We start from the raw sequence: 55,380 nt of genomic DNA on the forward strand, positions 1-55,380 counted from the left end.
ATTGCACCAAAGAAGAAGAAGAAAAGAATGAGGAGGGGCTCTAACTGATAATGAACACAACTACAGGCTTGGAGGTCCTGAAAGTCAGGTATAAAAGGAGCAGTTTGGGGGTTTAGAACACATTTTGTGTAATTATAACAATGTGATTTATGACCCTGTTACATGTGGTTGGAGGATGTGTTAGTGCGTGCACGCGGGGGGGGGGGCATTTTTCATGTAAAACAAAGGGGGGCCCAGCAAAAAAAGTTTGGGAACCACTGGTCTATTATGACTTCATTGTGTATGCCAAATTTTTGGTCATGAGTTATTTAAAAATGAATTTGTTCTGTCACACACAAAGAAATTACTTGATCAACAGCTTATAATAATAATAATAATGGATTGGATTTATATAGCGCTTTTCAAGGAACCCAAAGCGCTTTACAATTCCATTATTCATTCACTCTCACATTCACACACTGGTGGAGGCAAGCTACAGTTGTAGCCACAGCTGCCCTGGGGCAGACTGACAGAAGCGAGGCTGCCATATTGCGCCATTGGCCCCTCTGGCCAACACCAGTAGGCGGTAGGGTAAAGTGTCTTGCCCAAGGTTTGTTGATATCCTTGAGTTTGAGGATTGGGCAATCCTTCCCTTAAAAAGATTCTGAACAAAGTATTAAAAATTATTTTTAAAAAGTTTGTGGTTTTTTTTTTTAAGTCTAGTTCCTCAGTATTTACATAGTAATTGTAGCTTGTTGCTATGTAAGACTAGTGGGAACAAAACGGGAAGGTGGAACATGCAGGAAGTTGACGCTTGAATGAGAAAACTGAAAGCAAACAAGCTGAAGTGCAGCCTGCTCGGAATCAGGGAGACAGCAGAGAGATAAACACATCGAGTTAACTGCAGGGTTTGTTTTATAGATGAAGATGAAGCTACTTTTTGTTCTCAGTCTGATGGTTTTCATGCCAACGATGGTTGAACCAGCTCCTACTGAAGAGCGACCCACGTGGCCAAGAACAACAGGTAAACGTACAAAAGAATCTTAAAGGCATTTCTAGTAATTGCAAATACATGACAAAAAAGTGTGAAATTACTCAACATATTTTAGGCTACGTTCACACTGCAGGCGAAAGCGCATCAAATCCGATTTTTTTTTACCCTATGCGACCCATATCCGATCATGGTATGACAGTGTGAACGGGACAAATCCGATATTTTCAAATCCGATCTGGGTCACTTTCGTATGTGGTACTGAATCCAATACATATCCGATGTTTTAGTAAGCGACTACTTATTATGCATCTCAGGTCATCCCCCTGCTGCAATGGTGTAACCCGAATTTGAAAGCTAAGTGGAAATCCATAGAATTCAATACAACCCCAAAATTTCAACTACAAGCTTCAATTGCGGATAAAAAATTGGCAGACCGTTTAGAAGATAAAGGACCATGGATAAGCCACACTTTAAAAATATGGAATAAAGTGACTAAAATATGTGGTAGTGAACGAATACTAAAAGTATTTAGATGGTGTGCTTATGACACAGATTTTAAACCAAATGAAAGTGATAATAGATTTCAGTCCTGGATAGAGAGTGGACTAACAACATTCCATTCCTTCACACATAAAGGGACACTACAGAGTTTCCAGTCTTTACAAATAAGAAATGGCTTAAGACAAGTAGATTTCTTCAGGTTTCTTCAAATGAGGGATTACTTTAACAAACACTACAATATCCCAAACCCAAATATGGTTGAGTTAGAAATTTTTAAGATAGTTAAATTAGCATATGATAGTTCTCTGAGAAAGGCAATCTCCAAACTATATGATGTGCTCCTTCAAGCAAGGAAGGATACTACTCAAAATGTTAAGATTAAATGGGAATTGGAATCGGGGATGGGTATAACAAACGAGAACTGGGAGAGGATTTGTAATTTTCATTGGTACTCAACAAGTCCTTTATCTTGGAGAGACCACTGTTGGAAGAACATTATTAGATTTTTCAAAACCCCTCATCAAACTAAATATAAAAATGGGACAGCAGAATGCTGGAGAAGATGTGGATCAGAAGAGGCACATCATTATCATATCTTTTGGGACTGCCCTAACTTAAAAAATTACTGGCTGGGAATTCATACAACTTTGTGTGAGGTTTTTAAGATAAAATTTGACATCAATTTTGTAAATTTGTACTTGGGCTCGGTTGCTGGCTCGGTCCGGGGAGGGGACACAAAACTCTTACAAGCGCTATTAGCGGCCAGCAAAAAATCAATAACCAGAAAGCGGTTAAATCCAACTCCGCCAACACTTGAGGATTGGTTTAATGTGGTTTTCGAAATATTTAAAATGGAAAAATTGACATTCTTTTTTAAAATTCGAAAAGACAAATTCTACAAAATATGGAATAAATGGATTAGCTTTGTGTCCCCCATCCACCCTGAATTTAGGTAAGACCAGCCCTGAATTGGTGTATCTCCCATGTGTCGTACAATGTCAGGTTGACCATCAACTTCATAATATGTACCTAATGTAGTCTTTGTAAATAAGTTAAACATGCTGCATTATGTAACACACTGTCAAGCAAACGAGTTAATTTTATTTTTTTTTGCTATCAGAATGTAAAACAAAAGGACTAAGAAAAAGATTTTTTTTCTTTTTTTGACTAAATAATGTCAATGCACTTTATTGTAACAAATCCCTTTTTTTTCTTCAATAAAAATATAATAAAAAAAAAAAAAAGCGACTGCTGTTTGAACGGTCATGTCGAGACAGACGCCAATTATCAGCGCCGGAGAAGCACCCGAGAAGACATCGCGAACGCTTCCTGGCCATCCAGTGTAGATGTCAGTGAAACTGTTGGGAAGACAATGCTGGAGAAACGTGAACATTTTATTTGTACTGTATAATCTGCAGATTGTGACAGAAATCTGCAGCTATCCTTTGAAGCACCGCTCCTCTAAAACAGCAACAAGGATAATTATTAGTTTATCTACATTATTATGTAAATAACAAAATAACTTAAAGCAAAAATTGGGAAACGTAAAGTCCGAAGTCTTTATATTAAGGGCCATCAGTCAAACAATACTGTTTACTCTGGGTCTAAACTGAGCGCGTTGTGTGTGACGTCTTCTTTTGCGCATGCGGGCCGCTTTAAGCGTTCACACTAGAGCGTGTTTGCTGTCGTATTTTATTTGCAGTGTGAACAAGCAGACAAAAAAATCGGATTTGATCAAAAAATCAGAATTGAGCATCAAGACCTGCAGTGTGAACGTATCCTTAGATGCTTTGATTACTGCTTTGCGCACTCTTGGCATTCTCTCGATTAGCCTGATGAGGTCGTCACCTGAAATGGTTTTCCAACAGTTTATAAGGAGTTCCCAGAAATGCTGAACACTTGTTGGCCCTTTTGCCTTCACTTTGCGATCCATCTCATCCCAAACCATCTCATTTGGGTTTATGGTAAGGTGACTGTGGAGGCCAGGCCATCTGGCACAGCACTCCATCACTCACCTTCTTGGTCAGATGGCCCTTAGACAGCCTGCAGGTGTGTTTGGGGTAATTATCCTGTTGATAAATAAATGATGGCCTAACTAAAACTGGTGGGATGGCATGTCACTGCAGGATGCTGTGGTAGCCATCCTGCAGCCATCCCATTTAGAAATTTAATTGCATTCTACAGACGCAAAGAGTTATAAAAAGAACAAAGAACTAATTTGATTCCAATGTGAGGATGAAACATTACAGATATTCTTCTGTCACCAGAAAGGAAATAAAGGAGCTGGATTTTAGTGTTTTTAAAGGTGTAAACTTTTGCAGAGGATTGGGGTGTGTGCTGTTTAGTTTTTACTAAACCTGCTTTTGGGAGCAAAACCCCAGAAGTCAACATAAAAACACATATAATGAAGGAAGAAGGAAGGAAGGAAAACGTTATAACGGCTTTTTTGTTGTCTTTTTGTCTGCAGGAAGTTCTGAAATAAATCTAGACGGGAGGATGTTCACTTTGTCTCGTAATTATGGAGGAGTAATCTTCTATCACCCCAATTATCATTTCCAAACTCCCTACCCAACCAGAAGCTACAAAGTCGGAGCTCCAAACACCACCAAACATCCAAACACCACCACCACCACCACCACCACCAAACCTCCAAAGACCACCACCACCAAAGCTACAACCACACAGAGTCCAACCAGAAGTGAGTATGTACATTCAAAGAGGTGGTGTGGACGCAGTCAGCGGTTTATTCTACTGGCATTAGATTTACTGGTTGTACAGAGAAGGATTAAACAGCTACTTTGATCTGAAGCAGGACTGGAAAAGTCCTCTTTTTTGCCCGTTTAACTACACGGTTAATCCCAGAGATATTTGAATATATGAAAAAGAAGTGTCTGTGAAGGTTCTCAGTCATCCAGGTCATTGTAGTCTAAGGAGCTTTGAAAGAAAAGCGTCTGGACTTCTTTAAGGTGCTTGAAGACGTTTCACCTCTCATCCGAGAAGCTTCTTCAGGGTCCTTTTGTCCCTCTTGGGGTGACACTCCCACAGGGCTTAAATCTGGGACTCTCCACCATTTGACCCTAGAACTAAAGAAGCTTCTCAGATGAGAGGGGAAACATCCAGACGCTTTTCTTTCCAAGCTCCTTAGACCATGAAAAAAAAGTTTCAAGAATTCATCTCAGGTTTTCGGCATGATAAAAAATTGCTGCTTGGGGCTTGAATTGCGAGAAATAAATTTGAAAAATTACATGAAATATTTCTGTTAGCTCGGCGAGCTAATTATAACATGAAAAATTTTGTTAATTGACAGAATATTTTTAATGCAAACCCACTGTAATCTTTCCATGTTCTGTGCAATATTTTTGGCTCGTGCAATTATTTTGGTCCCAGTCTGTTTCAATGTTTCCTACACATACACCATGTATATAGTTCCACTCACATATGTATACATATACACTGTTTTTTATTTTATTTTTATTCTATTTATTTAATTATTTATTTATTTTCCGCCTTCGTTGTATATTGGTTTCTCTTCTTCTTACTTTAGCACCTTTGTGGTTCAGCTACCCAATTTCGCTGTGCAAGAAACTGCACAATGACAATAAAAAGCTCTAAGTCTCTAAGTCTAAGTCTCTAATAATATAGTTAAAATATAATATTTTCATATAATATTTTCATTCATATTTTCATAATAGATGGTGAAAAAACAGGAACTTTCTGTTAATAGTTTTTCTTTTGCTTATTTATGTTGGTGAAGTGTAAATGGCCATAGAGGAGGTCTTTATCAGTAGGAAAAGCTGTAAAACTCATGGAAACACAGTGAAAAGCATGAAATTTACGTCCTCCTCTACACTGTACAGACTGCCAGATTGTAGTCTTTTGCAGGCCAATTCCAGCACCCGGGCCTTATGCTTGACACCCCTTGGTTTAGTCTGTTTGAAGCCAGACAACAAAATTGGCAAAAGTGCTGACTCTGTAAGTGTATAATCTTATAGACTGTAATTCCATTAAACTAATAAAATAAAAATAAAAAACACAAACAAACAGTAGTGTAGCATTACCTTATTATCCAGAAGTACAGCCTGTGCAGCTGAATCACTGTGTGCACTGCAGATCAATGAAATTGATCCGCTGAAATTGGTACAGTTTATATTCACATTGATCCTGAGCAGGTAAAATATCTTGCAAACCAACTAAAGGAAAGAAAACATTCGTCAAAGCCCGATGCAATCATTTTAAGGAAATGTGTTGTCCAACCTGTTTTTGTTACATCTCTTGCAGGTGTGTCAGTGTGTCTGCGTTACATGACTGACGCTGTGCAGCCAACCTTCCCACTCTTCACTCTCAGTCCAGACACATCCTCTCTGAGTCTGCAGCGTAGCTTTGACACGTTCATGCTGTCCTATTATGATTCCTTCAGTGTGGACCTGCAGCCCATTGTGCACTTATGGCCAGACATTAAGCAGGACATCTGGACCAGTGTCTGCCTCACTGTGGACACCAGTAAGAGTGTGGTCCAGATGTTCAGTGGCGGGTATATGAGCCCCAGGAAGCCTTATCAGGTGAGAATGTCGACAAAGTTAGAATCAGCATGTTAAAAACTGTGTGGATGCACAGACAGAAAGACAAATTCACTAAACAGAGCAAAGTAGTGTCCAGGTGTGCAGGAAGCATTCTGGTCAGATTAATGAACCACCTCAGGTATTTATTTATTTGAGTATTTTTAATTGAAATGTCTCTCCAATGAGCGGAACCCAGACACCTTTCAGAGGAAGTTCATTTTCCTCACTTGTATCCATGATTTTCTCACAGCTCGTGGTCACAGGGAAAAATAGATCCACTGGTAAACTTAGAGCTTTACCTTAATATTCAGCCATCTCTTAGTCACATTACAGTCTGTCTCTCAAGAAACAAGACCCTGAGATAGCTGGACTCCACCAGCTGGAACAGTAACTCCTTTCCACCCTTTTTGTGCCTGAGACTTCAACAGAAGACATAATAATGACAACATAGAATCTATTTTTGTTTTGTTTTGTTTATATCTAAGTGAAGAAAACACTCAAATGACTCCTTCATTGTAATCCAGATTTCTGAAAGGCTTTAAAAAGTAGACAATATTATTCTCAAAATCACTTAATCATCTTTAATTTTGATCTTCTCTTTTTTCTGTGTGTTCAGTATGTGTGGTCAGGCGAGCCTGTGATTAGTTTCCCAGGTTTTGATGGTCAGCTGACAGACGTCCAGGTGTGGGACTATCCTCTGCGATATAAAGACATCTTCTACTACATGAGCAGAAGTTATTACGGGTAAGATCTCTATGCTGAACTCACACACCGACCGTTTAATCATAACCACAGTATAAATGACAATATTAAAGATATAAATAAAGTAAAAAATTTATTTAAAACAGGCCTTGTCTTAAATTTGCTTTTTAATGTTTAAGCTTTGTTTTAAAAGCTTGTTAAAAGCGTGTGTTTTGTTGTGGTTTTAGGTCTTACAGCGGCTCTGTCATCTCCTGGTCCTACATCAGATACGATAACAGAGGAAGGGCAGTCTTGGAGGACAACTTTGACATGCGAGCAAAAGTTGAGCAAGAGAGTAGACGGAAGGAAAAGAAGATGAGATTCTTCAGTGTGGAGGAAAACAAGCTGCTGCTTTAATGACAGAAGATGAAACTGTCCTGTGAAGCTGAGATGTCTCTTTTCCCAGTGGCTAAAAACTGGAGGGTGGTCCCCTTCTTCCCCTTCTTCTTTTGTATTAATGTATATATCAGAGTTCACTTCATGCAGCTGTACAGTGTAATCCATTATCTTTTATCTTTTGTTTCATCAGCCTTTTTTGTTTTTGTTTGTTTTTTCGATCATAATCACTTGAAATCTGAAATGTCGGTGGAAGTTTTCACAGAGGTGAAGGCTGAGGTTAATTTTCCCTTTGACTTCTAAAGGACAGTCTTTTTGAAGCTACGGGAGTTGCCATATGAAAAATTAAAATTTAATGCACTGGCAAAAGTCCCGACTGTGAATATTTAATCTCTTATTTTACTTGGAAGTTTTACTTTTAAAATATGAAACACCATAAGAAAAAACAACAATGCAGCTCAAATTTATAAAGGAATTCTGCTGTAGTCAGAGAAACCTGTCAGCAAGACTTACTGGGCTTACCCTGTAAAGGAAATGAAGAAATAATTTACTTTATGACTTAAATATCTATCTATCTATGAATTTTTAAAAAATGCTGTTTTCACTGTGTAAGAAAATGAAAATTATATTGTAAATTGTGAAAAAATTATTATCAAAAATGATTTACACATTACTTAAAATTACTTGCAGTACTTAATTTGCTTGCAGTATAACTATTTCTTTGCTTCCAGTAAAGTTGACTGTCACTCCCTTACTCTAGTGTGCCTAGCTTTAATTATTTCTGGAGCTCTGCATGAAAGTTTGGGCGACAAGTTTAAGGAAGTGAAAGATGAAATTTACAGACACAGCAAGCTGTTAATATGAGATAAAGTTCAACACTGGTTTGAGTAGAGGAAGTAAAAGCTCACATACAGATTTAATAAAAGCTAAAGTAACTTAAGAATTTCCATATAGTATTGGTTCTTGTGTCAGCTTTACCTCTTGTTAAATGATGTGGAAAAGCTGTTGTGGTGAGCAGAGCTACTCAATCTTTTAGTGTTACTTTAGTCTAAATAGACTGGAATCAGCCTTTATGGACTGTATTCATACCGCACAGCAGTCATGACCTCTGAGTTGAACTTGCAGACAGGTTGAGGTGTGTTTGCTGATAGTCCAGGAACCAAACAAAGTCCAAAATGCCCAAAACACAGGAATAATATCAGAGTCCAAACACCAGAAATCACAAGGGATACAAATACAGGACGCACAGAGCGAGGAAACAAAGAGCTGCAACAACAACACGACCCCAACCCAAAGGACAAAACAGGACTGAGAAAATATATACAAGAGATACAAGGAAACACAATCAACATAAGAAAAAGAAGAAGTTTATTTGTGTAGCAGTTTTTAAAGCACACAGTTACAAAGTGAACAAAGTGATTTTGAATAAAATCACATTACAATAAGTGTACTTGTTATACTTCTTCTTTTATAAACATGTGTCTTGTTTCATTTATTTATTTAGTTTTTAATAAACAGTTTAGTTTTTCGTAACATGAACGCTAACATTTCAGATTCAGAATCACAACATCCTATTTAGTTGTTTGTGCACTTCTGCTTAATACCAGCTGATTGCTGGAGGTAACCTTGTGTGCCTTTGCTTTGTTGGTAGCAGTTGAGTGGAGGCATTGGTTCAACATCAGTGACCGCATAAAGGAGTTGGGCACTTTGATACCCGAGTCATCAGACCTGTAGGTCGTACTGGCGCTTTCATTTTCCACTGCTCACATAAAGTTACACTGTTTGAATTTTAAATGCCAGGGGGCCACGCATTAGGCGTATAAATCATGATCTTGTCCTCTGCCTCTGTTGTCCTTCTTATCTTTACTGACATCGCAACAATGACAGAGAGATGCGCTGGAATAAAGGCACCATTCTCAAGGCTTCTGTAGACTACATCAGGAAACTGCAGAAGGATCAGCAGAGTGCCAAGGATGCTGAGATGAGGCAGAAGGAGTTGGAGCAAGCGAACCACTCCTTATTAATGTTACATGTCCGGGTCAGTTCAGTTTTATTTATGTAGAGCTGTTTCACAGGAATGGTCATCTCAAAGTGCGTTTTGTTATAAGCTAAAGACATTAGTGAGAGGATCCTGACAATCAAATGAGGCTGTATGAGCAAACACTTGGTGGCAGGGAGGAAGAAAGAACTTCATTTTGACAGCAAGAGATCTCTAACAGAACTATTTAGGTCGTTGGTTTGTTACGTTGATTTGGTGGGTTTGCAGTGATATCATGATATGACTTGATCATCAAGGGTTTGCCAACTGTGGATTTTACAGCCATTAAAAAGAATATCTACTGTGGACATATATGATCTCTTGATTTTCATCAGCTGAAGGCTTTTCAGGGAGCTTTTAGAACAGCCTTATAATAAGTAATTCCAATCAATAGTGCATCCTAGAAGCTTCAGTATGTCTCTGATTTACTTGGCAGAGGAAAGAGGGCATTCTTAGTTTGCTTGTTAAAGAAAATGTTCCTGGTCAAGAATAATCGATTCTTATAGCTGTCAAGGTAATGCCATCCAGACTCTCTCTCTATATATATTAATATTAGTGGTACTATTATACTGCCATAGTGCCTAATTTTTCTATTAATAAGCAAATCTTAACAAGAAATCATAAAGCAATGTTATTGTATCAGCCTATCAGTGACTAAATGGTGCGTCAACCAACGACTGAATACGTATATATCTCAAATGAAAGAACAAAAACTCAAAGTTTAACACTATTGCTTGATGGGAAAACACAGACTGCTGGAACATGTTAGCATTAGCAGGGATCGTGTTAAAGAATGCAAAGCAAGAGAAAGAAGCTGAGGTATGCCAAGTTACTCATGACCTGGACTGCAAATCAGGTGCAAAAGGTTTGATGGACTGATGACTCCAAATTTAGTCATAATCATCATCATCATATGCAGAGGAGGTCAGGAGAGCGCTACAGCAGTGAGTGTCTATAGCTGTCTATAAAACACGGTGGAGGCAGCAAGTTTGCTAGTCTGCAGCATTCAGATCCACCCCAAAGACTGTTCAGTGCTCAGAGAAACTGCACTATATCCAAGAGCTGCATCTGAGCCTCTACAGGCCTCAGACAGCATGTTAAATGTTAACATTCATGACAGTATAATTAGAAAAAGACCAAAGAAGTATGGCTTGTTTGGAGGGGCTGCCAGGAGAAAGCTTCTTCTCTTAAAAGAACACAACAACTCGGCTGCAAATTTGCCCTTGAAGAAGACTTCTGCAGCAACGTCTTTTTAACAGATGAGACCAAAGCGACGGTTTGGCCATCATGCACAGCAGTACCTTCAGCAAAAATCAAACACAGCATAAACACCTCAATCCAGCTGTCAAGCATGCTGATTTGAGGGTGGTGATTTGAGCTTGTTCTCCAGCCACAAGAGATAGGCACCTTGCAGTCAACAAACTCCTCTGTATGCCAAAGTTTTCTAGAGTCAAATGTCAGGCCATCTGTCCGACAGCTAAAGTGTCTCCTAAATCAGGTCATGCAACAGGATAATGACCCCGGGTACAGCAGCAAATCTACAGCATGGAAGCCCAGACCTCAACCTGACAGAAATGCTGTGTATAAAGGTAGGCTTGCAAATGTCAATGAATTGAAGCAGCTGAAGTTATTGCTGCTAACTGCTGGTTCTGTAAACTACTCAATCGTAGAATTCAGTTCAGTTCAGTTCAGTTCATTTTTATTTCAAACATTTCAAACATGTGCCTTCACAATCATTACAAAATATCATTCCATTATTTGTTTGAAAAGGAGTAGGCTGAAGTATTTACTTATTTGTCCCTACCCCCTCAAGTTTTACCTCTCATTCATTTAATTTTTTTTGTCTTAAATTAAACAAACAACATATGAAACATATGAAGTAAAACAAAACATAACATACATAAATCAAAACAAGAAATTAGCAAGCCCCACCACAGTATAGTTTCTTTCATATGAAAAATACAGAATGTGTATATTTGCAGATACACAAGTTATGGAAAAACAACAAACCAAAACAAAACAAAAAAAACAAAAAAGAACCGCAACACCATTTCCAGCAACATTACCGTCCTGGGTTAACCCCGTTTTCTTCATTCTTATACTTATTTAAAATTAGGTTTTTATATTTTACTTTAAACTGTTTTATGTTTTGACTGTCTTTTATTTCTTCTGTTAGACTGATTGCGATGTTGAACTAAAACAAATGTCTGTATCCTAAATTGTGGATATCCTATTGTGGTGCTCTAAACTGTAACACTAAATGTGATTCAGAATGTTTTCTTTTGTATATATTATTTTACATCCAGTGGTTAATATATACCAAAGAGTATATATTTTCATTATGGTCAACAAAATTTGGGACTAAAATCTGGATTTAGATACATGAAAGCTTCTTGTTCATTTTGTGCCACGTACTGTCACATACGCTAAGTCTAATTACACAATGATTGCCTGAGCCTATTCTTGTTAAATGATGAAAAACCCAAAGGCACGTTTCAGCAGTGGATCTGTGTGAAATCAGCAACATGCAAAACGAAATCAAAATGTGGGCTATTGAGTCGAAAAACAAAAATCGCAATTCAATCATCTGAGCAGCTTTACTCATGAAATGATAACAGTTAGCTGAATTTACAGTGGCTTGCAAAAGTATTCGCCCCCCTTGAACTTTTCCACATTTTGTCACATTACAGCCACAAACATGAATCAATTTTATTGAAATTCCACGTGAAAGACCAGCACAAAGTGGTGTACACGTGAGAAGTGGAACGAAAATCATACATGATTCCAAATATTTTTTACAAATAAATAACTGCAAAGTGGGGTGTGCGTAATTATTCAGCCCCCTTTGGTCTGAGTGAAGTCAGTTGCCCATAGACATTGCCTGATGAGTGCTAATGACTAAATAAAGTGCACCTGTGTGTAATCTAATGTCAGTACAAATACAGCAGCTCTGTGACTTGTGTATGGTCACATAACATCCACAACTGACTCCTGGAAGAAGTATGGAGCGAACTCCAGGATAAAAAAAAAAAAAAAAAAAACAACTTACTATAGCTCCACAAAATTTGGGTTCGGGAGAAAATTCAGGGGGAAGTAGAATGGGAGGGAGAGCCTTCAGTTTTCAGGCCCCTCTTCTGTGGAACCAGCTTCCAGTCAGGAGACAGACACTGTCTCTACTTTTAAGATTAGGCTTAAAACTTTCCTTTTTGCTAAAGCATATAGTCAGGGCTGGTTAAGGTGACCCTGAATCCTGTACATTGCTGGAGAGTATTTCCTTTTTGGTCACCTTTCTCACTCAACATGTGTTAATAGACTTCTCTGCTGAATCACACTTGTTATTAATCTCTGGATCTCGTCCACAGCATGTCTTTCATCCTGTCTTCCTTCTCTCTCCCCATCAGAGGGAGCATTCAAAGAGCTGTGCGACGGACGCCTGATGTCGGAGTTTTGTCACTTCCACAAGTTGTAAAATGTTTTGCAGATCCATTGCAGACCCCCTGCACTAGCCTGTCCCGCCGCCTGCTCACCTGCCTGTTCTTTTGGAGATTTACAGTATGTTTACCCCCTTGGCTTGCGGCGCAATTTCCTAACTCTGTTTTGTCCCTCATCCTCAGGTCACTCCAGTGCGCCACCCATCCTCCTGCATGCATCGGCTCTGTTTCATTCCCTCTCGGTCCTTGCATGTTTACCCGATCGCTGTAAATAGCCCCGTCCTTTGTAAGTATCCCCTATAAGATAGATAAGATAACCTTTATTAGTCCCACACGTGGGAAATTTGTTTTGTCACAGCAGGAAGTGGACAGTGCAAAAGTTATGAGGCAAAAATTAGAATACAATAAGAATAAATACAGTACACAACTGTACAGAATAGAATAAAATAAAATACTATATACAGTAGAATAAAATAAAATAAATATACAATAAGATAAAAATAGAATACAAATACAAATACTATATACAACTGAGTAAAAATACAACGATGACAGAAAGGATTATTGCACTTAGTATTATTTTTCTGTTTTTTTTTTTTTTTAAGATAAGTGTCACTGTAAATAAAACAGCATTTACTGCAACCGCCGAGCCTGTGTGTGTTTCTGCTACTGAGTCCAGCCGTTATAGTCAGTCACCTAACATAAAGTAGGGAAACTGTCACGGTTCTGCTGTGTGGCAGGCAGGTTTAGGACTCAAATGCAGGACTCAGACCACAAGAGTTAAACTGAGAGAGGCAGCTTTTATTGCCGCTGAACATCCAAACACGATGAGAAAGAACATATAACCAAAAACTGGAAACTAGAAACTAAGGCCTGAGGGAAAAAAAGAAACAACAGGAAACTAGGAAGCTACTAAACTTGGAACACACTCTGAAATAACTGGGGACACGAGGAGCACGGAGAAATACACACAGCACAAAGGAGTGGTAGAAGTACGATGACGAGCACTGGAGGACACACACTGTAAATACACAGGAACAAGAGGGAATGAGGAATTGACCTCACGAGACAGGGGAAGCGAAACTAGAAATGCTGACATGAAGCAGACTTTCAAAGCTAAACAGGAAACAGCCAACAGACACAGACCTGACACTGAGCCAAAAGGGACACATGAACCAAACCTAAAAACTAGAAATCACAGAACAAAGAACTAGAGCACTAGAAATACAGAGAAAGAAACCTGGACACTAATTGTGATAACAATGAGGAAAATCAAACATCAAATCAGAACACAAGAAGTCATTTACAGCGAAGAAATCCTTAACAAAATAACACAGGGTCACCGACCCAGGACCGTGACAGAAACACAGAGCAGGCGGACACACAATCATGAGGGACGAGGCAAAACTGAACCAAGACAAACTGAAAAAATAAAAATAAATGTAAAGCATAAAAGATCAGGAAGTAACTGAAGACAGGGAAGTACAGAAATACAGACGTGACTCAGAAATCACAGGAGTGCAGGAAAAACAAACTCAGGGGCATAAATATGATTACAAATTCTCAAAGGAAACTGAGAATAAAATCATGAAGAGAAATAAAATAGAACTTGAGCTGAAGTGACACTCTGTGCTACTTTAAAAAGTATTGTCACTTTTTCTTATTTCCACTGTTTTGATTCCCTCTCTAGTCCCTGTTTGATTCTTAGTTGTGGATTAAGCATGAATGTGTGCTGCACTTAGGTTTTCAACAAATCTGACACCTCCAGAATCAAGCAAGGCCATTTCACAAAACACCGAACTGCTCCTTTAAAGCACAATATAGCACCTTAACAGATATCATTCATTACTCTCTCCCCACCACCTCTGTATTGTTATTTTCCGTAATAAACACACAAAAACAACCACAACACATAAAAAATGAATAATTAGCTTCAGATTTTAATTTTTTGTCCAAATCTGTGTCTCAAATTTTTACTTAATCTTATTTCTGGTGCATTCACAGCCACATGCAGAGACATCTGAAGTGCACCTTGGCTAATCAGTGTAAATTCACACTGGTGATAAAGCTGAGTGTGGAAGGGTGGAAAAGAAGCACTTTTTGACACTTTACCTTCATTTTTTATCAATCAAGGTTGCTGTTTGGATAAGATGTGGCAGTTTTCAGCTACGTGCACAACACAAAGTCATGCACAGCCTGAGGGAGCATGGACGTGTCCAAAGTGAGAGAGTGTAAGATTTGTTTCCCATCTTGCTTCATAAACAAAACCACACACTGAAATCAAATCAAACATTTAATTTCAAAACACAATTAATCACTGTCAAGTCTTTTATGACTGGATTATTTTCTACTAATTACCCTACTCCGTCCCTACGCCGTCATCATTAAAACAACTGTTGTCTTTTTTCCTCCTCCACGCTGAAAAATCTCAGCTTCTCTTCCTTCACGCCACGGTCTTGCTCAGCTTCCCCGATTGGCTGTTTTGCCTGCATGTCATAGGAGTCCTCCATGACTGCCCTTCCTCTGTTAGAATAGCTGATGTAGGACCAGGAGATGACAGAGCCGTTGTAAGACCTAAAAACACAAGGCCGATTATAAATAAAAATAATTTTGTTTAAAAATAGATTATGGATGTTAGATATAGGGACAGCTTTTGGTGGCAGTGTAATGCAAACTCATCAGCACACAATTATAATTGCAAAGGACACATTTGGGCAAAATATGGTGGTCCTAAAGAAACAATTCACTCAAAAAACAGTAAAAGATAAATTGTCTGATTCTTATACAGCACATTTCTACTCTGAGCACTAAAAGTAGCACTTTCTCTACATAAGTGCTTTCTATTCAACATTCATACACATTCACTGGATGTATCAGAGAGTATAGTGGAGTTAGTGTCTTGCCCAAAGATATTTGGCACACAGACTGGAGCAGCCAGGGATCAAACTACCTTCCCTTCGATGACCTCCTCTACCTCCTGAGCTGCAGCCACTGAACCAGGTACCAACCAGGCACCACGCTCACATAGATGACTTCAGGTCTGCACTGTTATTTAACTTGATTCCAAAAGAGGGCGCTCCATGCCCAGATAAACTTTTTCGGTGCTTCGGTTGAACATTTCTACTTTGTGCTACATATTTTAACATGAGATGTCATGCAGAGAGATGACAGAAAGATAACTATTGTTCTCATTAACAAATGAAGCAGAATTCTCACACCCATTGTGTAACATTATGATGAGTTTATTTCTTCATGTATTAGACAATTTTTTTTTAACTATTGGGAATAAAACACACTTAAAATCAGTCTTAATGCAGTGATGATGGTCTGTGCTGCAGTGAGGTTTAAGTTAGCTGTACATGTAAAACTGGAACACACACACATAAACACACACACACAGAGGATCTTACCCATAGTAGCCTTTAGTGATGTAGTAGAAAACTTCTTTATAGTTCAGAGGATAATCCCACACGTGGACGTCTGTCAGCTGACCATCAAAACCCGGGAAGTCAATGACAGGCTCACCTGCCCACACATACTGAACACACACACACAAACGCACACACAGTGAAGGTTTTATTGGCTAACAGGGGTGTTTGCTTGTGTGTTTTTTTTAGGAGGAAATGCTAACTGCTGTAGACCTGAAATATGATTGATCTGTATATTTTGTTACCCATATTTCCGTAGTTTGCATTCTGAGTGAAAAAAAGGCTTTTAAGCTTTTAGAAAGGTTACTCACTGTGTCATCATTTATTAGATGTTATGGATGCAGTAACTTTTCCATTTGCCTCAAGTCTGAAAGATGTTAATAAATAAAAGTGTTTCCTTTTCTATGCTACGTATTTAAACTAAACATGTGGGTGTATGTGGGTGTCTACACACTAATTCTAATAATTCTCACCTGAGTGGGCAGCACCTTCCTGACGCTCATGTACACACCATTGAACAGCTGGACCACACCTTTACTGGTGTCCACAGTGAGGCAGACACTGGTCCAGATGTCCTGTTTAATGTCCGGCCATGAATACACAATGGGTTCCAGGCCCACGCTGTTGTGATCCTGATATGATAGCGTGAATACGTCAGCGCTACCCTGCAGCTTTAGAGTGGATTTCTTTGGACTGACAGTGAAGAGCGGGAAGGTTTGATACATATAGTCAGTCATGTAACGCAGACACACAGACACACCTGTGAAAAGGTGAGTAAAAATGTAGACGTTACTTAACATGATTATTGACTTTACATGCAGTTTAAACAGGTTAAATTGGTTCCTGGAAATGGTCAGGAACAGTGTGTAACAGGCTTTGAGGTATGTTCCCCTTTCTGCAGTTAATAATCTCTATATCTGGGTGCTTAACCCACCACTGTTTCCATTATTTATGTAACAGATTAGCCTTTATGCTCCACCTTACTGATGTCTTCTTTATCTCTTGTCATCGTAGGTTTGCCTTTTAGTGCCATTTGTGTTGCTATGTCTTTTTCTGGACTTCCTTATCAGCTTCAATAAATCTAAATAATAAAGGAACTGACACCTGCACACCTATTTCCATCACCATGGTAACTTGTGCCGCAGACCTAGCTTCTGCTTAAACATTTTATGTTCATGAGATCAACAGGTATGAACTCGTCACCTACTGACCAGTTTCTGGAAAATACGTCACCTTTCCCTCAGACCTATTAAAAAGAGCCTGTAGAGTTTTTGTCTTTTTTGGATGAGTATCATGAAGAAATAGTGACTCTTAGAAGCATCTTTATTGCTTGCCTTTCCCCAGCTGTCCACATACAACTCTTAAATATTTTTATAATTCTTTAAGCTTTAATACAGTGGTATGACCCTAAAATGAGGCACCTATACCTTGTAGAACTTGCTTTTAGTTTGTATTTCAGTCTGTTTAACATCTCTGAGTTTTTCCAACATTATAATTTGAGCATCTTTATGAAATATGGGCCTCTGCAGTCTTCATATGCTGCCAACACCGCCTCTTTCATAGTTAGAATGGTTAACCCTAGATTTACCTTGCGTCCACTTTTGTGTGACCGCTTAGCATGGGGATGTAAAACATAAGGCCTGGGGTCAGATTTGGCCCAGTAAAGAGAGTTAATTGCAAGTAATAAAGGTTTTTAAAAACTATTAAATGACAGGGGTTTTTTTTCACAATCTGCCTTAGAAATTTCAATTTGGGATTTTTTTAAAAACATTTTGTTTGTGTTGTTGTTGTTGTTTTACAATTCGAAGACAGTCTGGGCAATCAGCTACCAAAATGTTTTATGCAATTTTACTCATTTGAGTTTTGTTTTTTTTGTTTGTTTTTTTACAATTTGAGCCCAAAGAGTTCTGTTAAGATTTCTTAAATTTACCACAACAGAATTTTTGTATATTGTAGAAAAACTACAGGTAAGATTACACTTATTTAAAAATTATGGTAAGATACCTCAGAGATAAATGTGTAGAAAAGATTGAATTCAATAAAATCAAATTGAATTGAAGTGGTGCGGCCTTCTTAAGATCAAAGTTGGTTATATGTGCATTGTAATATGAGTTTGTCATCCCTGGCTTAGTAGGACTCCTGATGTTGCAGTAAGGGAAAGCCAGATTTAAAAAGCTATGTCCAAATTGTTTTGTGTGTATGTAGGTTTTTAAAATTTTTTCATGGATTTCTGAACTACCGAACTTCCTAGCTGGAATCCTGGGAACTCCCAGGATTGGGGATGATATTTTCCAGAGAACTGATTTGTCATCAGGGAGGTCATTCTGTTTATGTTGATCTCTTCTTTCCACAGTCTGCTCTGGGGCAGGTTATCTTCACAGCTTTAGCTCGTCGATAAGAAGTTAACTGTTTTTGTAACCCTGAAAACCTGCTTAGTAAAAAAGGCATCTGCTACCTTTTTAATACACACAAAATTATGTCATGGTATTACATCAGGTTTTGATACAGAAATGAACTGTAACAAAGATTGTGTTGCTCTTGGTTTTCTTTTGTTTAAAAACCTTTCTATAAGAGACCAGACCAACGAAGAAACATAAAAGTCAGTGTTTGAATAATGAGTACAAAAAATTGAATGCCCTGCTCACCTGTAGTTGGACTCTGGTTGGGGCTCTGGTTGTAGCTGCGGTGGTCATGGGAGCTCTGTCTTTGTGTCTTCTGGTTTGGTAGGGAGTGGGGAAATGATAACTGGGGGGATAGAAGGTTACTCCTCCATTATTAGAAGACAGAGTGAACATCTTCCCATTTAGATTTAGTCCAGCACGTCCTGAAGAAAGAAACAGAAAGCCTGAACTAATATAAAAATGATCCTTTCACTCTTTGTGTGTCTGTCAGTTTCCTGTTGTGTGTGTGTGTGTGTGTGTGTGTGTGTGTGTGTGTGTGTGTGTGTGTGTGTGTGTGTGTGTGTGTGTGTGTGTGTGTACACCTGTTGTTGTTAGCCATGCATCTGGTTGTCCAGGTGGGGCTGGTCCAACACCAATGTCCTCCATCGCTGGTAGAATAATCATCAGAATGGCAACAAGAAGCAGTTTCATCTTCTTCATCCCTGACACTGTAGTGAAGCGTCTGAGCATCTGTGCTGTGTGGATGTGTTTTTCTCTCTGCTCCCTCTCTGAATCTGAGCAGGCTTCACTTCAGCTCATTTAGTTATGTTCCTGTTTGAGATGATATCAGCAGCTTTGAGTCCAACACTCTACTATTGTTGCCACTTCTGACAACAAAAAATGGAGTCAAGCAAGCGTTCCTATTTCCTTCTGTCTTCGCTGTGCCGTCAGGTGATTGAGTTCAATTTAAAGATTCCTTGACTGCACATTTGCCTTTATGTTTGCTTTTGTGAACAGACACAACATTGTATCTGCCATGGCCATAAAAAGGAATAAATATAGCATTCACATTACAAAATATCAGGTAACAAACAAAACACTTCTTGCCTTCAGAATCTGTTGTGCAGCTTTCACAGTATGTTTTGAACCTTTGTACTGTGAAGAGTCTCCAATCAGTTTTGCTGTATCTGGCTCAAAGCAAAACTCTTTGCTCTCTCATTTGTTCTCCCACATTGAAAAAGTGCTCTATTGGATTGAGATATGGTGACTGTGGACTGACAACAGTTAAAATCTACTTCCAACTATGTTTCCTCCTATTGTGGCTCTGTAGTAAAATCTCTCTATAACTTCTTCTTTTGAAACAAACTGGACACAAAAAACAAAATGCCACAGCTGCTGCACAAGAAGTTTGATAGATAAGAAGACGCACTTCTGCTTATGGCGATTTTTTAATGTACCTGTTTGATGCATCAATTCAGGTATAAATGACTTTATAGCCTAAATGTAAATACAGATACTGGAGTGTGTTAAACTGTTTTAACTGTTTCCTACCCCACACTTTGAGAGAGCAGCACCAGCCATTACTTACAAATGGTCATGCAAAATCAAACTTAATACAAATACCTGAATCCCAAGCATCTATTAGGATAGTCTTAAATATAACACTAAATGTGATTGAGAACATTTTTGCTTTTGGTTGCATAATTCTACATAGTTGTTTTACATAGTTTTACATGTTGCCCAGAGGAAACCCACACAGGCACGGGGAGAACATGCAAACTTCACACAGAAAGGCCTGGAGACAAGATGCGTTCACAGCGCCTAACAGCTGATGTGATTAAACTTACTTTTAAGCAATGTTCCCTCTAAGCTGCGCGCGTGCCCAATTGCGCACTGCTGGCACGGTCTCTGCGCACACAAAATCTGCGTTGCGCACACACACAAAAAAAAAATCTAACCTGAATTGAAATTAAAATAAAAACTTTAACAGTTCTGTTTTGCAGTGTTAGTCAGTAAGTGACTGTCTGCTCCCGTATGGGATTAGAACGATGCCACCTAATCCCATAGTCCAGCCAATGATGCGATTCACATTTGTATATACACAGCTAATCAATGTCGTTGACAGGCTATGACAGCGTCCTTATGTGCCGAGACCGGTGTTTTAGCTAGCAAAGCAGCGTGGCTGATGTGGAGTGAAGCCACGTTAATGACAACGTGTACAACCATTGGATATGTGAGCAGGACAGACGGAACAACTGACGGGGAAAGTGTGGACTTTATACCAGTTTTTAAATTGTGTTGATAGGCCACAGGAGAGAAAAATCCCAAACTCTGCTGCTTCAGGCTGCTGATGCTCCACCCACTGAACGTGAGTTTGACCACAAACACGGCTTAAAGGAAGTTTCGGTGAAGGTAGGAGAGGAATGAGGAGTCCACCTTGCCTCAGATCAACTTTTATTAACTTTTTAAAGTTTTATAAACAGTTAATAAACTCTTTGCTTCATAATTAGCTCCCACAGTTTTTGTAAACACTCACAAGTCCAGTTTATCCTGTGTTCCTGAACATTTCCCAGCATTTTTTTCGTGTACTTGCCATGCATGAAAATACTTACTTCAAGTTATTCCTCCTAAAGGTGGTTCTAAAAACTACTGAATCGTGCAGTGTGATGGTGCAATAGGTCATGTGTTGTTCATCTGAGGTTGTATTTAACTAATTTTAAAACCTGGATCACTTAATTTTTTATTATGTCCTGACAAATAAAAGCATAGAACTAAAAGAGGGTGTGCTTTCTTTTTACCATGCTGTACTGTTGTTATGTATCCTGGCATCCTTTCACCTGTCTCATTCACTTTCTGTCTAAATGTAATTTAATTGTCATAAACCTGCTTTTGTAGATGTTTGTTGAGGATATTTTCATTTTCGCTTTTGGATATACGTGGATAGGCCTGCAGGCCTGTCTGGCCCACAGACTATATTTTGCCCAAGCGTGACAAAATTACATCAGCAAACATGCAACATGTGTTTACTGATGCACATCTTACATAACAGCACTGCCTTTTACGTAGCTGTACGACAGGACAGGACAACAGGAGGGTTCATTAAAGATGATAAATTATTTTGTTAATACTAAGATAAATAATTATATTGATAATAATAACTGAATAATTGTTTTGTTTTTGCTGTGGCCCATATACTGACGTGAAGAATAGTGCAGTTGGCCCTTGAAGTTGCTTTTTTTTGTTGGAGAGGATTTGTTTGTTGTTGCAATGTTAAAATAAGTTGTTTAAAAAGCAAATAATTAATTGATATGAAGGCAATATGAGCAGAGTACATACATGCTGAGGGATTGGCTGTGTTAGTTCAGTGAGAGAGTTTTTGTAAAGAAAACAATCTTCACTAGCAGTCAAAAACGAATGTGAACGCTTATGTCTGCATTTTTATTTTGTTAAACACAAACAAAATTATAGCAGAAGTGCTGCCAGAAAGAGGGTACCAATTTGTTTATTTGGTAGTTTAATGAATTCCATTTTTTTGTCTCGTTATACAATATTTGAAATTTAAAAAAAAAACAACACTACATTTTTAAAATATTTGTGGGTGTTGTCCTATTTGTTTGTTTGTACTACTTAAACAATAAAGTGGCCCTCCAGATGACGGTGCCAACAGTGGCCCACAGCTCGTTTAAGTTTGAGACTCCTGATCTACATCGTCACTTTACAGACTGGTGGATGAATACACGTTCTGTTCATTTTTTTCTTTGTTAATAAATTCTGACATTTTAGTTACCATATCTTATTGTATCCCTTTATTTGTCACAGTCTTTATCCCAGGCTGCGGAAAAACACATATTATTCTTACAAAGATCAGCTCATTGTTTCCACTGCTTTTCCAACGACTGAACAACCCCGATTCACCCCGATTTGGTTCACCAACCAAAAAAGTTGGTGAACTGTGTAAAATGTAAATAAAACAGAATTTACGACGATTCATAAACGTGTATTTTACTCACAATAGAACATGGAAAACATGTCAAGTGTTTCAACTGAGTGAATTTAACATTTTAAGAAAAGTATTAGCTCCTTTTGAATTTGAAGGCAGTAATAAGAGGCTGTGCTGTTATGTGAGATTTGCATCAGTAAATAACTGTCCTGATGCAGCACCTTCCCTTAAATCATGTGGATGGGATGTTACGTTGGTCTAAGACCTGCATGTACCTTTCATAGATACTGATGCACCATCTGAGACACTAGATTTTAACCAGTGCTCCTACTATGGTTAGAATTTGGCTGACATCCACCAAGGTCTTCAAGGTCAAGGTTTATTGGTTGAAAATTGACAAAAATCCTTGTAACCAAGTGTGATGTAGATTGTCAACATAATAGAAAATACCATATAAAGGTTTAAAACATGATGTCACATTTGACCTCTGACCTCACATTTACATTTCGCATCTGCCTTTTTTCAAGCAAGTATTGTCAAGAGAAACAGAATGAGCTCCCTAGTTAGTTAGAAATATACAGTCATTTACAAATCAGTACCTATTGTCCATCATCTACTTCTGCATAATGTTTGTGTAATCAGAGTAAACACTTTTCAAGTTACCCTTATGTGATTTTTACTGCACTGCAAAAACAACTTTTTTAGATTTGGGGTTTTACAGTTTTGAGGTTCTTTACATTTAGCAGCAGTTCGAGTCAAACTTTATTAAAACATATTGAGATATTATGCTAATAGTTCATTATTAATGATTCATTAATTGGAGTATACAGAATTTTACATCAATTAATTTTGTGCTTTTTTCTAAAAGACCCCAAACTGCTGAGCAGAAGAGTATTAACTAAATGTGGTATTAAAAAACAATTCCTTGAAAACATCTTAAAATGTCATCTTATATTTTTATAGAAGACAACTGATTGTTTTTATGTCCTTCATGAATTATTTGAATTGTGGTTTAAACCTGATTGTTCTTTTAATTAAACACTGACAGAAATTCTGCTAACAACGAATATTTAACCTTTAGAAAAGGACAGGAAGTTAGATCCTTACCAAAATAAAACAGACTGTGATGGTGTTTTTTTTTTTTCTTGGCCACTGTCTTAAATGATTTTACGTGACTCTTTTGCATGCTATAAACTGCTCTCCTGTTTACTTCCTGTTTTGTCCCCTCGTTTATCTTTCTGCCTGTATTTGATCTGTGGCCATCGTACAATGTTTTTAATGTCCTACTGTAATCCTAACTATTCCCCCATTTAGCGCATGTTTCTTTTATTTTACTGTGAATTTTATTTTATTGTTTTATTCAAACAGTAATTTCCATATTATCAAAGAGCAGAGCAAGTAAAAGCCCAGTGTTTATCAAAATAACACAAAGATACACAACCTCTCCACCATGACAACTTTATTATACAATAAATACAATCAAAGGGACTCTGAAAAGATAAACAAGGTAAGAAAGATTTATGTAATACATGTGAAAAATAACAATAGCCACAATGCTACAGAAACACCTTAACAGAAACATTCACCCAACAAAAGCAGCAGCATATTACGTCCTCTTTAATTTTACTTCATACACCAAGTTTCAACATCAGTCATGTTTCATAAATAACCACTAAATCATGTGTTTCTACTACAATGACAAACGACTCCAACAGTTCATTTGTGAAATAAATGAAATCAGTTAGAAGAAATAACCTCAAATAAAAATGATGAAGATAAAAAGTGGAGTTAAATTTTGATTTTACGAAAATGAAGGTTATAAGGAAGCCGAGAGGGAGTGCAAAGTGCACGATTTTGAATTTTCTTTAGCTTTTAAAATTTTACATTTTTAAAGTTCTGATTAATTTCACCTCCTTGTGCCTTTAAATCATTTAAATAAAACACTCAGAGGTGGAAAATCCTACATCATTTAAACTAAAGGCAACTCGTGTCTACATTAAGGCCACAGCTTGTAAATGGGGAACAAATCACAAATGACGTCTGTTCACAGTTAAAATCATTATAACTGATTGAATTTAACCACTTTTTACATGGTTTGGTTTGGTAGTCTTTTCTAAAATTTCCTATTAGTATTCTGAATGTCTTTTGTCCTCCTCATGCCAACCCATTAAAAAAAAATGGAGACATTTTAGCTGACTCAAAACACTAAATGTCTGCTGTAGGAACATGGGCAATATGAAAGACAAATATAGTTTTTGGGTCTGAACAGTGAAGTCCTCACAGTTTGTAAGTGCATTGTAATGGCCACCAGGGGCGATACCTGTGGCTGCAAAAAGACTGCTTGTCCTACAGATTCTATGCAAAAACATCCCTCTGCCCTGACCCCACTAAACACTCAGGTCATATTGAATAAAACCGTCAGTCCATTTAGTTCATTATGGTCATTTTAAGAGCCCGGCTATCCTTGTGATTGACAAGACATTATCCAATGAGCTGATTGTTTCAAAACAATCAGCTCATTGGTGATGGTGAAAAAAAGAAAAAAAACTGAACTGAACTCGAGGCTTCACAGCAGTAGTTCATTAACCAACGTCCATCTTATGGTGTCTCTATCAGAGATATAACAGCAGATATAAAATACTCCATCTTTGGTCCCTCCTGCTGAGGATTTAACCACAATCGTGTCTGAAATCTCATTCGTCCATATTTAAAAGTGCACAGCTGGGTTCACATGACAGCTGCATGAAGCGCTACATTTGCTGTCAAATGTCTTTGTGATGAGGCAGATTTAACAGTTGCAAAGGATCCTACACGCTCCTTCTGGATTCACTGTTCGCTCATAGAAAGTAAAGCAGAACTCCTCGTCACCCCAACATCTGCTACTGTTTCAGGATCTCATTAGAGAGCCAGTCCAGACCTTCAACCAGACCGGTGCCGCTGACGGCGCAGGACGGCTGGACCGACCACTGCACAGACACAGAAGGATGAAAATATTAACAAGACACAGAAACAATAGGGCTACAAACAGCATTCATCAACGTCTTCAACTTGTAATGAATCGTTTTAGCTAATTACTCTTTCATAATAACTGCATGTGGGTTCAGTTTGGGGCATGGCTGCTTTGACTGACAGGTGTGCCAACACAGATAATACCTGTCTTGTTCTTCTTGTATGTTATTAATCAGTTTCTCAGCACTAATCAGCAAGTCTGTGTGTTGCCCCCTGCACAGTTTATGCAAACCAAGTCACTTTAATCACACTGCTAACCACATGTGGAAGACAGAAAACTCTGGAGCCAAACTTCTCCCATGCTCAGCAGAAGCTGGGGACACCTACCGGCTGTGACACTCCTTTTAAACTCAGGGCCTCGATGATGTCACTGACCGACATGGCTCTGGGTAAATCCTGCTTGTTAGCAAAGACCAGCACGGCCACGCCCTTCAGCTCATCCTCCTGCAACTGCAACAGGACAGTAAAACTAACTTTAACACGAGTCTGATGATGGTCTATTTCAAACTCAGACCTCTGACTGGTACTGTGTGGATTAAAAGCTGAATGAAGCAGTGTCGAAGTACCAAAGTCGTTAAAAGTTAACTAAAACGAAACTAAACTACAAGTAAAAATAAAAACATTCTAGTTAACTAAAGTAAAAGCTAAATTAATGAAAACTGATGAAAAACAAAACTATGGATAAGTTTAAATCTTTTTACCAGTGTGTGCAGCTCCTCAGATGCCTCTTTGATCCTCTCCGGGTCGTTGCTGTCGACCACAAATATCAAACCCTGAAGACAAACAGACAATATTTAAAAGCTCCTCACTGCAGCTGCTTCATAAAACATAAACACAGACTCCTGGGTTAAACGCCTGTGTTTACAGCAGCAGTCTCACCTGTGTGTTAACGTAGTAATGTCTCCACAGCGGCCTGATGATCGTCTGACCACCAACATCCCAAACTGTGAAGCTGATGTTCTTATACTCCACAGTCTCCACATTAAACCCTGCACACGCACACACACACGGAAACATGTTTATTATTATTTAACTCTTTTATATTTCTCTCTCATAACAAGATGGAGGTTAAAAATGCTGACCAATAGTTGGGATCGTGGTCACGACCTCGCCCAGCTTCAGTTTGTACAGCAGGGTGGTTTTACCTGCAGCATCCAGACCCACTGCAGAAACACAAACAGACACACACAAGTGTTACTGTTGAAAATACAACACATATTCAGCTGTCAAATATGAGTTTGGAGGCAAAGGATGCAGACATGTTACTTAAGTAAAGGCAATACATAAAATATCCACTTAGAACAACTTTCATTTGAGAACCCCTAGTTTCTGAGGGGCAGCCAATAAGATAAGATAAGCTAAGATAAGATAAGATAAGCTTTATTAGTCCCACACTTGGGAAATTTGTTTTGTCACAGCAGGAAGTGGACAGTGCAAAAGTTATGAGGCAAAAATTAGAATACAATAAGAATAAATACAGTACACAACTGTACAGAATAGAATAAAATAAAATAAATATACAATAAGATAAAAAATAGAATACAAATACAAATACTATATACAACTGAGTAAAAATACAACGATGACAGAAAGGATTATTGCACTTAGTATTATTGCATATGTATGGATGTGTGTGCTTGATCAGTTAAAGTCTTTATTATGGAGTCTGACAGCAGTGGGGAGGAAAGACCTGTGAAATCTCTCCGTCCCACACCGTGGGTGCCGCAGTCTCCCACTGAAGGAGCTGCTCAGTGCTGTCACAGTCTGCTGCATGGGGTGGGAGATGTTGTCCATCAGGGATGACAGCTTAGCCGCCGTTCTCCTGTCACTCACCACCTCCACTGGGTTCAGAGGGCATCCTAGAACAGAGCTAGAACAGGAAGAAGACGGGGAGGAACTACAACATCTTGCCTCAGACAGAGGATGAACCTGGCTGCACCAAGGCCCAGTATTAAACAAATAAGAATTATTTGGAACTGTCAATCATGCAAAGCTGCTCTAGCAGAGTCTAAGAACAAAAACAAGAACATTCCCTTGTGTATTGTTATGCTACACATCAGTAATATCAATTATATTCTATGGCTGCTGATGCATTAACGTAAAGTAGTATTTTAGTTATATAGCTTGCAGCTGATTACCATCACTTAACATAACAAGTCATATTTTATAAGATGAACACAGGTTCTGTATGTAATCCATCATCAGTTAAGTACCTGTAATACAAATAAAAGTACGTAATACTTATACCTAGCCACACATACTGTAGTACTTATTATTCTTCACATTCCAGTGTATTCAGTGTATTATGTAATATGGCAACAGCAAATAAGGGCAGGCTATGTAAAAATATTCATTTGCAATGCAAACTGTGGGCATCATAGAGTCCCAGAAAGATTTTTTCATTAGAAGAAATTTGAATGAATCAAAGCTGAGGCTCAAGTTTGCAAAAACTGCACAACAGCTTTCTTCTGAAGTTGCTCAGTATAAGAAAAAGTTTCTTTACGTTGTTAATGACATGTTGTTGTTTTTTGTTTGCTTGCGCTTGATTGTCATAGTAATATTTTTTTTAATAAGTAAAGAAAAATATAAGTCTGAAACGATTAATTAATAATTAAAAGTCAAATATATTCAAGGTCAACCTTAACTATCTAATAAAGCTTATCCTAAACTGAGATAAGATAAAATGACTTTATAGTCTCCTTTGAGTGAAAATCGTTTGAATCAGTCACCACAAAGAAACCCCTCAAACAGATGCACTATACAGATAATTACAGATGTTATAGATATATACTGTAGGTGATAAAGATAAGAACCATAACTTTTAAACTTATTTGCTCTTTGTAAGTAGAAAACAACCAAAAAGTGAGGAGAAAACTTAACAAAACTGCAGACTTTGCTTGTACGGGACTACAACTACAGCGATATCAGTAAGAACTCGGCATACTGGAAGCTCTGATAATTAAGCTAACAAGTATTAACTTACCCATCAAAATCCTGACGGGATGCTTGGAGAAGAGTCTGGAGAAAATGTGTGAGATGATGACGCCCATGGTTCAGGTAAGCCTCAGGTAGAAAGTGTCTCTCAGGTAGAAAGCGTCTCCGCTGTGCCTCTGTGTGTCTTTGCATGTGTGTGTCGGTGTTTTATAGCGCTGCATTGTGTTGTTTTGCTCTGTGTATGTGTTACCCATGGTGTCATCAAGACTCCTGTCAAATCTGGACACGGTGGAACTAGTAACACCACCGGAAAACACTGGAAAACTCAACTTCCGCTAATCCAGCTTTCAAACTAAGAACGCTTTCGAGCCGTTGGAATTGTTTCGTTTTCTTCTTCTTCTTCTTATCATTATTATTATTTGGAACCAACTAAGCAATAAAATGACTTTTGAAACCTGACTGGAGATCATAACTAACACATACAATCTACTCACATTAAGAAAATAAACACTTGCTTATCAAAAAGTGGTAACTGAGGATCAAGAGCACAATTTTTCATTTCACATATAGTTGCCTTTACAAAACTTTAGAGTTTTAACTTTAGCAAACAAGGTAAAAATGGAAGATGTATTACAGTGTTTTTGTTCCTCTGTTCCCATTTTGTTAAAGAAATGTTTTGCAATTTAATGCGCAGAACAATTAAATTTGTTTTGCATATGAATAAAACAATCTTTAAATTGTTCAATCAGGTTTTGTTGCATTTCCATGACATAATTTAAGTAAAAATGTTGCGGTGCTGTGTAACAGTAATCTTGTTCCTGAGTTTATTGTTCTAACTTCTGATATCTCTGATTCTGTTTTCCAACAATTCCAACGGCTCGAAAGCGCTCTTAAATTGAAAGCTGGATTAGCGGAAGTTGAGTTTTCCAGTGTTTTCCGGTGTTGTTGCTAGTTCCACCGTGTCCAGATTTGACAGCAGTCTTGATGACACCATGGATAACACATACACAGAGCAAAACAACACAATGCAGCGCTATAAAACACCGACACACACATGCAAAGACACAAAGAGGCACAGCGAGCGGAGAGGCTTTCTACCTGAGGCTTACCTGAACCATGGGCGTCATCATCTCACACATTTTCTCCAGACTCTTCTCCAAGCATCCCGTCAGGATTTTGATGGGTGAGTTAATACTTGTTATGACAACAACATGCAATTTTATTCTTTCTGACACATTGTGATGTAATTTAAACTGACATGAGTCTCGTGTAGTTTAATTATCAAAGCTTTAAGGATTATTACTCATTGTCTCTGCAGTTTTTGCCATTTTTCGCCTCAGTTTTTGCTTACTTCTTATTTACAAAGTGAAAATAACATTAACAGTAATGATCTTTATATTTATAATTCACCTATAGTATGTAAAATATGTGAGAACTTCCTCTGCAGTGTGAAGACATTGTTATTATTACTAATTACTATTTGTGTGGCCTGAACAAAGAAAGAAAAATCAATCCATTAATTACATTAAAAAAAACCCATTAAGAACAAAAAAGCAAGCTAAAAACAAAAAAACTGAGCAAAATTAAGATCGTATGTGGTTTTTGTCAACTTTGTTTAGTTGTTCTAAGTGGATATTTTATGTATTGCCCTCACTTAAGTAAAATGTCTGCATCCTTTGCCCCTAAACTCATACTTGACAGCTGAATATGTGTTGTGTTTTCAACAGTAACATGTGTGTGTGTTTGTGTTTCTGCAGTGGGTCTGGATGCTGCAGGTAAAACCACCCTGCTGTACAAACTGAAGCTGGGCGAGGTCGTCGCCACCCTCCCAACTATTGGTCAGCATTTTTAACCTCCATCTTGTTATGAGAGAGAAATATAAAAGAGTTAAATAATAATAAACATGTTTCCGTGTGTGTGTGCGTGTGCAGGGTTTAATGTGGAGACTGTGGAGTATAAGAACATCAGCTTCACAGTTTGGGATGTTGGTGGTCAGACGATCATCAGGCCGCTGTGGAGACATTACTACGTTAACACACAGGTGAGACTGCTGCTGTAAACACAGGCGTTTAACCCAGGAGTTTGTGTTTGTGTTTTATGAAGCAGCTGCAGTGAGGAGCTTTTAAATATTGTCTGTTTGTCTTCAGGGTTTGATATTTGTGGTCGACAGCAACGACCCGGAGAGGATCAAAGAGGCATCTGAGGAGCTGCACACACTGGTAAAAAGATTTAAACTTATCCATAGTTTTGTTTTTCATCAGTTTTCATTAATTTAGCTTTTACTTTAGTTAACTATAATGTTTTTATTTTTACTTGTAGTTTAGTTTCGTTTTAGTTAACTTTTAACGACTTTGGTACTTCGACACTGCTTCATTCAGCTTTTAATCCACACAGTACCAGTCAGAGGTCTGAGTTTGAAATAGACCATCATCAGACTCGTGTTAAAGTTAGTTTTACTGTCCTGTTGCAGTTGCAGGAGGATGAGCTGAAGGGCGTGGCCGTGCTGGTCTTTGCTAACAAGCAGGATTTACCCAGAGCCATGTCGGTCAGTGACATCATCGAGGCCCTGAGTTTAAAAGGAGTGTCACAGCCGGTAGGTGTCCCCAGCTTCTGCTGAGCATGGGAGAAGTTTGGCTCCAGAGTTTTCTGTCTTCCACATGTGGTTAGCAGTGTGATTAAAGTGACTTGGTTTGTTAGCTGCAGTCATAAACGGTTTCGGCTGTGTTCTGTGTCTTGTTAATATTTTCATCCTTCTGTGTCTGTGCAGTGGTCGGTCCAGCCGTCCTGCGCCGTCAGCGGCACCGGTCTGGTTGAAGGTCTGGACTGGCTCTCTAATGAGATCCTGAAACGGTAGCAGATGTTGGGGTGACGAGGAGTTCTGCTTTACTTTGTTTGTTGAGTCTTCTGTCTTCTATGAACTGAGGTGAGAGGTGAATTCAGAAGCAGCGACTTTGCAACTGTTAAATCAGCCTCATCACAAGGACATTTGACGGGAAATGCTGTCACTCAGAGTTCTAGAATAGACTCAAAAACAGGAGATAAAAGTCTAAACGGGGCTAATTTTTCATTAATTTTTATTAACTTTTCATTTTTTTAATCACTTTTGTTCAAACTTTCTGAGACAACACAAGCTGCTTTAAAACTGCCTCCACAGGACACACCAGAACGGTGTTTTAATTTTTCTCATCTATCAGACTTACTTTACTTACTAATGTAGTACGTAAGTTATCGAAGGTTAGCATTGTCTCAAGTGGACCACGATGAGTTTTATCCTTACCACAAATGACGTTTGAAATGTTTAAACCACATTTTATGAACAGCTGCCAGAAGTTGTGCCTTTGATCGTTAAATTCACTACACGTGCCAAATAACGCCCTAACATGTGTTATGTTGTTTTTACCTGCAAAAAAACCCTCAGTGCTGCTCTTTCTTAGCTAGCTGGCACCATCATCACAATGAAAGTTGTTTAGCAGTCCCTCTGATGCAGCCAGTCATGTGAACCCAGCTGCGCACTCCAAATAGTGATTGTAAATATGGACGAATGAGACCAAAGATATAAAAGAATTGTATATCTACTGTTATATCTCTGATAGACACAGCATAGATGGACATCACCCACTGCTTAATGAAATATTACTGTAAAGCCTCAAGATTTGTTTGTTTTTTGTTTTTTTTCACCATCACCAAATTGTTGTTTTGAAACAATCAGCTCATTGGATAATATCTTGTCAATCACAATGATAGCCTGGCTCTTAAAATGACCATAATTAAGTAAATTAATGACTGTCTTATTGAGTATGACCCGAAACCAGACATCATGAAAGTGTTTAGTGGGGTCAGGGCAGAGGGATGTTTTTGCATAGATTTTTAGGACAATCAGTCTTTTTGCAGCCACAGGTTTCGCCCCCTGGTGGCTTTTACATTTACTTAAAAACTGAGGGCGTCACTGTTCAGTGAAGCCACCATTTTTCATAAGGGTTGGCACGTGGAGGACAAAAGACATTCAAAATGCTGATGGGAAATTTTAGAAAAGACCACCAAACCAAACCATGTAAAACGTGGTTAAATTCACTCAGTTATAATGATTTTAACTGTTGAACAGTCCTCATTTTTGATTTGTTCCCCATTTACAAGCTATGGCCTTAATGTAGACATGACTTGCCTTTAGTTTAATTGAAGAAGGATTTTCTATCTCTGAGTGTTTTCTTTAAAAAAATTAAAGGCACAAGGAGGTGAAATTAATCAGAAGTTTAGGATTTTTTTTAAAGAAAATTCTAAATCGTGCACTTTATTTGATCAACAGAAGACTCTGATGGTCCCTCTCAGCTTCCTTATAACTTTCATTATTGTAAAAAAAAAACCAATTAACTGCACTTTTTATCTCAGGTTATTTCTTCTAATTGATTTCATTTATTTCACCAAAGAACTGTTGGAGTCGTTTGTCATTGTAGCAGAAACACATGATTTAGTGGTTATTTATGAAACATGACTGTGATGTTTAAACTTGGTGTATGAGGTAAAATTCTGGGTGAATGTTTCTATTAAGATGTTTCTGTAGCATTGTGGCTATTGTTATTTTTCACATGAATTACGTAAATCTTTCTAAACATGTTTATTTTTCCAGATTCACTTTGTCATTATTGTATAATAAAGTTGTCATGGTGGAGAGGTTGTGTATCTTTGTGTTATTTTAATACACACTGTTGGAATTTCCAGAGGGAGTTCACAATAAAATAAAGTAACATGCACTAAATGTTCACTGCCATGATATAGATAAAGTAAAGTAGGTCGACCTTTGCAAAAGTGTTTCCTTCTCACCTTCACCTACTCCACTATGCCTGAACTCTATTCTTCAACTCTCTTTTGTCTCTGTTTTGCTTTTTTAATGGACACATGGACACATCATTGCTGCACCTTGGGCCCATCTGCCACACATCTCTCCCACTTTCAACTTTCTCATGCAGTACCACAGCTCCTTTCTTGATACCCTATCGTATGTAGTTTCCACAAAGAGAAAGAACTTCTCAAAAACACTCTTAAACAAAGCATCTGTGATGTTCTTTCTTGTGAAACCACAGTGCTGCTCATTGATTGTTGTCTCTTTCCCACAGTCCAGCCTCACATATAACTCACTGTAAGCCTTTTCCTTTGTGTATGCTTGCCTCCCAATTCTACTGTCTATTTTCTTCATCTCCCTGACTAGCCCACATTTTCCTTGCTAAACTCTTTCTTTAATCAGAATCAGAAAGGGTTTTATTGCCAAATGTTGAGCAGGTTTACAACATTAGGAAATTGCTGCGGTGCTTCAGTGCAAACATACTGTCATAAATTACGCTTCAATAGACATGAAAATAAAAATAAGAATAAGAATTAAAAGTAAATACTTTCCTGTCCTCCTTCATTTCACCATCAAGTCTCCTTGTCCTCTTGACTCTGTTCAGTGGATACACCAAACAGCTAGTGCTGTACTTTTCCTAGTGAAATGTCTTCTCTACTACGCAGTGCCTGTCTTAACCCCTTGCTGAACTTTGTGCAACATTCCTCCTTCTTCACCTTCCACCACTTAATCCTTGCCTCTGCCTTCATTTACTTCCTCTTCTTAACATTCTCCCCTAACAACACCTTAGGTCTTCTATCCTTTCCAGATTGCTTCCTCTGTGTAAGATGTAGTCCACCTCTGTGCACCTCTGTTTTCTTGAACCAGTCCGAGTAGTGCACTTGGTGGCTCCACCGTGGCTTGTTCTGCCAGGTAAAGGTAAAAAAAATAAAAAAAAGATGTTAAAGCTTCACTTTCAGAGATGGAAAAGATGTGATTTGGTGCTGTATAAATAAAACGGAATTGAATTAAACTAAGATTAGATTCAAAATGTAAAGTTTGATAACTAATTTTCCAAAACATGAGGAAAAATATTAAATGATTTCTAAGCTGCTACATGTCACAGCATGTCATGCTTGCATGCAAAGCATAATCTGCATCTCATAACAGCTTTTTGTAGCTCTATCGCGATATTTCTATGGCACTTCCTCTTTACTGATCTCTATTTTTAAGGATGGATTTAAACGACATGCTGCCAAGAGCAGTTGCAGTTCAGCCTCATTTCCTGTGGGAGGTGGTTGAGAGCAGAGATCTGTTCCCTTCAGAGAACAGAGTTTGTTTCTGTTCAGACAAAGCGAAACTAAACGAGAGTCACTGAGAGAGTGAAATGGCACAGCACAAAAATCTAATGGACAAGGAAAAATTCTGCTGTTCAATCTGCTTGGATTTACTGACGGATCCGGTGACCATTCCCTGTGGACACAGCTACTGCATGAACTGTATTAAAACTCAATGGGATTCGGAGGATACAAAGCAAATCCACAGCTGCCCCCAGTGTAGGCAGACTTTCACACCAAGGCCTTCGCTGGTGAAGAGCACCATGTTAGCAGATTTAGTGGCTGAGCTGAAGAAGATTGGGCTCCAAGCTGCTCCTTCTGATCACAGTTATGCTGAACCTGAAGATGTGGCCTGTGATTTCTGCACTGGAGTAAAACTGAAAGCCATGAAGTCTTGTTTAATCTGTCTGGCGTCTTACTGTGAGAAACACCTCCAGCCACACTATGATTCGCTTACATTCAAGAAACACAAGCTGGTGGAGCCGTCCAAGAAGCTCCAGGACAACATCTGCTCTCGTCATGATGAGGTGATGAAGATTTATTGCCGTACTGATCATCAGAGCATCTGTTATCTCTGCTCAATGGATGAACATAAAGGCCACAACACGATCTCAGCTGCAGCAGAAAGGACTGAGAGGCAGAAGGAGCTCGAGGTGAGTCAAGAAAATATCCAGCAGAGAATCCAGGACAGAGAAAAAGATGTGAAACTCCTTCAACACGAGGTGGAGGCCATCAGTCAGTCTGCTGATAAAGCAGTGGAGGACAGTGAGAAGCTCTTCACTGAGCTGATCTGCCTCATCCAGAAAAGCTGCTCTGATGTGAAGCAGCAGATCAGATCCCAGCAGGAAACTGAAGTGAGTCGAGTCAAAGAGCTTCAGGAGAAGCTGGAGGTGGAGATCACTGAGCTGAAGAGGAAAGACACTGAGCTGAAAGCGCTCTTAAACACAGAGGATCACAACCAATTTCTACAAAATTATCTCTCACTGTCAGCACTCACTGAGTCAACAGAATCATCCAGTATCAATATCCGTCCTCTGGGGTACTTTGAAGTGGTGACAACAGCTGTGTCAGAGGTCAGAGATAGTCTGCAGCACATTCTGAGAGAGAAATGCACAGACATCTCACTGATAGTCACTGAAGTGGATGTTTTACTCTCAGATCCACAAGCAGAGCCAAAGAGGAGAGCTGGATTCTTAAAATTATCACATGAAATCACACTGGATCCAAACACAGCGAACACATGGCTGCTATTATCAGAGAGGAACAGAAAAACGACAGCAATGAATAATCAACAGCCCTATTCTGATCATCCAGACAGATTCACTGATTACTGGCAGGTTCTGAGCACCGATAGACTGACTGGACGTTGTTACTGGGAAGTTGAATGGAGAGGAGGAGTTCATGTAGCAGTTGCATACAAGAATATCAACAGAGCGGGGATGGGGAATGAATGTGGATTTGGAGGAAATGCAAGATCTTGGGCATTGAAATGTTCCCAAAACAGTTATACATTTTGGCACAACAACATCCAAACCCCCATCTCAGGTCCTCAGTCCTCCAGAATAGGAGTGTACCTGGACCACTGTGCAGGTATTCTGTCTTTCTACAGCATCTCTGAAACCATGACCCTCCTCCACAGAGTGCAGACCACATTCACTCAGCCGCTCCATGCTGGACTTCGACTTAATGGTTGGTGTGTTTTTGGAGCAAGTGCCAAGTTCTGTGAACTCAAACATTTATAGTCTTTCATATTCAAGTGGGTTTAAATCTGGATTCGAAATACATTGATAACAATTCATATTCGTATTGATGCCTTTATATGTTTTTGTCTTCCAGTTTATGATGTTAACTTAATGAAGACATCAGCAGAGCTGCCTCATTACAGATGTTGCTCTCGTTAATTTGTACATGTGCGAAGAAATCTATGATACATTTGCATGTATCTGTAGGGCAAACTGAGTGTTTTTGTTGTTTTCTAAATTGACAAACAAAATATAAAACTTATCATTATTGAATAGATCATTTGTTGTATGTAATGTGTGAAAATAAATGTTTTTCATACATAACAAATTATTTATTTATTTATTTATTTTTTAAAAAGGTGTTTTTGATCATTTTTAATTATGGTGAAAACATACTGCATATGTGGATCATCCCTATGCAAGAAGCTGTTTTAAGTTGATGATGAGGTGACTCATCTAGTGATGCTGTGTGATATTGCAAACTTTGGTATCAGTCCAATACCAAGTAAATACACGGCCGTGATTGCCGATACCAATACAGATACTTTAAACCTATAAAGTAGGTTAAAATCAGTGGATTTTTATCCACTGATCAGTTTGCAAATCATCATCACTTTCCTAAATAAAACACATTTTAATGATCATAAAATGTCTGTGATTTTTACTTTTGTTCATAGGACAAAAGTAAAAATCACAGTAAAAAAAACAAACAGTAAAAACATACCTTCCAGCTTTTCTTGTATTTGTTTCTTTTTAGACGAGGAAAATAAATTTCCTCGTCTTTAAAGCACTTTAGCTATTGTTGGTTTGAATGTGCAACGTGGTGTATATGCCCACAGTTTCAACTTTTTAGTTCAGGTTATTATAGCAATTAAGCAGTACACACTTTGTCAAACAATAAGTCTGACTTAATCAAATCACCTGAATCCTATTATTTACAAAGATACTTCTGTCCTTTATCAATCATTATATGACATTTTAATTAAGAATTTAAAAAAAATCATCTGTCCACTTTCCACTGCTCTTTTATTTTAATTTGCATTTCACATAATTTTATTTTACTGTGCTCCAACCCATTTCAGAGTGTGATATTTTCATTTAACACAGCTACTTTTTTCCAAATTGGAAAAAAGTAGCTTTATTTATATATTAAGCTTTTTTACACTGCAGTATTACATAAAGTATCATTTTCTACAATAATATGTAAATCATGTGACAGAAAACTATCATCATTAAATATCATCACTAGTAGAAAACTATTTTTTCATATGAAAATGCAAAACAATTTGCAGATCCACCTTACGTAGAGATAATGGTTTTGTTTTGTTAAAAAGGTATACCAATATAATGACTAAAATTTACTAAATGAGCTTCATGTTTTATTAACTAGGAATTGAATGAAGTTATTGAGCCCATAATTCTTCAGGAAACTGCCAATAAGCCAGCTCATAGACCTGTAGAACAGCTGCCCCCTGCTGGCCATTACACAAATAAAATACAGATTAAATACATTTGGTCTAGCTCACCGCACCACCACTGTGTCATAGCCGGAACAAACATAAATAAAACTGACAAATCCTTTTAATCTTTGTCTAAATGTTCCTTTCACTCTATGTTTGTCTGAAGCTCGTGCTGCTGGTGAAGTTTTGCTTGAAGTGAAAAACAAGAGCAGACTGAGTCAGGCGGATGGAGTTAGTGCTTTATTATCACCGTAAAGCCTTTTTTAATCATGACATGGGAACATCAATCACTGAAACATATTTACAGCTCAACATCAGCGATCCTGTCGTGTTTACTTCGTCTGTAAAGTGCAGCTCTGTCAACACGAGCCTTTCACTTGGTTACAGCAAAAACAAGAAAGCAATATCTCACCCCCACGTGTCCCAAAAAACTAAAATAAAAATAAAATCATCTTCAGTAACTGTTGATTTCGGCTTTTTAGAAACATCTCCACTACTTTAACCTCCCACAAACGGAGAGGTGTGTCTGTGGCCTCTTTCATCCCTACATGAAGAACATGAAACTTAAAACCCCCCACAAATAATCATCGTGAATCACTCTGGAAATGAAATGCAAGTTAATGAATAAATGTGCGATGAACATAAAAGGCCCCAAACAACGACCCACGTATGCATGCCTGGTAAATATTAAGACATTAGAAGAAACGGACTCAGCAGGCAATGTGAAAGAAGATGGAGTCTGTTTTTTATGACACACAGGTGGTTATTGGTTTTTCAACACTGTATCAGAGGAGCTTAAAGTCTAGTGTTTTTCTTTTATGAACACAGAAAGCCATGTTCTCCTTTCAGTTTGAGGGAACTTGAGGGAAATTTGTGCTTTTCTCCCTTTTATTTATTTATTTATTTATTTATTTTAACAGACCTCCAACTTTGCAAATGTCAGACCAGCAATTCACACCCGGAACAGCCCCGAGAGAGGAGAGAAAAGCATCTTTGGCTCACTGACGTGGCCTTAAATCTTCACGGTTAATTGGTACGAGAGCTCATTAACAAGTGTTACTGTCATGCAAACTCTGCTTTCATTTACATGGGCTCCGACCCTTACAGCACGCTAACACACACATACAAACACTGCATACGAACAGCTTGAAATGCTGGAATACTGGACTGATTATGGCTTCACTAATAAATACCCAAGAAAAAAAAAAATCTAAATTCAGAATTTTTCCAAGTCTTTTTTAAATAGAATTTTTTTTTCTGGTTTAAATCAAATTTTCATATTTATGTTCATACTGGTTGTGTTTTTGCTGTAAAATCTGTACAAAAGTACACTCCAATATTTAACACGAGCAAATACGAGGCTCCTGCATGTTAAGATTCAAATGGGCATCCTCCAAAGATGAAGTCTTTTTAGTGCACAAAACAAATTTATTCATGCTGTTGAGGACTGTGGATTTAGCACTTCCTCTATCTTAAGCAGATACCTTTAGTAACCAGTACGATGAGTTCATGTGGCCATGTTAACGTCATCACGAGTCACCATGTAAACTTAGCTCCCAGCTGACTTCCTCACACTCAGCTGATTTTTTTTTTAAGTTAAAATAACTTCTTCATATTTAATGAAGCCATGAAAATTTTTACCTTCGTTCTACAGACCCTTACAGAATCTTACAGACTCTTTAAGTAAACTGAAATTTGTGGCTTCTTTAATTAGTCCAAGACCAAGACTTGAAAATAAAAATAAAGGTGGATTTTTCCTTTAATATTGGCACCTGAAAGTCGATGAAGTAGACCTTAGATCCATCTGGAGCTCAGCTTTGAACCAAAAGGAACAAAAGTTAAGTTGTATTCATGATAAGTAAAACGACAGGTGTAATTTAAGTGGTCTAAATTTTCTCAGCAGGTAACAATCACAACATAGGTCTCTAATGTCAGGGAGTCAAATCCAAAGGTGTCTGAATACAAAAACTAAAAAAGCAAAACAAATCAAACAAAACCCACCATCCTTCAAACTTTCAACCATCAAATATAAGCACAAAGTGAGTGCAGGTAGTTGAAAGTATGCTGACTTTTTATCTTTAAAGGCAGTGGTCAAGTCAAACGTACACGTTTTTCTTCTATCCTGTAGTGCCATTTATCAAATAGATCATTTTGGTGTATAATCCGTCATTTCTTGACTATAATGTAACTAATGTGAACTCACTTTGTGGTGCTCAAAGCAGCAATCTTCACTGTCAGCGAGCAAAGACCAAATCATGCAAAGACAAGAAAGTCTGAAAACTTACAGGATGAATTTTTCCCTTTGAACCTTTCATTCAGCTGCTGCTTTCAGGTACTATCAGTAAAAGCTCAAGCACACTTAAGGCCAAATATTTTTCATTTTTGCATTTGGTCTATACCAGGGGTGTCAAACATATAATCTAAGGGGCTGAATCGGCCCACTGGATGGCTTACGAAATTTGAATTTTTAATCGGGAGGTTTTGAGTTCCGCATCTCTAAAGTTAATCTATTATAATTATTATCTATTATCTGCTATTCAAACTTTCTGTTTCCAAAGTGCAGCCAATCAGAAGAAAGCTGGCTTTTGTTAATGGTTTCTGAAAGAGTGAGGCAGGCCCTGTCAGTGGAGGATTAAACCACTGTAGGAGGAATATGCCAGGTAACTAAGTAAGATTAAAGTGATATTTGTGGGAAAAATACACCAAAAAACCCCAAAACAGACCAAAACTGACCATTATTCTCATTAAAGTGTAGCTTTGAATATATCTATAGGTGAGGCATGCCAGAAAAAGAAACCAATAGCTACAGTGAAACGCTTAATCCAGGTCCAGCATAAGAGAAATAAAGATGATTCTGAACCGTGAATCACAACTCAAGTCCAAGATTAAAAACATGGAGCTGCAGTGGACTGTAAGATGTCCCTTTAGTGGGTTGATTTAAACTTTACTTAACAGTTATATTAACATTACTGTCAATTGATTAGCATTAAGGGTCTAACTGTTGTTTACATATGTCTGTTTCCATAAAAAGAAAAATATACTTAACGTTATAAAGAATATACGTTTTCCACCCCTGGTCTAAACAGTGTCTGAACAATCGAGCCACATTTTTCTGCAGCTAAATAACATCTAACAATATTAATAAATTGAACACGGTGTTGGAAAAACAGCTGGTTAGCAGTTACTAAAAATTAATTTTCTATTTATCAATTAATTGACTAATCAGTGAAGACCTACTGTGATGTGCTGAAATGAAGCCAGTGGAAGGAAGGAAGGAAGGAAGGAATCCTTAAATGACCTTTTCAAAATAAGACTCAGGCTCTCTTTCTATCTTCTGTTTGTGTTTCAGATCATCAGCTGACCTCTTTCTTTTTTTCTTTTTTCTTTTTTTTAAATCAACAACACTGATGGAGAAAGTGGATGAGGTGTCCTGTTGCCCTCTGGGACCTTCATCACGGGTAAAAAAACCATCACTTCCTCTCAAAGTGCACTCATGCAAGAGCCGGTACCGACGGACCCAGGTTCAATATTCTTCTCACATTTTGTTTTACGTCTTCCATATTTTTGTTAGCTCTTCTTATAAAATAAACATAAAAACAGAAACTTAGAGGTTAATCTATATTCATGTCTCTTCTTGAAAGTGGAGCCGGTATAAAAGCAGCATTTTTTTTTCCTTTGTTTGTTTTTGTTTTTTTAAACACAGAATAAAACACGAGTCCTGGATGAGGCGTTTCCTCACCTACTTCCCTCCCTTTTACAGTGAGGGTGCGTTAGATATATCCTCCATTTTAGAGTGACAGGCCTCCATCACAAGCTTCAGAGTCCTGCACAGAGGAAGCACATGTTTTTCAGTTCCAGGCAGTCCGGGCGGGCGGATAGGTGGGCGAGTGGTGTTCCCCTCCTCTGATTCCTGAGCTGTGGTCTCGATTTTACCAGCTGGGACTCGCCTGGGAGGTAAAACATGCATCCTCTGAGTGTCGTTAAGCTTCAGACTCACCCTTCTTCTTCCCCTCCTCTCCAGCGTCACTGTCCTCTGACTGGCTGTTGCTAAGCACTAGGAACTGTCCGTCAGAGCCAGGCGGGTTGGCCGGGCGACTTGATGCAGCGATCAAGCGGCTCTGCTCCTCCAGATCCTGAAAGTCAGTCAAGAGAAGAAGAGTGAACTTTTTCTTGCGCGTGGTGTTGTTTTCAGCATTTGGTGGCAGATGGAGCTTTTAATGGGGCGAGTGTAAGACCTGGACTAAGAATGTGTGGAAAAAGACTTGAAAGACCTTCAAAAAAAGCACAGTGAACTATAAAGATGACATCTGACAACCGCCACAGTACCCTTAATGACAAATTTATGTGGTTTGACGACCAATACAAAAGAACCACTTGAAGGGTAACACCGAGGGGTAAAGAGTTAAAATTGGCTCCATGGATGCAAACTACAAAAGAAAAAAAATGGTGGCTGAGATTTTTGCACAGCAGTGTAAAACATAATGTTTTTATTCATTTAAGTCAGACAAAGCAAAAATGTCTTTAAGTGATGAACCCCAAAGTCCAACAAACTCACAGACTAATCAATTAAAGTGGTGATGATGGGGTCATAACACATGTTTACATTGTATTACAGACTAAAAACACCCCCTGGCTGCTCGGCATACTCTGCACATTCGTTATAACACGGGAATAGTGCAAGGTTTGTGTTGAAAGGTAAAAAAAATCACCTTCTCGATCTGTCTTTGCTTGCTCAGTTCCTCCTTCTGTTTCTCTTTGGCCTTATCCTCCTCCTTTTTCTTCTCCACCGCTTTACGGTCCTGCATCACAAGAGCAACAATAAGAAAACAAGCGTAAACATCCACAGCAACACATGAATGACCCCCGGTTACAGTCTTTACCATCTCCGAGTGCAAGGCGATCTGCTTGGCCAGACCGATGCTGTCACAGATCTGAAAAGCATGAAGAAGACAGACGATCAGACAGTAAGAAGGATGTGTTACACCGCCAGCCAAACAGATAAACGGACACACAACCTTCTCTCCATCGTTGTTGGATTCAAAGATGTAGCACATGGCTCGGCTGTCGCTCCGCCCGCTTGCCGACTGCAGAACAAAACCAAACAGCCTCTTGTTGTCCTGATGGGACAAACACTGCACCACAGTGGAGAGAGGGAACTGCAGCGAGACACAGCAGGATGCCAGTTAGCAAAGACAAAAGTGACACAACTCAAATCTTAGAAACAAGACAAAACTGGAGAAACTGCGGTCACCGTACCCTGAGTCGCGTCACTTGTGTCTGAGGATCAATTAGCCTGAAAAATAAAAGACCTATTTTAATATAAGAGGATAATTGCAATTTTTTTCAAGCTGGCATTTTATTTTATCTTTTCTTGAATGTGGTTCCCGTGGCTCATGCTTGCTTTGCAAAAAGAAGTTAGTCACACAACAAACATCGGCTTCATCCAACACGCTCATAATGATCACTGCAGTTCCTACTTGAGGCAGTCGCAGGTGACCAGCAGGTGGGACTCGGTCATCCTGAAGATGTTGTGGATGGCTCTGGCAGCCAGGATCTGCCTCATGGTCTCAGAGATGACATCCACTGACTCGGCAGTCTTCACCTCCATGGAGCCCAGGAAGCGAACGATAAAGAGCTGGTGGAGGATCGAGTCTACGCAGCACAAAAACCAGAAAAAACAAAACATACTTCATGTATGGCTGTGGTTCCACTCGAGTTGTGTAAAAGCTGATTCTTTGGTGGTTTAAATGTACTTTTTTAATAATTAAATCACTTTAAATTATTTTAAACTGGTTGTAATTATGGATAATAATGGAAATAATAAAACCCATTATAATCTAAATAAATACGCAGTTTAAACCTTTTTTCTACATGAGTTATTATCCAGAATCCCAGTTATAACATTAACATGACCTCTGCATAGTCATAAATGTCATTTAGAAGATAAAGACGTACGTAAATAAATAAATAAACATTGATAAAATAGTCGAGACAGACAGACACGAGTACCTTCACTGTCTTCTGCTGTGCTCTCTCCTGACTCCCCAAATGGATTACTTCTCCTGCAGAGAAGCACATAAACACACAAAACAGTCATATTTTCATAGCTTCAGATATATCTGTCTTCACATTATTAGTTTAGTTAGCTTGCTTTTTGTTCTGTCATTGCATGCTTCACAGACCATGTAAACAGTAGATATAGGCAGAGCTGCTTGAACTCTAATGTTCACAAGCACTGTCTGCAGCACATGCAGCACAGAACCTTCAAATCTGAGCAGATGGTGCTGCGCAGTCAGGCGGTATCGCCTCGTTATGATGCCGGCTAGTTTGTGAAACACATGCTGGAAATTTAAACAGTGATTCATCATTTTCCCTGACAGACACGTACCTGCTGGACTGCGGTGCTGTTTTGCTTTGTCCTGAGTTCTCCTCACTGACGGGGGAAATTATGTCAAACTGGATGGGTGTTTCTGGGGCAACCAGTGCATCCAGTGAGAGCACAGAAAGAGCGGGCGATGGCTCGGAGCCCACAGAGCTGATGCTGCTCGCTCGACCCGTTCGCCCCTTACTGGATGGGAGACAAAGAGAGAGAGAGCGAGAGAGGGAGAGAAAGAGGATGATGACAGGGCTCCATAATGAAATCTGGACCACCTGCGGCCCTACTTCAATAAATAATGGAAGCCGACAGCAGGTTGTGAGGGTGTTGGTAATCATTACTCTCACCTAAACCTAATTTTGAAAAAATCGGAACCCCCAAACAGAGAGGACAGGTAGAAATACCCAGTCTAAAACTCAAACTAGTTTGACAACCCACTCACCCACACACACTCCTACCTGGTTGGTCTCATGCTCTCGTGTCTCTGCTGAAAGGACGGTGATGGTGTCACGGCTTCAAGAGCGGATTGGTTCACTCTGGCTGCAAGCTCCTGCCAACAAGAAGTAACTAGGAATTACTGAGATCATCTGGTTTCTAATAGAGAGGTTTTTGCTTCTGTATGTGCCAAGCTGCTGTGATTTATTACTGAAGCCTGCTTGAAGTCTAGAAATTGTGCACTGGCGTACTGTCGCACAATTACAAAAACCTTGTGGGAAGACAGATATTAGATCAGATCTTCATTACCAGTACCTTGTGCCAAATAGTCAAATCAAAGTAGTTTCCTCAGAAAATCTATAATTTCCCATGCAAAGAGTTTAAGGTCTTCTGCACCATCTCACAATATTGATGCTGATATTTTACAACACATACTTCCCTGGCTAGACTACAACTAAAATAGCTGCCAAAGGTATACAACAGTGAACGGTAAGCAACATGAAGGTCGATAGAAGAAGGAAGCAGACACAAACCTCTGCATTTTCACTCAGGTAGATCCTCCTTGAGATGTTGTTGATGGTGGAGATCCACTAGTGGAGAGAGACAACATCAGAAAACAGCAGCAAACTCAAAGGAGGCTTCATAAAGTTAGAGTATTTTACCTCCTCGCATTCCTTCCTGCTCTCCGCCTGCAGCGTCACCACTCTGACATAATAAAGAGAAGAAAATGATTTTTATTTTGACCTAAGAATTACAAAAAAAGGGGCGGGGCGGAGCACATATGAGAAGAGAACTATAAAAAAGGACCTCTCACTTTTTCCCATCAAAGGAAGTGACCTGAAAGCAGAATCGGCGGTCATCACAGTCAACTGCCATGACGGAGGAGTTGTCAAGGTCTGTGACCAGCCCGCCCGCCACCTCTCCCCGGCCCTGTTGCATCAGGTTTCCACCCTGTGTAAAGAAGTACTGTCGCTCCCAGGATGATGACACTAGCCCAGTCTTACTGTGAGACAGCAAAGACACAAAAAGGATTTCACAGTGTTTACAGTCAGGGATCAAACCACCAACCTTCCAATTAGCAGATGACCCCCTCTACCTCCTGAGCTACAGTCACCCCAATAAGAGATGCACAATGTAAAAACTGTTCTGGGTCTGTGGGTGAAACAGGATTAAAGCTCACTAAGAAATAAAACACTGAAGTCGTCCTGTGGCTTACTTCCGGATGTACAGGTAGCCCTGCTTCCTGGTCAGGTTGCGACTCACAGGTGAGTGGGCGGGGTCGGGGTCACATGGTGCATAAAGGGCGTCACAAGCCCTCTCCATCTCCTGGATGGTCTGTTGCATCTGCCCCACCTCCTCCTCCATTTCCCGGCGTACACTATACATACATTCACATGTTCATTGTCACTCATTGCTAAAATCTTCCCGTCTCCACAATTAATTAACAGTTTGGGGATGAAGGAGTTCTTACTTCTGGACACTGGTTCCTATAGTTCCCAGGAACTCTTCCCACTGCTGGGTGAGATTTTCTGACCCCAGCTTAAAGAAACTGATCTGAGGAGAACAAAAACAGGTTGGTCACTTCAGAGCTGACTTCAAATAAATGTGATTTCACACTGTTTTGGTATTAAATCTCCTTTGCAGAAACTCTGTCTCCCCCTTCTGGCAGTAAAGGCAAACCATGTTTGTTCTTGCCCTCATTCACTGGCTGTGGATGACATCAGTTTTCAGAATTCCTAACTGAGTGAAGTTACCTGGAAGTGTGTGTGTGGTCGTCACAATAAGAGCTCACTCCTTAGTGCTTCCTTTGTTACCTCCTTTAGCAAAGGATACACTGAACCATTCTTCGTGAAAGTTAAGGAAACAAAATGAGTACCTATACCACACGTATAATGCACTTTCTTTTAGTCCATATTTGGGGCATTTTAGTTTAAGACCCACATCAACAACATCCACCATCAGATTAAAAAGTCTGACTCTAAGAGCACCACAATCTTTTCCTTTTCTTTAAATTTTCCTTCATATCCTTCTCTGAGCTCACAGCGTTTTCCATCGAGTTTCTTTCTTGTTATAAACTATTCTTGGATGCTTCCCACGTGTCTTAGACTACTTGACCTTTGTTGCTACAGGTCCTCCCCTATTCAAGCCTGATTACAATGTGTCACCACTAATGCGCATGTGTGTGTGAATATCACCTGACATGAAACTGTGTGCCTGCACTGATAGTGCAAAAACTTCAATGAAATCAAACTTCATTTCTTCACATAAAAGTTCAGCAGTCAGGCTTAAAATGTCTGTCAGAATTGTTTTGCAGGATTACCAAAGAATTTCAAAGCTGTTTCCAAAATTCCCAGAATCAAGCAGGGGGATTAACATTTTGCCAAGTTAAAGATTTGATGTGTATTTCACACTGTTCTGGCTTTTCGTGGGGGAAAAGAATTTCGGACCTGAGTCAGATATGGAATCCAGTTAACGTTTGGTTAAGACCTAATGTTGGATTTTTGAGGTGCACTAGTCCCATCTCTCTCTCATCACCCCCAACCGGTTGCAGCAGATGGCTGCCCCTTCCTGAGCCTGATTTTCCTGAAGTTTATATATGTGAACTGAATTACTCTGCAGTAAAGGCGTGCACACCTGTGCCTGCATGTATCCCAGCAGTGGCTCCAGCAGAGCTGTCTTCTTCTTGTACTGCAGAGTGTTCAGTGAGCAGAAGTAGTGCATCATTGTCTGGTGTTGTTTCTTGCGGGAGGTGTAGACATCCTCCACCACCTCCGCCCGTAACTGCAACACACGAGACTCTTATTTCAGTAAAAAGCCAGATAACATTATCCACTCGCATAATATCATTTGGTCTTGATAATCATCTAGGAAGCTGCTGCTTTGAGGAATGTGAAACTTGATGAGAGACTTTTTAAAACAACCCAACCCCATCTATCATTGCAGCTGCATTTCCACACAGTCATCACTTCCTGTAACTTTAATTAAAAAAATACTACTGAGGAGTTTTTGCTGTTATTTTTTTAAATATAGCAGATTCTGTAAAATTATTTTTATAGAAACCAAAATAGAGACCAAAAATGACAGATTTGCTGGTATGACCAAAAATTACTAATTTAATGAATAAACTTCAGTGATTTGGAAGTTTGAGGGAAAACAGAGGAAGCATTTAGGTCTTTCAGTTCCAAGTTCATACTAATATGTCTTTTTGACAAAGCACAATGAGTGTGCTGAACATGCAAAATATGAAAATTATCCACAGACTCCTGCAGCTGTATTTAAATCATAAAAGCAGCTTCTTCTTATCAGCTCAGCCAACCAATCTAAACAAAGCTGCTAAGCTTCTATCCATCTAACTGTGGATGTTTTTACAGTTAAATAGAAAACTTTCCAGACTATGATTTACCATTTACGGACATGTAAAATAAAACCATTACCACGAAAGTCAATGTATAGTTTGAGGTATGAAGTCATGAATGGTAAACCTAAAAGCTGTTACCTTGTCGTTCTCCCTCCTTTTGGATAAGCGACTGTATCTGTTAATCGCCACGTCATGATCTGCACACAGAGACACAGAAAAGATTTTTAATAGTAAAATATATCTTGCCCTCTTAATAGTTAGAAAACTTGAAACTGCCTGAAATGCACACTAAAAATACCTAAACAAACTAAATTTCACAATTGCAAGTAATTTAGCTTCTATTTCTACCATTTCAATTATTTTTCTTTTATATATGGGCCTAAAATTTAAGATCTAAAGTTAAGTATTTACTAGATCACAAAAGATTTAAATGAAAGCTGAGATGAAAGCACTGTGATATACAGAGTTCAACTTTTTTCCCCTCCAGAGGGCCATGCTGCCAAGATCAAATGGAAACATGGTTAAAGGTTAAATGAAAGTACTAAATGTTAAATGAACATTTATATAAGTCTTGTTAACTGTATGATATGAACTGCTGCATTGCCTGAATTAAACAGCAGTAAAGTCTCACTACAGTGACTGCCCAAGAATTATACTGCCTCTTACGCTAATTTTCAAACACCGCGGGTCAGAAACAGATGGCTTTATATTGCACATGTGTGATTTATCTAGACATAAAGTATATGTAGTATAAAAGTACTGAACCACACCTCTAAATGTTTGAATTCAGGAATTTTCTGTCCAATTTCCACAGATGTATAAAATCAAACTGTCTTTATAAACATTCGTGAAAGAATGGGTCATTCTAAAGAGCTCACTGCATTTGAGCATAGCAGTTTAATAGGAGCCATCTTGGCAACAAGTCAATTTATGAAATTTCTTCCGTCCTAGATATGCTATTATCAGCTGTAAGTGGTATTATTACAAACAGGAAGTGTTTAAACCACAGCAAATTCGTCACAATGTGGCAGACCACATAAAGTTACAGAGCGAGGTCGGCATGTGCTAAAAGGTAGAGCACGTAAAAGTCCCCATCACTCTGCAGAGATCCCAAACGTCTTTGTTATTAATATCAGCACAAAAACTGCCAGAGGCTTCATGGGAAGGGCTTTCATGACTGGAGGTGCAATGCAAGCGTAATGTGTAGGCAATAAAGTGCACTGACTGTAGTTTATGAGGTACAGCTTACCATCACTGGCTATTTGGAAGACTTCTTTAAGAGTAAGGATCTCTGGAGAGACAAAAAAAACTCACATTAGAGAGCAAAGTGCATCTGTTTATGTAGCAAGAGCTGCTGCTTCAGATTAATTCTACTACCATAAATATTAAATATTAATATTGAAAGTAAACAACTAACATAGCAATGCAGAAAATAATTTACATTATGTGTCACTGTTGATGGCAAACTAGTAAACTGAAAATTGTCATTATACATTATTAACGTCTCTAAAACAGTTTCAAAACTGGGTGAAAGAGCTTAAAGTGTTTTCTACCCTTCAGGTCTCGCTCTTTAAACTGAGTGATGGGGAACATCATGGCATCAGCAAGTTGTGTGGACAAGACAGCATGACAGGAGCTGAGCTAGAAAGAGGAAGAGAAGGAGGAAGTTAAAATCCTAACCATGAATCAGATGAACAAACACAAATATAACACAAGTTTTTCTTATTCTTTTTATTTTGCACCAAATTTGCCTGTTTGGGACATCAAAACATGCAAACCTAACTCACTTCATCTATGACTTTTGCAAACTGTTGCAGAGTAGAACTCATCACCTCATCATCACCCCCGAGAGGAAAACGCTGCAAACAACAGCAACAATAAGGAAACATTACACAGCTGAGATTAACACATAGATTTCTGGATGTTATTAAAACCGCTAATATTTTCTATTATGGTAAAGAAAAAATCTGAATAATGCTGATCCAAAGCTGTTTCTAGAAGACAGGAATGGCCAGACTAAATTTCACAGAGGTGTGGTAAAGGCAGATGTGTGTGAAGTAACAGATAAGAGGCTCGTTGTTACAGTATTACGGTTAGGGTGATAAGTATAATGGATGGTATTACAAGGCTGACATTTAGTATTTTATTGCCCTTTTTTAAGGGTCTATTGGTATAACGAAGATAGGCTGTTATAACAGCAAGGCCTGTGGCTTGTGTGATAAGACTGGGAAGCCACACCAAGCAGTGCCAAAACCTGCAGTTCTCCCAATTGACCACTTAAAGCTGGCTCCAAAAATGTTTTTCAGAACAGTGACTTCCAAAAAGCAGAGCATTCTTAGGGAAATGGGGGTAGCTTAAAAGAAATCTCACAAGTGAAACTATGGCAGAATTAAGAAAACTTTTAGAAAACTCAACTCAACTCAAGAGACGAGATTCTGAGACCGCCCAAGTGGAAGCCTTTCGCCACTTGCCTACAACCTAGAAATTCTGTCCATAAAAATTATGAAAAGAATCAGTGACAAAGGGTAGCCCTGGCAGAGTCCAACGCCCACCAGGAATGAGTCTGACTTATTGCTGGCTATGCGGACCAAGCTCTTGCAACGGTTGTATAAGGACCTGTAGCAGTGGGCCAGACAGCTTCTGGAGTATTTTGAATTGCATGAATCCTCCTTAATTTCCAAAAATCAGTCAAATAGTGAGGCACCGCTGGGAACTAAAAACAGTCCAAATTCTTTCAACTCCCAAACGATTCTCCAGAGAAGTGACTCCAATTAGGGCTGTGCAATATGACCAAAATCTCATATCCCGAAATAAGAATTCTATCGTCCCGATAACGATATAAATCACAAAAATGTAACATTTTCTGTAAATTCTGTGAATCTCGGGCAGCTCGTCTTGCGGGAAGTGTTTCCAGCTGCGCATCATGTAGCTGGAGTAGAGTGTTTTAACCGATGCATGAAACGATACATTTTTAGACATAAGTTGTAAAGGCCGCCGTTTTCTTTGTGAGTATTTATTACACAGTGTGCTGCGGGGAAAAGCCTGTTCTGACGTTTGAGTCTAAGGTTTATTTTTTAGCACCTGGTGGCTCTTTTTTACTTCTCATCCGTAAATAATCTGCTCTTTCACGTGATTCAGTTTATTTTGAAAAGTCTCAACAGGATCTTGAGCTTTATTGTGAAAGGTTTATGTGGAACATAAACAAGCGGACACGCGATGCTGTTACCGTCGTTGTTGCTAACGACAACGCATAAAAACAGGCGCTTGTCCGTCCGTAGTGTGGTTATATTAAATATAAGAGAAAGAGAGAACTTTAAGAAATTAATATAGCCACTACAGTGACCATCAAAACGATGAAAAAATATTGCCTTAAACAGTTTATTTTGTGACACCACGAAATGAAACGATAGACGTTTTTTTATCGTCATCCGATATATATCGTTATATCGAACAGCCCTAACTCCAATTATTGTCTAATGCTGATTTTTATCCTTACTACCAGTTGTCTTCTATGCTTTGTATGGTGAGTTTGGGTTTTAAAAAGGCGCTCACAAATAAAATGTATTATTATAAAACAGGATTGATGAAGTTTAGCCAAGTTAGAAGTTAATAGTGAGGTATCTCAGCCAAGTCAAACTTCCCCCAAGGGAATGTGTGAAACAATCCATGCACAACACAAAGTTAGTCATTTATATATTGCCGGCTGGCTATGAAAAAATCCTGATCCTAAGCTTAATGTCCACAGAGAGATCTCAGTTGGTTCAAGGGTGATTCATTTGTGAAGCTTTCAGATATTTAGTGTCCAGCACTTCTTTGTAATAATAATAAAAATAATAAAATAATCTAATGTTTGAGTGTGTACACTTGTGCTGTGGTTGGGACAAATATGGCATTTCCTACCTGTTTGTCATATTCTTTCAGCAGTCTGGAGGTCAGGTGTGTTGCAGCACTCAGCTCATTCTGGAAGACAAATCCGCAGCACTAAGAGCTGGACACACACTATCCAAACAGCAGCACATTATTGATTTTGTGTTTTTGTGAGTGAGTGTATGTGTGTGTACCTGTGCATCATAAATCCTCTGCATGGCCTGATACAGTTGTGTGCAGTAGTTGGAGATGGCTGCAGTGTCCTCCTCAAAAACTCCCAGCAGAGACCGTGTCTGCAAACAAAAACCATCAAAAACAAACAAACATCATGCAGCTGATTTAACTACATGATCCGTTTGTGAAACCATACTCAGCTTACTTGCCCCCAGAAAATTTCCTATGCGAGTGCCAAAAACTTCACCCGCATACATTTCTGCAAATCAAACTGCTGCTCTCAAGGTGTGTCTTAACATCCTGCTGGTCCCTGTCTTTTTCAAGGCATTACTCACTGTGAGAAATAAATCACACTCTCAGGCTGTTTTCCTGAAAGCTGAATGGTTGCAACCTGTTGTGTGATTATCCTGAATGTATTTCACCTTGCTGTAAATCAGATTTTACTGCTGCGGTAACCTGGTTTCTCTCCAGCTCCCACTGTTAAATTACAAATATAACAGAGCTGACGCCTAATGTACACCGAGAGAGTTAATAAGAGACTGGAGTGGATGAAGCATAAATCATTAGTTATATAGACTAAAAGATTTTGCAAAGACTCCAGAGTCATACCAGCTTGAAAAGTTCCCACCCGACCCTGATAGAGTCAGCTGATTTTTTTCTACTCTATAACTTTAACATATCTAATAAGGTCATGCAAAACTTTATCTTCGTATTATGAATATGTCTGAGTTTCAGTCCATCAGAGTACAGGCATTTGTCAAAATTAGTTTCCCTTATTTTAATGCTCTTATAATTTCTTAGAAACATGAGATAGCCACATTACATTTTCAGGGTTGAAAAAACGGTTATGCAAATTCTTTTCGCTCTTGCAAATGATTTTTGTGCTTGAGAGCAGCAAGAATGTCCCTGTGCTTTGAGAGCTGATACCCAGATTATTCTGACAGTTAACGTAAGTAAATCCTGGGTATGTGCAGCTTCAAACCAAGTAAGTTTATACACTTTGACCACACCTCAATCCGTGATGTCACAGCAGGTGTTATTCCTAAAATTTTCAGGAAACAACATCACTGCTCGAGTTGTTTTTCTGTCCATCTGCAGCAGTGCGGTTGAAGCTTTGGGCACGGTGTGACACCAACAGAAATACAACACTGGTGTTTGACCAGATAACCATTACTGGGGAAGAGGGAGGAATGATTAGCTTAGTGGCTACGGAAGTTGCAGGTTAACCGTTAATTTATGTGCAAACCAGCACTAACTCTGACATTTTAGGATCTGGCAGCTTGGCGAAAGCTTCCATCACCTGATCCATAAAGCAGTCAGTTTATGATCCCACTGCATAGCTGAAGTATCCCGCTTGAGAAGCTGTGGTTAGCTGTGCCGTTAGCGATTAGCACCATTCCGATGGATGTTGGCAAACAGTCTACAAAGACAGTTAGCCTAGCTATAGACGTGGCTAGAATTAGCTTTTAGCTGAAGCCCTCGGGGAGTAGAGCTGTTACCTGCGGGCTGTCCTCCAGCGTCTCCTCTATCGGTAGCTTCTCTATCCCGGGCATAGCTGCTGCAGGCGTGTTGATAATCTCTGAGAAACGCAAGACAAACACACAACAAATCGGTCCGACAACTCCCACTCAGGATTTCTGGGCTACACGGATTCACAACACCCCAAAACAGCTCCTCCCGGTTCCACATGCCACGCCCTCTACGGGGTTTTGGATTGGATAGAAGAAAATGAAGCCAATGTGATTGGCTTATTTTTTAAAGGACTATTCGCCATTTTGGCTCTAACCATCAGTTCAGTGATACAGGGATAGCGCGTACACGTTAGAGCCGTAATGGCAACTACTTCGGCGAGTTTCCTGTTGAAATATTTTTTAATCTTATTCAGAAATTTACTGACGCCACATTTTGTACAATATTTTAAAAACGCGTTTTTTACGAATAGTATTTTTGTAACAGATATTTAAATTTTGAAATGTTCAACTTTCCAAAATTATTACCACAAACCATATAAAATGACCATGTTTACAAATATAATTGTTTGTTGAGAAATGATGATGATGATGATGATGATAATGATGATGAGCAGAATAATAAATCTTCTTTTAGCTGCTTTTTTTTAGCGGTTGCTACTGTGGATCATCTGCCTCCATCTGATCCTATCCTGGACATCTTCAACCTTCTGCAGGTCCTCCATAACTACATCCATGAATCTTCTCTGTGCTCCTTCTCCTTTCCTCCAGCCTGGCACCTCTGTATTCAACATCCTTTGTCCAATATATCCACTGTCCCTCCGCTGCACATATCAAAACTCTCTTAGCCTTGCATCTCTAACTTTGTTTCCAAAACACTCTGCGTTGTCCCTCTCATACAATACTCATTCCTAAGCATGTCCATCCTGTTCACCCCCAATGAAAATCTTAACACCTGCAGGTCCTCCTCCTGTTTTTTTGTCAGTGCCACCATCTCCAAACCGTACATCATCGCAGGTCTTATTACCTTCAAACCATTCACTTTTGATGCTATCTTTCTGCCACAAATCACCCCAGACACTTGTCTCCACCTACTCCATGCTTGTCTTCTTCACCTCTTATGTGCAGTCTCCGTACTATGGACAGTTGACCCCAGATATTTAGACTTATCCAACTTCACTACTTCTGGTCCTTGTGGCCTCACTGTTAAACCTTTCTCCCTCTCATTCATACTCATGTAGTCTGTCTTGTTTCTGCCGACTTTAATTTTTACACCTCCACTGCTCCAGGCTCTCTTCCAACCTCTCCATACTCTCAGAATGACATCTGCAAACCTCATAGTCCAGGGAGACTCCTACCTACATCTTCTGTTGACCACTGTGATCACCATTGCAAACATCAGTGGCCTCAGAGCTAGACATCACGCTACCTCAGCAGTCATCTGGACCAATCTTTGCACTCTTCATTCTCTTCATAGCTCCTCACCTCCTCACTAATCCTCTGCAATTCCCGATCCACTAACTTTCAGCCAACACGTCCTCTCCTCCCTCTCGTTTTCTTCATTTATCAGGTCCTCAGAGTACTCCTTCCATCCTCTCAACACATTCTCTTCACTTGTAGTACATTTCCATTCTATTCTTGATTAATCCTTTCCAGCTTGATTTCACTTCCTAGCCAATCAATACAAGTTATTTCTCCTTCCTCAGTGTCCAGCCTCAGATTTCACTTACTATAAACCTTTAGAGCAGGGGTGTCACCACTTGTGTCCCACGTCACCTCTATTTGCAGCCCATATATTGAAGTGAAGAAATATAATGCAGTTTGGCCCTTGAAGTAACTTTTTTGTTAGGGAGGATTTGTTTTAGTGTTTTGATTGGCATGTTAAAATAAGTTATTTAGAAAGCAAATAATTATTTAATATAAAGGCAATATGAGCAGAGAGTACAAACATGTTGAGGGATTGGCTGTGTTAGTTCAGTGAGAGAGTTAAACAATTTTAACTAGTAGCCAAAAACTAATTTGTACACTTATGTCTGCATTTTTATTTTGTTATATGCAAACAAAATTATAGCAAA

At 38.9% G+C, this 55,380-nt stretch overlaps 6 protein-coding genes across 10 annotated transcripts; 3 read left to right on the plus strand and 3 right to left on the minus strand.

Annotated features, from left to right (window-relative positions):
- The first annotated feature begins 656 nt into the window (after window positions 1-656).
- Window positions 657-7,479, plus strand: LOC113022233 (uncharacterized). Its single transcript, XM_080301230.1, has 4 exons — window positions 657-1,003; window positions 3,942-4,172; window positions 5,753-6,777; window positions 6,963-7,479. The coding sequence occupies exons 1-3, from the start codon at window positions 901-903 to the stop codon at window positions 6,067-6,069; spliced, it is 651 nt and encodes a 216-aa protein (XP_080157356.1). The 5' UTR covers window positions 657-900; the 3' UTR covers window positions 6,070-6,777; window positions 6,963-7,479.
- A 3,351-nt stretch (window positions 7,480-10,830) lies between these two features.
- Window positions 10,831-21,915, minus strand: LOC145428685 (uncharacterized). 4 transcript variants are annotated; one of them, XR_013909002.1, is made up of 5 exons: window positions 18,653-21,915; window positions 16,481-16,767; window positions 15,990-16,117; window positions 14,692-15,153; window positions 10,831-12,876 (listed from the first exon to the last, which is right to left on the minus strand). XR_013909002.1 is itself a non-coding variant. In XM_080301231.1 (5 exons), exons 3-5 carry the CDS (start codon window positions 16,742-16,744, stop codon window positions 14,964-14,966), a joined length of 582 nt encoding a protein of 193 aa, XP_080157357.1. In that variant the 5' UTR covers window positions 16,745-16,767; window positions 18,653-18,831; window positions 18,991-21,915; the 3' UTR covers window positions 10,831-14,963. The 4 variants fall into 4 exon arrangements, 2 of the variants coding, with proteins under 2 accessions (XP_080157357.1, XP_080157358.1); XR_013909003.1 differs by adding an exon at window positions 16,319-16,374 and having other exon boundaries at window positions 10,831-15,153; XM_080301231.1 differs by having other exon boundaries at window positions 10,831-15,153; window positions 18,653-18,831; window positions 18,991-21,915.
- Window positions 21,916-23,772: 1,857 nt separating this feature from the next.
- Window positions 23,773-28,531, minus strand: LOC113022235 (ADP-ribosylation factor 4-like). The gene is made up of 6 exons (XM_080301233.1): window positions 28,321-28,531; window positions 26,420-26,500; window positions 26,217-26,326; window positions 26,039-26,110; window positions 25,665-25,787; window positions 23,773-25,294 (listed from the first exon to the last, which is right to left on the minus strand). The coding sequence occupies exons 1-6, from the start codon at window positions 28,385-28,387 to the stop codon at window positions 25,208-25,210; spliced, it is 540 nt and encodes a 179-aa protein (XP_080157359.1). The 5' UTR covers window positions 28,388-28,531; the 3' UTR covers window positions 23,773-25,207.
- A 393-nt stretch (window positions 28,532-28,924) lies between these two features.
- LOC113022237 (ADP-ribosylation factor 4-like) lies at window positions 28,925-32,937 on the plus strand. The gene is made up of 6 exons (XM_080301234.1): window positions 28,925-29,454; window positions 30,029-30,109; window positions 30,203-30,312; window positions 30,419-30,490; window positions 30,742-30,864; window positions 31,039-32,937. Exons 1-6 carry the CDS (start codon window positions 29,388-29,390, stop codon window positions 31,123-31,125), a joined length of 540 nt encoding a protein of 179 aa, XP_080157360.1. The 5' UTR covers window positions 28,925-29,387; the 3' UTR covers window positions 31,126-32,937.
- A 1,428-nt stretch (window positions 32,938-34,365) lies between these two features.
- On the plus strand, window positions 34,366-36,494 carry LOC113022227 (tripartite motif-containing protein 16-like). Its single transcript, XM_026167397.2, has one exon. It carries the CDS (start codon window positions 34,475-34,477, stop codon window positions 36,164-36,166), a length of 1,692 nt encoding a protein of 563 aa, XP_026023182.2. The 5' UTR covers window positions 34,366-34,474; the 3' UTR covers window positions 36,167-36,494.
- Window positions 36,495-37,851: 1,357 nt separating this feature from the next.
- Window positions 37,852-53,540, minus strand: appl1 (adaptor protein, phosphotyrosine interaction, PH domain and leucine zipper containing 1). Of its 2 annotated transcripts, XM_026167386.2 has the most exons (23): window positions 53,336-53,540; window positions 51,857-51,955; window positions 51,696-51,755; window positions 49,583-49,654; window positions 49,349-49,436; window positions 49,045-49,086; window positions 47,934-47,992; window positions 47,072-47,218; window positions 45,909-45,991; window positions 45,654-45,815; window positions 45,252-45,440; window positions 45,100-45,142; window positions 44,971-45,027; window positions 44,461-44,552; window positions 44,015-44,194; window positions 43,636-43,688; window positions 43,104-43,278; window positions 42,883-42,919; window positions 42,642-42,782; window positions 42,507-42,557; window positions 42,336-42,425; window positions 41,624-41,759; window positions 37,852-41,450 (listed from the first exon to the last, which is right to left on the minus strand). In XM_026167386.2, exons 1-23 carry the CDS (start codon window positions 53,387-53,389, stop codon window positions 41,443-41,445), a joined length of 2,118 nt encoding a protein of 705 aa, XP_026023171.2. In that variant the 5' UTR covers window positions 53,390-53,540; the 3' UTR covers window positions 37,852-41,442. The 2 variants fall into 2 exon arrangements, with proteins under 2 accessions (XP_026023171.2, XP_026023170.2); XM_026167385.2 differs by having other exon boundaries at window positions 37,852-41,759; window positions 53,336-53,538.
- Between the last annotated feature and the right edge of the window lie 1,840 nt (window positions 53,541-55,380).

The sequence above is a fragment of the Astatotilapia calliptera genome, chromosome 5 (assembly GCF_964374335.1).
Source record: "Astatotilapia calliptera chromosome 5, fAstCal68.1, whole genome shotgun sequence".
NCBI lineage: Eukaryota > Metazoa > Chordata > Actinopteri > Cichliformes > Cichlidae > Astatotilapia > Astatotilapia calliptera.

Excerpts from the sequence above, each read along its gene's own strand:
- LOC113022233 (XM_080301230.1), top strand. The coding sequence starts at position 901 with ATGAAGATGAAGCTACTTTTTGTTCTCAGTCTGATGGTTTTCATGCCA. Across the intron at positions 1,004-3,941 it reads CACGTGGCCAAGAACAACAG|GAAGTTCTGAAATAAATCTA; the intron begins GTAAACGTACAA and ends TTTTGTCTGCAG. Across the intron at positions 4,173-5,752 it reads CACACAGAGTCCAACCAGAA|GTGTGTCAGTGTGTCTGCGT; the intron begins GTGAGTATGTAC and ends CATCTCTTGCAG.
- LOC145428685 (XM_080301231.1), bottom strand. The coding sequence starts at position 16,744 with ATGACTGACTATATGTATCAAACCTTCCCGCTCTTCACTGTCAGTCCA. Across the intron at positions 16,118-16,480 it reads GGAAGGTGCTGCCCACTCAG|TATGTGTGGGCAGGTGAGCC; the intron begins GTGAGAATTATT and ends GTGTGTGTTCAG. Across the intron at positions 15,154-15,989 it reads ATCACTAAAGGCTACTATGG|GTCTTACAACGGCTCTGTCA; the intron begins GTAAGATCCTCT and ends TTGTGTTTTTAG.
- LOC113022235 (XM_080301233.1), bottom strand. The coding sequence starts at position 28,387 with ATGGGCGTCATCATCTCACACATTTTCTCCAGACTCTTCTCCAAGCAT. Across the intron at positions 26,327-26,419 it reads GACCACGATCCCAACTATTG|GGTTTAATGTGGAGACTGTG; the intron begins GTCAGCATTTTT and ends GTGCGTGTGCAG. Across the intron at positions 25,788-26,038 it reads CTGAGGAGCTGCACACACTG|TTGCAGGAGGATGAGCTGAA; the intron begins GTAAAAAGATTT and ends GTCCTGTTGCAG.
- LOC113022237 (XM_080301234.1), top strand. The coding sequence starts at position 29,388 with ATGGGCGTCATCATCTCACACATTTTCTCCAGACTCTTCTCCAAGCAT. Across the intron at positions 30,313-30,418 it reads ATTACTACGTTAACACACAG|GGTTTGATATTTGTGGTCGA; the intron begins GTGAGACTGCTG and ends GTTTGTCTTCAG. Across the intron at positions 30,491-30,741 it reads CTGAGGAGCTGCACACACTG|TTGCAGGAGGATGAGCTGAA; the intron begins GTAAAAAGATTT and ends GTCCTGTTGCAG.
- LOC113022227 (XM_026167397.2), top strand. The coding sequence starts at position 34,475 with ATGGCACAGCACAAAAATCTAATGGACAAGGAAAAATTCTGCTGTTCA.
- appl1 (XM_026167385.2), bottom strand. The coding sequence starts at position 53,389 with ATGCCCGGGATAGAGAAGCTACCGATAGAGGAGACGCTGGAGGACAGC. Across the intron at positions 42,783-42,882 it reads CACAAGTGACGCGACTCAGG|TTCCCTCTCTCCACTGTGGT; the intron begins GTACGGTGACCG and ends GTCTCGCTGCAG. Across the intron at positions 41,760-42,335 it reads AGCAAAGACAGATCGAGAAG|GATCTGGAGGAGCAGAGCCG; the intron begins GTGATTTTTTTT and ends ACTGACTTTCAG.